This window comes from Ruditapes philippinarum, unplaced genomic scaffold, assembly GCF_026571515.1.
Source record: "Ruditapes philippinarum isolate M1 unplaced genomic scaffold, ASM2657151v2 ctg5321_1_1_1_1, whole genome shotgun sequence".
In the NCBI taxonomy this organism is placed as follows: domain Eukaryota; kingdom Metazoa; phylum Mollusca; class Bivalvia; order Venerida; family Veneridae; genus Ruditapes; species Ruditapes philippinarum.
In genome coordinates, this window is record NW_026858175.1 from 1 (window position 1) to 59227 (window position 59227).

General features: G+C 32.5%; 3 protein-coding genes and 1 long non-coding RNA gene across 4 annotated transcripts; all 4 read right to left on the bottom strand.

Annotated features, from left to right (window-relative positions):
* Nucleotides 1–3236: 3236 nt before the first annotated feature.
* Nucleotides 3237–18907, bottom strand: LOC132752410 (semaphorin-5A-like). The gene is made up of 10 exons (XM_060742731.1): nt 18713–18907; nt 18095–18121; nt 17765–17806; nt 17256–17390; nt 10401–10673; nt 7142–7312; nt 6395–6436; nt 4635–4805; nt 4193–4363; nt 3237–3473 (listed from the first exon to the last, which is right to left on the bottom strand). Coding segments are annotated over exons 4-10 (984 nt in total). The 5' UTR covers nt 17257–17390; nt 17765–17806; nt 18095–18121; nt 18713–18907; the 3' UTR covers nt 3237–3318.
* Nucleotides 18908–22591: 3684 nt separating this feature from the next.
* LOC132752408 (uncharacterized) lies at nt 22592–33716 on the bottom strand. Its single transcript, XM_060742728.1, has 7 exons — nt 33679–33716; nt 32744–32782; nt 30570–30655; nt 30178–30252; nt 29470–29608; nt 28944–29041; nt 22592–22639 (listed from the first exon to the last, which is right to left on the bottom strand). The coding sequence occupies exons 1-7, from the start codon at nt 33698–33700 to the stop codon at nt 22592–22594; spliced, it is 507 nt and encodes a 168-aa protein (XP_060598711.1). The 5' UTR covers nt 33701–33716.
* Nucleotides 33717–41199: 7483 nt separating this feature from the next.
* LOC132752411 (uncharacterized) lies at nt 41200–49797 on the bottom strand. The gene is made up of 3 exons (XR_009628814.1): nt 49361–49797; nt 48266–48394; nt 41200–41282 (listed from the first exon to the last, which is right to left on the bottom strand). It is a non-coding gene; the product is annotated as an uncharacterized LOC132752411 (long non-coding RNA).
* A 663-nt stretch (nt 49798–50460) lies between these two features.
* LOC132752409 (uncharacterized) lies at nt 50461–53400 on the bottom strand. The gene is made up of 3 exons (XM_060742730.1): nt 53272–53400; nt 51974–52913; nt 50461–51248 (listed from the first exon to the last, which is right to left on the bottom strand). The coding sequence occupies exons 1-3, from the start codon at nt 53315–53317 to the stop codon at nt 51146–51148; spliced, it is 1089 nt and encodes a 362-aa protein (XP_060598713.1). The 5' UTR covers nt 53318–53400; the 3' UTR covers nt 50461–51145.
* Nucleotides 53401–59227: the final 5827 nt, after the last annotated feature.

Below are 59227 nucleotides of genomic sequence, written 5' to 3' on the forward strand. Positions count from 1 at the left end.
ATGATACACACTTACACTAACTAAACATACACTATTTATAAAAGTACCTTATCTACATGATTATATACACGTATCTACATTAAGATCAAATCATACACTAATAACTATAATATAAAACATTCATAATTACATAATAATAAAGTATAATTTGAACACCAAACTAAAGTAGATAGTTTATAATGTAGTGGTAGCTTATAGTAAGTGTAGTCAGACCTCCTTATACTTTCGTTCTTTACTGTATTTATTTCGATTAACCTCCTCTCTATCAATAACAAATCAATAACCAATCACTATCGAGTAATCGATATCCGCCATATTTTGAAAACAAATGTAAACAGCCATTTATGCTTTAAAAACTATTATCATCCTTTTTGTAGTTATTTATTGATATATCTGCAGGTAAACGTTTGTATTTAATGCCTTATATGTAATTGTGTATTGTATTTCAATTGATCGGAATTTGTATTGTTAATTGTTTGTATTTTCCGTGTCTTATTATTGTTTATGTATGTCATTACAGGAGCGTATTTACCATGTAAATATAATAGAATCTCTCGAACCAACCCAGTGCGTTCGTTATCATTACCCATTGAGTAGGCCGGCGACATGTTAATAAACGTTTACAAAAGTGAACGACCAGTTGGACCTATTTCCTGTTCGTCAAATTGATTTGAAAAAATAAACAATGCTACAGTATAGAGCGAGGTGAAGTTTGCAGGGTTACAGTGTAAACCGAGCGGTTTTGATCCGATTTTGTTTCAGTATATACCCAGATTTTGGCTACAGCTTAGATATTTGCCAAATTTCAAATAAGGTTTGTGTATGAAATAACCCATTCGTCATTTCTATTAAATATATTCTTGAATGGTTGTATTACATTATTTCTTCAAAAGAAAAGTTATACATGTAGCTTTCTATTTTCCTTATTTTGAGTACTTATATTCAAATTGAGACTTTTTGCAGAATAAGTAATGTCCTATGTAAGAACTGTTTTCACAACAACAACAGTACTTGTTATCAAATTGTATAGAGAGAAGAAAGATTATTGCTTTGTACCATTACACATTATAATGCCTGTTAGTAATAAAATAGAGAAAAACAGATTCCTTAAGGAAAGTCCAACACGGAAACACGGAAATGTAGCAGGCTCGATTTGATTGAGCGTACTGTTCATGGACGGTACTGGTAACTTCAAGCTACTGTCCACGCCTCCTAGCACCGGCTCTAGCAGAATTCATCATTTGACATGAACTGCTAAACTTTAGTAGATTTTATTAACATCTGTAGATGTGTTTCATATGGCGGTACCAAGGAACCTTCAATGTAACACGTTAGAGCCATTCCATGAAAAGCGGCATATTATCCCCTAGGTTAAAAATTGCGCCTGCCCTAACGAGAATACAATGGGTGAAACTAAAAATAAATGAATTTTGAGAGGGGATCGAGATTATGAAGCCTGCATACCACAGATAAGCTGTCAAAAGACACAATTATAAAAGAAGGCAACATACCATAAGGGTGATTAAACATTAAACAGTATTCAAGTGAGAAATACTGCAACCTTAAAACTTATTTTAAGTTGGACTTATCATCTACAATAATGTATTTTGTAAGTATTTAAAAGGTTTGTTATTCTTAGTTTTCTTGGGTTTTAAGTTTCACCGATACATTCCTGTTTTACTGTAAAGATAGACCACATAAACCCCTTTGTGAAACATTTCAGACACTAGCGGGTCTGAACGACTAGAGCCACCGGCCTCCCATAAACTAGCTTGATATATTCATCACATACAAAAAATCCATCGTCATCACTGGATTTCAACCACAGCAGTAAGTGAAAGATAATTTGAAGTCGGCGACCTTATCCCGACTCTGCCACTTTTATGTTCCTCCACCAGACTCTATGGAAAATATATTGTAATTGTCTCCTTAATTAATTTATATTCTATATCTTTCAATATTATTTTCCTTTTCAGAAACATGAAAACTTCTATATAGGATATCTGAAATAAAAGTAAACGACTTTTTATTTAACAATGACAAAATAATCTTCACTTCAACAAAGAAGCATTTGAAATGACGATAGGGTCATAATTTCTATTTATTTGATTAAAATGCTTTTTGGTTCAAGAGAAGAAGGGTTTTAACACATTGCCTTTTTAATTATCTTCATTTTTGGTTTTCGTATCCCAGATTGCAACCGAAACCATTTGAACAACTTGGTAGAAATCATGTAAATTTCAATAAATTTGGTCAAGTTGTTACTAAGCGGATGAGATTGGGCACGCATGTGTACATGCGACAGACGGACGAATAGCCATCGTCCCAATAAGCTCACCAGTCGAGTTACGATTTAAAAGTCTACGTATCATTCATACATTTTACATAGTATATATAAAAATATCGAGGATTAAGCTGTAACCGAAATCTGGGTATATACTGTAACAAAATCGGATAAAAATCGCTCGGTCTATGCTATAACCCTGAACAAGTCATCTTGCTCTATACTGTAGCATTGTTTATTTTTTCAAACGTATCTGGCGAACACGAAAATAGGTTCAACTGGTCGTTTACTTTTATAAACGTTTCTAAACATAAAGGTCTCACGTTTTGTTTTTACTTTTTGTAGGCATGCTTAAATAATGTCGGAATGGGAGAAAAATGCGTTGGTCTCTTGATTCGAATTTTCAATCTGTCAAATCTGCAAATTTATGAGACAATATAGAGATTATACTGCGGTGCAGGGTCTAAAGAAATATATGACTAGATACCCGATCCAGTTCCTGACAAGAAAAGCATAAACCATCTTTTAAAAACTAAACTACTCGTAGTATGGATCGGAATAAAACTCACCTACCAGTTTTCCCCACAAATAATCCTCCATCTTGAAAATTCTATACTGTAACAGAAAAACGCGATACGTAACACGTTCCCTACGGTGCCCATAGCGATTATAATATAATCAATGACTTAATTATTTAGGTTCCCATCAGGAGCCAATTATAACAGATCCCTATCTCTTCCTTTAATTAATCATTAAAGTATCACATCATAATATTTTTGGCAAAATAATATGGCATGTTATGTGTTGTCAATTTATGTTTTCACGCGCCGAATATTCTGTACAAAAACTGACTTGCTGTTTAAATTATTACAGTCATTTTTTTATATGAAAGTGTTTTTTTTATTAATATTGAACAAAAGAAACCCCAAGGTTGGTGTCGACATAATGGGAGTTGATTTTTTCTATTGAATAAGATTTATATAAATTCAATGATTTGTTAAAATATTATCATCATTAGATAATTTAAACAAATATCAGTTGGAGCAATCTTTAAGGTGACAAGGCTTTTCACTATTTTCATTGCCATGACAATCCTTAGTGTTGCCTGTGGAGCAATTTCTCCTTAGCTGAACAAAACCTACTCCGCATGTGACGCTACAAGGTGCGGTTTCGTAGAATGGCATCCAATCTGAAATGGATAATAAAAGCACAGTTATGAACCATTTATTTCACAATGAATCATGCTTTTGTTTGTACTATTACGCTTATCCAATAGATCGTTATCAACTTAACACTTATAGCATACTAGATTTCATATCTTAATTACTTTTTGTCCCCGTTCCACTTTTTCGCCCAATAAAAAGGCATAAATTTTAAAATTCTGCCAGTATTTTCCTCATTAACTATATTCGAAATTGTGTATTTATATTTTTATCTAAACGTCGCGTCTATCTGAATAAACTGACGCGTGTCTTCGAAAAGTAGGCTTAAGTGTAAGTAAGTGAGACGTTAATCAGAAAATAATTATCTTAAACAGCTGCAGTCAGTCCTACGTCGACGCTCCTTTAGAGCTGTAAAAATCGTTTTATCATTTTCTTATGAGCGTCCATTACAAATAAAAATTAGGGCTTGTTTTAAATACAATTTGTTGATAAAAGAATATTAGCTTTACTAGTAAAAAAAACAACTTTAATTTGTCTATGTAGAGGATCAGTGGAGAACTGACGGCTTATTTATAATAATATCAGTTATTGCAAACACAAAACAATCCGAAATATAAATAGAAAAGTAAATAAGTAAGCAAATATTAAAAAAAAATTGAAGTATGAAGTTTATATATGTACTCATATAGAAATTACATATTTGAGGGACAAAGAGAAGGATTGTAATATTTAGTTATTTAGTTACGTGGGCAATCTTTAATGTTGCACGTTGAGGTTTCTGTTCCTAAATCAAAGCAAAAATGTCCGCCATGTTGTGGTGCCGGATTGTTGCAGTCTCTTGTACGACTTTGATTTCCGGTTCCACACGTGACAGAGCACGCGCTCCATGTGTGCCAAGGGCTCCAATTTCCATCTACTGAAAATATAAAAGGGAAAACATATTTTGTCTGTTTGAATGTCAATTTGAAGTATATAGATATTGTATGTTACGCATATTATGGTTTTTATATGACGGCTTGTTGATAGTTATATCAGTAATAGCAAACACAAAACAATCCGAAATATTTATAAAAAAAAAACGTAAATAAGTAAGCAAATATTAAAAAACATTGAAGTATGAAGTTTAAATATGTATTCATGTGTAAAATACATTTTTGAAGGATTGCACTATTTAGTAATTTAGTTACGTGGACATATTTTAATGTTGCACGTTGAGGTTTCAGATCTTAAACCAAAGCAAAAATTTCCGCCATGTTGTGGTGCCGGATTGTTGCAGTCTCTTGTACGACTTTGACTTCCGGTTCCACACGTGACAGAGCACGCGCTCCATTTGTGCCAATGGCTCCAATTTCCATCTACTGAAATTATAAAAGGGAAAACATATTGTGTCTGTTTGAATGTCAATTTGAAGTATACAGATATTGTTTGTTATATACGCACCTTTGATTTTTATCTATTTGATATGTATCTATATAACGAAATAAAAACCTTACATTAAAGTAACCAGTACAATAGAAAATAATTATAATCGCATAATTCAGAGCAATTTTAAAACAATTTCTACTGAAAAAGCATACAGTATTTGTTTAAATATGTACATAGTTAAGCGAAAGTCCATTATTGTAAAACATTTTTGTCATTTTTACTATAAAAACATGTTTTGTAATACCACACCCTGAAGCTCTAAGCAGAGTTGTCGTTCGTCCTGACAAAAATCCAATGACTGGAATCTTTTCCAAAAACAAAATATTTAACCAACACTGAAGGTGATTGTATGAAGTAAACCCATAGACACAACTAGAAATGTGTCCATAGGACACGGATGCCCCCACACGCCACTGTTCTGTCAATCTTATGACTCTAGGTCAAATATTTTTTGGACTACATGTGCCACAAGTTGAAAACTAAAAATCAACAAAGGGCCATAATTCTGTTAAATTTGGTCGCAGCAAAAATTCCTTACTTTAAAACCATCTACACATTAAGGTTGTTCATCCCTGGAAGTTTAAGCAAAATCTGCCATTTGGTTTAAGAGGAGTTGCATTCACAAAATTTCTACATAGTATATAGTGAAAAAATCAACAAAAGGCCATAATTCTGTAAAATTTGGTCGCAGCAAAAATTCCTTCCTTTACTACCATCTACACCTTAAGATTGTTCATCCCTGTAAGTTTAAGCAAAATCTGCCACCCGGTTTAAGAGGAGTTGCGTTCACAAAATTTCTACATAGTATATAGTGAAAAAATCAACAAAGGGCCATAATTCTGTAAAATTTGGTCGCATCAAAAATTCCTTCCTTTACTACCATCTACACCTTAAGGTTGTTCATCCCTGTAAGTTTAAGCAAAATCTGCCATCCGGTTTAAGAGGAGTTGCGGTCACAAAATTTCTACATAGTATATAGTGAAAAAATCAACAAAGGGCCATAATTCTGTAAAATTTGGTCGCAGCAAAAATTCCTTCCTTTACTACCATCTACACATTAAGGTTGTTCATCCCTGTAAGTTTAAGCAAAATCTGTCATCCGGTTTAAGAGGAGTTGCGTTCACAAAATTTCTATATAGTATCTAGTAAAAATATCAACAAAGGGCCATAATTCTCTTAAATTTGGTCACAGCAAAAATTCCTTCCTTTACTACCATCTACATATTAAGGTTGTCCATCCCTGTAAGTTTAAGCAAAATCTGCCATCCGGTTTAAGAGGAGTTGCGTTCACAAGATTTCGGGACGTACGGACGGACGGACGGACGGACGGACGGACGGACAAGTGCAACGCTATATGCACCCACATTGTGGGGGCATAAAAACTCAAAAATGTTTAAGTTGGCAAAACACGTGGAGAAATTAAGACATTTATATATTATTATTTGAACTAGTCATTGTACAAAGAATTGCAAAATACGGTAAGAAATTTGACAAAAAAGTTTATCAAAAATAAATGTCGTACTAGGCTTATTTGGCAACGCACTAATCACTTGAGTCTCAAAATCTGAAAAAGATCAAGACAAATAATCTTAATCACACTATTTTGTTATGAGACAATGTGGGTTATCACAAATTCTAGCACGACCCGCATCTTTAACTATTGAACATAGAAAGACAATATGCAACAAAATTCACCGTTGACGATTCATTTTTACACATGTGATGCAACCATTAAAAATGCGACGTGCTGAAAATAAATACGGAAACACATCAGGCACAATTTAGCTTGATATCAGGTAGGCATTTATTTTCTTATTTCGATTTAGAATCGAACAATGTTTATCGCTTTATAAAATCACTGTTTGACCATAATGTATCATTCCGACTACGCCTTCTTATTTAATACCTCGTATCCGAACTCCAAAAGTGATTTTATTTAGCGACACAATTACTGTTGGCTATATTTCATTTCTAAAACGAGGAAAAAAGATTTTGATATTCCCTACAGGCTCCAAATTAAACTTAAAATGTGGTAACTTCGCATTCACAGAAAAACACTGTTTATTCAATTTTCTTTCAAAATAACAAAATAAATGCAAAACTTGTCTTGAAAAAAAAGAACGTAAAATGAGTAATTGAAAAAGAATATGTGTACTAAAATTTTAAATTTAGATAAAATTTGTTAATTCTCTGTAAGAACAATTTAACGCCAATATGTTTTTTATATGAAGGGCGGTCATATAAAATAACAGCAGAAACTATAACCTACTGTATTGACACATCCAATTATACGAAATGAGTCTTCCATTTACCAGAGCATCGCAATCAACGTCGTCCCATTTTCCATATCTAGCCACGATCATAACAACACAATCTCTCTGGTCATGATAGGGGTCAACATTTCGCCCGGGAGCCCAATTAGTATAATTCACTTTAACACCTACGGACAATGTAAACATGTAAAGGTGGCATTTAAGAAATAAAACAACTCTTTTAATGGTAAAGGCCTTAAATGGTTGATCAAAAAATATAAAAAATCATCAAAATTGTGTCCGTCTCTTATAATAACAACACTACTTCATAATGCAAAATATGATGAAATGTTTGACTTTTCAACAGCAATTAAAGATGCTTCTTTAAATTCTTCTATGCTTACTTTTTTCTTCTGGTCTAACTTATTCTCGAATTGTATTGTTGAGGAACGGACATTTCTATACATCATGTTTTCAATTTTACAAAAGAATTCCACTAAAATTTTCTAAAGTTAATGAACAGAACAGAACAAAACAGATTTTATTACAGTGTAATAAGGTCACGTAAACTGTACACATTCTCGTGTTTAACAATGAATAATACAAATATATAATATAATACTGAACGATACTTTTGGGATGAAAAATGAATGAAACACATAATGGACGAACTTATAATTTCTTAAAAACAACATGTATGCATACGTTATAGAATGAAAAACAAAAATGCAACATGTGATTGCATGAAATGTAATAACTACATTAATATGATTGGACATAGTGTTATTATACCCCCCACAAACAAAGTTAAGGGGGAGGGGGTTAGTGCAGTCAGCTTGTCGGTTGGTCAGTCGGTTCATCTATCGGGTCGGTTTACTTCTTGTTTTCGAACGATTTATTCCAGACAATAACTAAAGTTAGCAATGAGACATTGTTATCAAACTTTGTATAAATAAGCTTTGATATGAAGACATAGGTTTGTATTAACATTTGAACGCTTCGTATCAAGGTCACGGTCACCGTTACTAAAAATAGAAAGAAAAAAAGGTTTCCGTACACGGACTACAGTTACTAATGAGACATTGTAATCAAACTTGGTATAAAGCAAGTTCATATGAAGACCCAGGTTGGAATTGCTTTTCACCCCCCCCCCTCCGCGCCTTGGATCAATGTCAAGGTCACTCAAAATAGAAAAATAGTTTCCAGACAATAACGAGAGATATGAATGTGATATTGTTATCAAGTTCGATATATAGCAACCTTACATGAAGACCTAGGTTGTGATTGCAAATGAACCCCCACGGGTCAAGGTCAACGTCACTTTTTCTAAAAAGAGAAAAATGGTTTCCGGAAAATGTCTAGAGTTAGGAATGATATAATATTTTAATTAAACTTGATATATAGCAAAATTTTATAAAGACCCAGGTTGATTTTGGATTTGAACCCCTTGTGTAAAGGTCAAAGTAAATGTTCCTAAAAAAGAAAATGGTTTTTGGACAAATTTTAGTGTTAAGAATAGAACATGTATATTTTAATGTAAGCTTCAAAGAAAACCTCGGGTGCTTTTGGACGTCCTCGTGTCAAGGTTACTGTTAAAATCGCTTTTGGACAATAACTAGAGATAGAAATGAGATATTGTAATCAAATTTGATATACAACAAGCTTATATGAAGACCCAGATTGGGTCTGCAAATGAACCACCTTGGGTCAAGGTCAAAGTCACTGTTTCTAAAATTAGAAAAATTGTTTTCGGACAATTTCAGTTAATAATGATATATTGTAATCAAACATAATATATAGCAAGCGTATATAAAGTCCCAGGCTGGTATTGAATTTCAACCCCCAGGATCAAGGTCAAGGTCACTGTTACAAAAAAAGAAAAATTGTTTCTGAACAATAACAAGAGATAAGAATAATATACAGTAATCAAATTAGATACATAGAAAACTTATGAGAAGACCGTTGTTGGGATTGTTTATGAACCCCTCCGGTCAAGGTCACTGTTTCTAAAATGGAAAAATGGTTTCCGATAAAATATAGATTTAGGAATGATATATTGTAATCAAATTTAGAAAACTTCGGTGGGATTGCAATTGGACCCCTGGGGGTCAAGGTCAATGTCACTGTAACTAAAAATAAAGAAGAGGTAGGATTGAGGTATTGTCTTCAAATATTGTATAATGCTAGCTTATCTGAAGACCCAGATTGGGATTGCTTCTGGATCCCCCTGGGATCAAGGTCAAGATCACAGTAACAAAAATAGAAAAATTGTTTTCGGACAAAAACTAGAATCGGGAATGACATATTGTTATCAACTTTTGTAGTTAGCAAGTTTACAAGAATACCCAGAGTGGGATTGTTTTGGATGCACTCGGTTCAAGGTCAAGGTCAATGTCACTGTTACTAAAATATATTTTTTTTTGAAAATAACTAGAGTTATGAATGAGTTATTGTCATCAAATTAAGTATATAGCAAGCTTATTAGACCTCAAAACATGGGATTGTTATTTGACCCCTGGTTCAAGGTCAAGGTTATCATTACTAAAAATAGAAAAATGATTTCCAGAAATAACTCAAACTAGAAGGTAGATATGTAACAGAATTGGTATATAGCAAGCTTTTATGAAGACCCAAGTTGGTATTGCATTTAAACCCCTTAAGATCTATGTCACCGTTACTGACAATAGAAAATTGGTTAGCAATGAGATAGTGTTATCATACTTGGAAAATAGCAAGCTTATATGAATACCAAGGTTGGTATTGCGTTTGGACCAAGTGTGATAAATGTCAATGTCACTGTTACTTGAAATAGAAAAATGGTTTCCGGACAATAACTAGAGATAGGAATGACATATTGTAATCAAACTTGGTATACAGCAAACATATATAAAGATCCCTGTTTTGATTGCTATTGAATCCCCTAGGGTCAATGTCAAGGACACTGTTATAACAATAGAATTTTTTTTTCTTGAAGATACGTTTTTAGTTGTAATAATTATTGGTATACAAACGAAGCAACATAAATTATACGTAGAGTTCAAATTTTGCTTCAGACCACTTTTTTCAAGAAGGTAAGGTTGCTGGTGGGGGTATGAACCACCTTAAGTGATATCTTTGGTTGGAATTAGCTTAAATATGAATCTCATACTTAACACACAGTGTCTCACTAACATACCTTATAGTGATAGCATACAAATTAATATATCAGTTAACAAAGAGATTCAGTACTATAAAATAGAAAGAGATATCATGGTTATATGTAAACAAGTTGCAAACCTGTGTCCCAATTGAACTGTCCTTCGTTCACCCGATCATCCAAACCTAGCCATAGTGTTGTTATAACATAACCTTTTGAAATCAGATTCGAAATAAAAGCTTGTTCCCCAGCGTTTGTTATAGACAACATATGTCCTCCTTTCCTATGACAATCTTTTCTGGCGTACATCCAGCCACCGACGTATGGAACGAACTCATAACATTTGTCTCCGTACAAGTGAATATATTCTGCCGGTACTCGCTGTGTCAAGTGAGATGGGCAAATAGAGCGCACTTAAAGAAGAAATATTTCCTTCGTCATTCATTAAACTTAGATTTGAATAAACGTATATCTGATATGTCTGTGTAAAACCATCCTCGGATATCCACAAGTGATTAACATGTTCCATAACATATAATCAACAGTGTGTAAAATGAATCAATTTGCGACAATATATACAGCAAAAGATGCGTACAAATCAACCGATGAAATAACTTTTAAGTTGGTTGAAATTATTTTATTTTTTAAAACATGAAATATTTCTTTACAAAGATTAGAAACCGCAGGCATGCCGCTTTAATTATCTGACTATATTATTAATTTTACTTGAGCATGAAACAATGTTCTGTGTTTTACACCTAATTTCATGCATAATCGAAGGATATTACATATACTGTATTTTGACAGACCTATAGTTTCATGTGTACTGTACACTTTTAGTTTGTATTTTTATTTAGAGTAACTTAAAGATTTATAATGGTATAATGTAAATAAGCGTCTGCTCTTATACTTTAACGTATAATGTTTCAACATCACATGCTACTAGTGCGCCATCGAAATCGAGAATATTTATCAGGTCCGTTTTTACTTATTTAGTCAATTATATGTTTTTGATATCCTACTACAGTTTTACTTTTTTTCTTAAACTCGTGTTACCCGTTGTTTTCCTTATATTTTATCATTAAGTTTGTTTGCTGCTGAATAGATTACATGTTAATTGTCAAATCACTTTAATGCTGGTAGCGTTCTGTCATGTTCTTGCACTGTGAGATGGTGTGATGTACAGCTCTATACCATATCTCTTGACGTTATTACATGAATTACGTGTTAACTGCACGACACCTGGCGACATTTATCATAAATTTTAACGTACACCTAATACACTATAAGCCTCTTCACATGTTCATCACCGTCCACAAATTAATTTTTCCCCTGTTTCCATTATATTATAGTTTATTACTTTTTATTTCTGGCTCAGTTTATCCAAACCCAGGTCCGGAACCAGGCTCGCAAAAATCTAATCTCTCTGAGTCTAATGATGTAGATTCTCCTCCCTATAATATACTGGATAGTGGATTGAGCAGAATGCATATATACATTGATAGTCTTCGTTTAAAAATCTATCTAAATGACATTGAAGCACAGCCATATGACATTGTAGTATCCACCGAAATCTGGCTTTCTCCTGTTATAAGAAATGAAGATATTAATATTCCGAATTTTGATAGTCCATTTCATTACGACCGCTTAAATAGAACAGCAAGAGCTGTGGCAATTTACTTACTGAATGGTATTTTCGACAAAATAAGAATCCTGAAATCGTGGCTCTTTGGCTTGAAATAACACATAATTCAAAATCGTTCTTTTTAGGTGGGTTCTACCGTCCCCCGAGTGCAAATAATTACTAATGGATTCTTCTCGAACATACAACACAAATTACCAAAACATAATTATCACAGGTGAATTCAACTGCAATTTACTTAACCCTGAATAACACAAACTTAATAATCGGTTGTCATCATAAAATATGCACCAAAAATCGCAAAACCAACACACTTTACAGAATCCTCTAGTTCCCTTATTGATTTATTTATAGTTAAAAATCATAACTCGATATTAACAAGTTTTGTTTCTTATCCGTTTATTCCAGACCAAGTTAGATATAACTGTCCTATAGTTACTATACTTAAACTAAAACGAAACAACTGTCATTTTAAAGGCACATATGGAAATATGATGGAGATTATTATACCAAATTTAATAATATATTGTCGAGTACCAATTGAAACAATATCCTTTCAATAGAAAACATTGACATTGCAACGCCATTATTATTAGATACAATTTTAGATGCTGCAAAAGAATCGATTCCCAATAAAAAAAAACGTTACAATCTGCCCAAATGATGTCCCTTGGTCCAATGCTAGTTCGCTCTCGTCAAAGAATACACAGTATAGCTATAAAGAACAATACCAATTATTATTGGGACACATTTCATAGAAAACGTAACGAAGAAACGCTTGAAATAAAGAAAGCCAAAGCTTAGCATCATAATAATTTTATTGAAAAACTAAATAACAATACATTAAATCCTAAACAATGGTTCAAACTAGCAAAATCAAAACTCAAACAAACAGACTGCATGCCTCTTTTAATCACTCAAACCCAACATGCAAATAACGACAACGAAAAGCAAACCTATTCAATGACTATTTCTCTCAACAATCTACTGTTGATGGCAACAACGGGGATCCTCTAACACTTCACGCTCATCCAACAACACCACTTACATATATTATCATTACGCAACAGGACGTAAAGGATTCAATTGCTAATATTAATCCGTCGAAAACGTTTGGGCCTGATTTTATAAGTCCCCGTCTTTTAAAAGTAGCTATGAACACATTTGCTGCACCACTTTCTTCTTTTTTAACAAACTTCTATCTGGCATACATCCAGCTACCGACGTATGGAACGAACTCATAACATTTGCCTCTGTGTAACCCCAGTCTTTAAAAATCTGACCCTTCTTCCCCCGCGAATTATAGACCTATATCACTTTTAAGCTGCCTAGGTAAACTCATAGAACGGTATATTCATAAACATATCTTCAATTTTGTGACATCAAGCAAAATTCTTTCTGAATTTCAATCTGGGTTTACAAAAGGTGACTCCACCATTAAACAACTGATATTCATTTATAATGATATTTGAAAAGCCCTTGATGATTGCAAAGAAATAAGAATGGTCTTTTGTGATATCTCAAAGGCGTTTGACCGTGATTGGCACAGTTGCCTACTTAGTAAATTATCGTCGATAGGAATATCCGGTCAACTTCACCAATGGTTCACTTCATATTTGTCAAATCGTCATAACGTGTTGTTATTAGAATTTCAATGTCAAACTGGAGTAATATATTAGCTGGTGTGCCACAATGCTCAAGCGTAGGACCTCTGTTATTCCTCATTTATAAAAATTATATAGTCAGTAAGGTAAAATCAAACATCAGACTTTTTGCCGACGACACTAGCCTCTATCTACTTGTTCACCTACCTGACTCTACCTCTTCTATTTTAAGAATGACTTGCAAAAAATACATTTTGGGGCAAATTCCTGGTTAATCGATTTCAATCCCAATAAGACAGTCCATGATATTCTCAAGTAAAAAAACAAACCTCTACACCCGGATATAAAAATGAACGACGCCATAATTAAAGATTTTGGTGAACATAATCATTTAGGCATAACTTTTCAAAGCGAAAGAAAATGGCACTCTCATATCTCGCCAGCTGTATCCCGGGCTTAGGAATGTATTGGAATTTTAAGAGCATTCAAAATTATTTTCAATAGAGACTGTCTTACAAAACTTTATTTAACTTTCATATGACCACTTTTAGAATATAGTGATGTTGCCTGGAATAACTGCAAAAACTACGAAAAACAAAAGATCGAATCTGTTCAAATAGAAACAGCGCGTATTATCACGGGAGCGACTAAACTTTGTAGAATTGAAAAACTTTATAACGAAAATAATGAGCAACTCGCAGGAAGAAACACAAACGGATAACACTTTACAAAATAAAAAACCACATTACACCAAATTACTTATCAAACATAATCCCTGAACCAACACAAGATAGGTACCAATTACGTAACTTCAATAACATACCAATTATAAACTCTAGGACTCAACTATATCAAGATTCTTTTTTTCCCCTCTGTTATCCGTTACTGGAACAATCTATGCGATGAAATTAAATCAAGTGCAACGTTAGAAACCTTTAAATCAAAATTGGATAGCCAACTTTAAAAGCCCCGCTTATACTATCTTACTGGTGATAGAAAAGCACAAGTGTTTCACACTCGTTTACGTCTAGGCTGTAAATCTTTAAATCACAATCTTTTTTTCGCAAATCTATTTTCAACGACTCACACTGTTCCTGTGGTAATATTGAAACCATTAAGCATCATCTTCTTTCTTGTCCAAACTTTCAAGTTAAAAGAAATACTTTCTTTGCAAACCTTCAGTGTCCTTTAACTGTTCAAAATTTACTATATGGCTCTGAATATCTCAACTTTGAACATAACACAAATATCTTCAGTTGCATCCAAAAATACATTGTCCCCACCAAACGTTTCACATCATAGTGCTTGCACATGTTACAGAACGACTTCATAAGCATGATTTATATATCATATTTAGTTAACTGTCTTATCGGTAGCAAACAACTCAGTTCCACACTAGGACTTTTTTATCACTTTTATTGTAAATTCATATCTCAAGACATTATATATGTTATTTTGACGCGTCAGTCGTCATCTTTTTCCACTCACTTAGGAAATGAACTTATATAAGTCTTGGACTTCCGAATTTTTTAAAGTTATTAATTCTTTAGCATTGTTTACCACTAGATTTATATCTGCATTTTTTCATGATTCTTGTTATACAATGTCTCTGGTTGTAATGTATATCTATGTTTTGTAACTTCTGGAAATAAACATTGTTTAAACTAACTTTTAAGAAAACTTATATTCTACAACAGCGAGGGTAAACAACTATCAGAAACAACATGGCAGCACCCACGATGACAACGACAAAAACTTTCACCAACTCAATTCTTCCATGTTTATTCGGCAACATGGATGAACTTTTTAATAATCAATTATTCTCGTTTGCTTATATACGCCAACTGATTACATATATTTTTTGAAAATTTGCTTCATTGTTTTTTTTTGTCTAGGGAGAGTAAAAGCCTCAGCGAATCTTTACATCCTAAACGCAGGCTTAAATAAAAATTTTAGAGAATGATAAAAGAATATAGCACATAAATGCTTTATCGAATGATTAGTACATATGTTTGAAATGTACCAGAAAGTATGATTTTGCTGTAGTTCAATAATTCGTAACTACATGGCATGCCATCAGTCCTCAGTTAAAGTTACTTTCAGATAGCGGACTCGGAAGTGATAAGTACAAGTTGCATGAACCTGTTTCAAAATCAAGGTTTGAAGGTAAATTTATTTTTGAGGAATAATCAAACATAAAATATAATTTCCTTCACGTTATCGTTTATATCTTATCCCAGATAACATTTATTATATCAGTTTTATTGATTTTCCTGATGCGTGGGCTTGGACCACAGAGAGTTGTGTCACAATATTTCACATGAATATCATTCTGTGCACCAGTCAAGTTAATATACACTTGACATTGTTGAAAAAATCAACGAGTCCAACAAGAAATGTCGAACGACACATATGCCCCCCTTTCTAGCCATTGACACACACTATTGGTAATTTTGTTATAGAAACTTGCCATAAATGGGTACATGGAAGTTTTCAATTATAGGAAAAAAATTAATGAAGATTTTGTGATAAAAAGCTTTCCAGATAATGAGCGGAAACCATTCTGACATTTAAGGTCCCTGTGACCTTGAACTAGTGACCCAAAATCAATAGGCTTCATCTAATACTTATGACATATCAATATTTAGAAATATGAAGACTTTGTGATGAATAGCTTTTAAAATCATGGGCAGAAACCATACTAACATTCAAGAACCCTATGACCTTGACCTTTGATCAATAGCGGTCACTCACTAGTTAAGACTAGTTAAGACCGGTCAGTATGTGAAATATGAAAACTTTGACCTAGTAACCCCAAAATCAATACGGGTCATTTACTAGCTATGACCAATCAATATGTGAAATATAAAGACTTTGTGACGAATTGTAACCAAGATAATGAGCGGAAACCATTCTGACATTTAAGACCCCTGTAACCTTGACCTTTGACATAGTGACCCCAAAATCAATAGGGTTATCTACTAGTTGTGACCAATCACTATGTGAAATATGAAGACTTTGTGATAAATAGTTTTGAAGATAATCAGCGGAAACCATGTGGTCTACTGACGGACAGACCGATAGACGGACCGACCGACATTAGCAAAACAATATACCCCCTCTTCTTTGAATGGGGTCATAATAAAACCTAAGTGGCCTTTATTCATTCAATACCCTCTGTATATAATAAAGATAAAAAATGGCATGCTAAAATATGTACATTGTTTTTACAGTCAAAACCACCAAAGACATATCCTGGAAATATTGATAACCAATATATGCAATTTAAATTAATGTTAATTTCACAAATTCATGTATATGATTATATTCTCCGATGTCTTGAGAGGTTAAACTCCTCTTTAGCAAGGAACTAGCTGTTAATATTTTACAATAACAAACATTGTACTTTTTATACTTGCCATTGTATCTGTAGAAATTAAAATACAGAAAGACATCAAAACGTCAGATTACTAGTAACAGTTAATCACTATTTGAAATATTCGAGGTTTATTGTTGTTTCTAAAAGGCTCATTGGTATTTTGTCTTTCAAAATATTACATTGCTATAACTTAAATGGCCAAAACTAAAACTTAAAACTAACAATTTAATAAAACAATCCTTTTTGATAGAAAAGAAATAACATTTTAATGCTGAATGAACGTTTTACAGGAGAATTACATTGGTATATACATTGTTATAAAGCTATGAAATATAAAATGTATCACAAACAGAAAATAAAGATTTCTTACTTGTTACTGGAGGAATTGTTTTTGGTGGAACAGAAGTTGTGACTGCGAGTGTGGTTGTTTTGGTTGTCGGAATGGAGTTGGATGTTTTGGTAGTCTGTGGTGTCGTGGTTGTAATTGTTGTTGGAGCAGGAAAAGCTTGAAAACAACAAAAATATACACTGTACATTTAAAAACCACGATTTGTTCAAATGTTAACTAACGCCGATAAGAGTTAAACCATTGCATGATGATGTACACTTTATGAATGAAGAATAAAATAGAAAGTGGAATGTGTCGATAGCATAAAATTGAAAAGGACAAAGAAAGAAATGCAATAGTGTTGCAACTATTAGATATTCAGCTCTAGAAAACTGATGCTATATAGAGTTAAAAATTCATTAAAGGTTAATTGTATCAACAGTATTTAATAATTTCTTTTAAAAATCACGCAAGTAAAAGCTGTTTATATCTAAAAATAGTAATATTGGCTTTTCCATTTAAGCCTAATTGCTGTGTAAAACACTACTTACTTGTAGTACGTGGTGGCAATGGAGGTTTTGTTGTTGGTCGTACTGGGTTGACATAAATGTAGAAAAATCATATTTATATATACACACTTTAATGAAAAGCGTAACCAAGACCGTGCATAAACGTATGGTATTTGTGTTGTTCGAACGACTTAAAAGTTTACCCTATCTTAGGGTACCATCTAATTATATAATTTTATCACTTAATTATTAAATGACTTACATTCATAAGCTAGTCTCAAATCAATTCACGTATCGTTGTTTAATAATATTTATATCATATAAGAAGTCTGTGAAATCATGATGACTGTATATAAAAAGAAAAATATTTACCTATTCCTTCTGGACATTTGAAATGCTCTGTAAATATTATATTACAAGTTGTTCTTTAAAACTGTTTGCCAATATTGGTTTTAGATAAAAGAAATGCATTTGTATATTGCATTATTGACATCATAGATACATCTAATTAAATTAAAGATACTACACTTTTGAAAAATAAATTTTCATTGGACAACATGAGGTATTGTTAAAAGAATTGCGGATTATGATAAATTGGTTAAATACATTTTGTCTGGTTATGATGTATTTAAATTTTATGACTAACAGCTTTTTCGGATTGATAATGAATACCAATTATTAATATTCTGTAACCTGTCAAAAGTCTAAAGGGAGCTGTAGCCTTATGGTTAAGGTCTCAGTCTCTTAACCCACGGGTTGTGCGATCGCTTTTTACCCGTGTATCGACATTGAGTTCTGACATGACATCACTTCTAGTTATTTACAGTAAGCGAACTCGAAAGAAGTGATATATACTTGCACAATTAACATGAACCTGTTTCAAAATCACAGTTTTTAAACTAAACGCCTTTTATGATAATAATTAAGCATAAAATACGTTCGACATTACATAATTTGACGATATAAGTGTTTTGTCTTAGATAACATTACCTATTAAGGTTTTATTGAATTTTCTGTTGTATGGACTGGGGTTACAGAGGGTTGTGTCACAACATTTCACATTTTCATCTTTCTGGTCACCAGCCAAATTTACAAGCAATTGACATTGCTGAGAAAATCAAACCAAAAGCATGATAAGACCATACTGGCACAAAATCACGTCATTTAAACCATAATGTTTGTGGCGCCGTTATATGTCGCAACGCCGCTAAATGTCACACTTGCCACTAAATGTCGCAACCGCCGCTACATTTCGCAAAATCATTTGCCGTTAAATGTCGCAATGTTAACGTGAAATGTCGCACAAATTTCCCCTACCGTTAAATGTCGCAACACTACCGTTAAATGTCGCAAGATGTAATTCTATGCTGAACTCGAGTTTTATTGTATTATATCAATTAAATCTGCCTACTCAAGACGAATTATGTCTGTTTGAAAGCGAGTGATTTTATTATATATGGAAATGCGCTGCAAATTATATAACGATAATACTCATATAAAAATGTATATTGTTTTGCGTTCTATTTTTACCTGATCTTATACAAGTACATATTGATAATTATACAATTGTTTACCATTTGTATGAAACTGCAAAATAAAAATTGTTCTGTAAATAGTTTTGTGCAAACGAGACGAGTTGGCAGTATGATGGCCTAGTAGGCCGAGGAGGCAAATCGTCTCGCAGTCGGAAGAGGAAGTCTAAATTGCTGACGACATGGGCCTTAGGAGTTTGCATAACGCTCTAGAAGCCTAACGTCGGCAGCCTAGCATCCTGAGGAGACAACCTGGTATGTGTTAGATAGAATCTGGTACAGAAGTTAACGTAGATAAACAAAATCAGTTTTGAAAGCATAAAAAATGTTATTTGCACAAACAGTTTAATATGCTTTTATTATATTTGCGTGTTTTTATTTCCATTTTAACGCAAGAAAGGCAGTGTCCATTCAAGTCCAATTTGAAGAAGACAATAGACAAGAACATTCCGTCTCGTGTAAAGAAATCGAACAATTCATCCCCTTGGTTAACCAGAAAACTTAAAAAAATGTTGAAACGAAAAGCCAGACTGTTTTAAAAAGTCAAGTCAACAAGAAATTGGGCCTTATATAAAGAGAATTGAGAAGAGCAGAATGGAACCATGTAAATGATGTAATAAATGAAGGACTTAAAACAAATAACACAAAACCATTTTGGCGTTATGTGAAAGCAAGAAAAGAAGATAAAGTTGGTGTTGCGCCACTCAAAGATAAAGGCCATTTGAATTGTGATAGTAAAACGAAAGCAGAAATACTAGTAAAACATTTTGAATCAGTATTTACCAAAGAAGATGAAAATGTGAACCTACCGGAATTTCCTATTCGTATTGAAGAAATATTACCAAACCTAAATATATCTACCGGCAGAGCTGCATCAGTACTAGGGGTGTAGTACTTAAGTACCAGTACCAGTACTTGGCAAATCATGCAGTACCATTACCAGTACCAGTACTAGATTTTAGCTCGGTACTGCAGTACCAGTACTTTTTTTGGTGAAGTAATTAAGTATCAGTACCATTACTTTTATATATTCATCAAAGTTTGAATCTCCAGTGTCAAACAAATAATTGCAAATATTATTCAGCAAAGAAATAAAATCATAATTTACTTTAAAGTTAACATAACATATTTACAACTTTATAGTTTTAACATACTATTACAAACAATATTTACAACATATATTCATGTCATATCTAATTGTTTAGTGACCAGTCAACTGTATAAATACAATGCAAACATCTTTCATTTAAAGCACCACAGTCTTTTGTTGCCTTTCACACCTTCACACCTCTGTTCAATTTATACCAAAGTAAATAACAACTTTTTATGGTGCTAACAATATCACTTTTTTCACTTGAAATGGGATTATTTAGAATAGAAGAAATTAATTAGTGTTAATTTTGCTCTTTTACTAGTAAATACAAAGTAATAACAGATTTTAGTAAGGATATTTTAGGGTAAAGAGTTATTGAGTCTGTTTATCTTAATTTAATTTTTACTTAAAGTCTTTGGTGCTTAATTTAATTTTTACTTAAAGTCTTTGGTGCTTTTTATGATGAATACTATGTTAACATTTGAAGGAATATTGCAGCAAATTATGCTATTTTTGATGCTATTTTTAATTTTTATCAAATCCAAAAGTACTGGGTAATGCAGTAGCAGTACCACTTTTTAAGACAGTAATGCAGTACCAGTACCAGTAGTAGCAAAATTTTGTAAGAGTAATTCAGTATCAGTACCAGTACTTGCAAAATCGCTGCAGTACGTACTGCAGTACCAGTACCAGTACCAGTAATACAGCTCTGTCTACCGGTGGCGTTTTGAAATTTCATAAGAACCTAGATATATCTAAAGCAGTCGGACCTGATGAATTACCAACAAAAGTTCTTCAAGATTGTGCAGAAGATCTAGCACCAGCAATCTTAACTATATTCCAAATATCTATCAACACGGGAAATTTACCCTCCGATTAGAGAAATGCCTTCGTTTCACCGGTCTTCAAAAAAGGAGACACACACCTCCCAGAAACTATCGACCTGTTTCATTAACTTGCATTCTTTCCAAACAACTGGAACATATTATTTGTCGACACATCTTGGACCATCTGGAAAAATTTAAAGCACTTACGTCATTGAATCATGGCTTTCGAAGCGGCTTCTCAACTAATTGTCACCACTCACGATCTTCTGTCCATGTATGATAATAACGTACAAGTAGACATTATCATTTTGGACTTCAGTAAAGCTTTCGATACTGTTCCCCACAAAAAGCTTCTTCACAAACTTCACTCCTATGGCATCAGAGGTAACTTACATACTTGGATTGCCAACTTCTTGATGCAGGAAAAGATGAGTGTTGTCGTAGAAGGCGAACAATCATCGTCAGTAAATATGGGTTCTGGAGTCCCACAGGGTACAGTGTTGGGACCATTGCTCTTCCTATTACATATTAACGACCTTCCGGACCATGTAAAATCACAAGTGAGGTTATTTGCTGATGATTGTTTACTGTATCGCCAAATCAAGTCTCAAAAAGACCATCTTCAACTTCAAAAAGAGATAGACAATCTCCAAATCTGGGCATCTACATGAGGGATGAAATTTAGCGAAAAAATGTTATCTGCCGAGTTCGAAGTAAAAATCTATGCATTTTTACAACATTGATAATAACATACCTTGGTATTACTTTCTCGGAGGATATGAAGTGGTCGACACATATAAGTACATCTGTAAAAGAGCTAACTCGTCTATTGGATTCTTAAGAAGGAACTACGCCCATTGTCTAAAACCATGCCGCAAAAATGCTTATCTAGCTTTAGTCCGCTCAAAATTAGAATAGAATGCACTATCTGGGACCCTTATACCAAAAACGAAATTGATAAACTTGAACGTATACAAAGGCAAACCGCTCGTTTCATCACTAACAACTATACTTTTAGGAATCCAGGCTGCGTAACATCAATGCTGGAACAATTGGAATTACCGAGCCTCCAAGAACGCAGAAGATTACACCGGCTTATCTTCACCTATAAGGTAGTTGAAGTACCGGCAATTAACATACGGGAATACCTAACTCCTTAGGGCAATAGACGATCTGTAAGAGCTAAATCATATGAGACCATATAAGTGGTAACATTGTGGAAAAATCAGTGTGTAATTATCAAAAGTGCTACAAACCAGTATATGTAAAAACAGAAAACTACAAAAACTCTTTCTTCATCAGAACCGTGTTAGACTGGAATAAATTAAGTGACTCTCAAGTGTGTTCATCAACAGTTCAACAATTCAAAACCTCCATAAAACTTTGTGACTTAGGCGCACTCCCCCCACCGTCGTGTTTAAGCCAGATTTCGGTTGCTACGACGTACCCTCACAGATACAGATACCTTTTGATATAAATGCAAATATTGTGTTAAACAATAGCTTAAAGTAATGGCATATGATATACAATCATATCAAACATTAAACCCGTTGATCATTTCAAAACAAGACAATGTCAAAACCCAAGTTAACCATTTTTATCGTGTTCTTATAACACGTTTATATGTCTACGTCCCCGCGAGGGGTTTGACATTATCGAAAGATAGATAACAACCGCGTGTATATTGATTATAGTAAGAATTTACAGCAACCTGATTAATAAAATAGCTCCTAACTAACAATACGTTACAAGTAAACATTAGATTTGAACTTTTATCATGTTGAAATTAACTGTACATTGTAGTCTATTAAATTTAAATGCATTGCCTGCGGTTGTATAAACAAACATATTAGCGAAACAAAGTAACCACAATTAAATGATATCATATTTGACATTCAAGTATAATCTTTATTTTTATCTTTAATAGGCATCAGCTTAGTTGTTATGTCACTGGTTTACTGTATGAAAATTGTTTGGTCTTTGGGCCCCGGATCAGCGGATTTGGGTGCTATATTTTCTTTGAATACTTAAGTTGTTCAGATGTATGTTGAGGAACATCAGTCATTGATGAAATAAAGAAAAAAAGAACCCCTAAAGAAAGTCCAAAACAGCAAAATTGAAAATGTTGCAGGTTCCGTTTGATAAAGCCCAAATTAACACGGTCCAGGTAATGGCCACGGTATCGCTACTGTGTCTTATACCCGGTGAGCCGGGGTGTTCCGTAGTGTTTTTTCTGAGAAATCAAATTGCGTTTACACACCCCCGACAGAGCCCAGGTGTATTCCCAGTTCAGAACCCGATATAGCACCGGATATATACGATAAGCGCCGATGCTAAATCGATGTATTCCCGATTGATTCCGGTGGAGACCCGACTAGACACGGTTTCATCACGGTCCATCCCGACAATCGCCAATTTTGCCACGGTAACATTACTAGTGATGCCGGTTCTGTGCCGGAGACGTCAGGTAATGCGCCGATGCTTCCGGTTCAAATTTATGAGAATAAAACTGCCTGACCACGTTGACATCAGTCATTTGGTAAAAAGACAGCAGAGATGCCATCCGATGGAAAGGGGATGGAAGTTAGAAAAAAACTGTGCTTACAACACCTTCAGAGGTTGAGATACCTGAGGCTGAAAATGCACCAGCTGAAGATTTTTTCCTACTCTTATTTAACAAATTGTCCATGCTCGTGTTCCTTCTCTAAACAAAATGATCCAAAGTAGCACTTCAAGTTTATATATTCCTGTTCTTTAAATTGCCTGGTATCGGCATGATGTCGTGACACCACCGTCTATCACTGTTTTATAACCGTACTTGTCGGCAATATCCGTGACATTACCGGCTCCAACCGGAGCGTTGTTGCCAGTGACCTCAATGTACCCTGGCTCTACCGTAGCTCTGCCTGTTTATACCGTGGCTTGAACATCGTGTCATCACCGGGGCTTGCTTGACACGCATCCCGGTTTACTACGATTTGTCACGGTATGGATGCAGTGGTTTCCCGGCAATTCCCTGTTCGAAGCCGATGGAACACTGTTTTGGGATTCCTCCCGGTGAGTGCTGGTGAGCCCCGGTTGTATTAAACATTTAAAAACAACCGTGGCGATCTCTCAGTTTGTTCAGGTTCACCATGGTTTTACTTTACGGAATTTCAACGGCCCAACGCCGTTTTACCACGGTTGATCCCGGTTGACTAAACCGTGGCAAACCGGGACACCAAACCGGGACTGTGTAAATGGGGCTTAAACCGCCCAAGAAAAAAAAGGTCTTCAAATCAATGAAATTACTTAAACCGAATTCTGATCGCGACAATATCATAATACCTTTAAGAAGTTGTCAATCAGGTTTATAAATGAAAAAGACAAAAGAAAAATACTTATCTATTGAGACTTGATTTTCAATTGTATCTTTCTAGAATACGCTTTCTAGCGTCAATATTACATTATATAGCAGCTCAAAACCTCGATATTTAGGTTCATAAAAGAAAACAATTAAAACAAAGATACTTTTGTTAAATAGCAATTACAGTAAAAATAACTATGAGAGCGTTAAAAAGTAAAATACTACTACTTTTAATCATGATTTTTACATGAATTTATATCTTGCGACATATAAGGGCAGTGTCATTTAACGGTAGGGAAAATTCGTGCGACATTTAACGTTAACATTGCGACATTTAACGGCAAATGATTTTGCGACATTTAGCGGCGGTTACGACATTTAGCGGCAATGGTGCGACATTTAGCCGTAAGTGAGACATTTAGCGGCGTTGCGACATATAACGGCGCCACAATGTTCTATACATTGCATTCACATACAAAACAAACAACATATTGCTTCATAAAATACGGAGGCATATTTTTGTCGACATTGAAACTCTACAATCACGTTAACTATATTTAATTGCAAATTATCTGATAAATTAGCATATTTTCCTGTTTACTGACGGATACAATGTAGGTTTCTAACTTGCAAAGTGCCCACAAATGCCAACATTTAATAATAATTTTTGTTTATCTATAAAACACATGTGTTAGTTTACCAGTCAATTAAGTTTCTGATCATTATCTGTATAACAAGATATTTTTTTAGTTTCTAGATAATACACTTTAACTGATAGCAATTTAAAAGCCTTTACGATGGCCGTGTTATATGCGATAATAATTGGAAACACATGGGATATGTCTGTAAGTTGATATAGCTTTATACATATCAAATACATGTATTTCGCATTTTCTTGTAACTGAAAATCTACCCAGTGATATAGATAATTACTTGATAGACAGCTGACAAACACAAACCATTTATAGATAAATTATCTAATTGGTAAGTGATGGCAAATGTGATCAAATGTTAGTGTTTTTTTTTTCTTAGATTCTTACATTGAATTCGTAATTTCATTATTTCAAAGAAAATACTTTAAGTTAACTTATTTAAATAAATGTTTGTATATCAAGTTATTAGATAAATATATAAAGTTAATTGTATGAATATATCAGACTGCTGTATGTGGAATATCCATCCATAATAAAATATGAATATTTGTTTAATTACTTGGTCTGGTTCTATCTGGATCTTCAAATGTCAGCTAGTTTAATTACAGACCGTTGCAAATAATAAATGATGAAATGCTAAAAATTACTGATTGTCATATTATGCTTAGATTCTTAATTATGAATGAATGATATAATGATTAAACTTATAATAAACTTAATAATTACCGCTCTTTTAAATTTGCACCCGAGTTCATATGCACCAGGTCTATGTGAATTGGGATGATTTGTGATAGAGCATGTCTATCAATGAAAATAAACATAATTTTTACATGTAACAATATGCATGTCTAAATATTTCAGTTAAAATAATTTTGGTCGTAAATATCTGCAAGATTCCACACATAACCACAGAATATCTTAGAAAAGTACCAAACTAGCTAATCGAAATTAATATTTTTATATATAAAGGAAAACTCTTACTATAATATTACATGAGCAAAATAAGCAGGTGTGACATTGTTATAAAATAAGCACATCTTTGTTATTCACATAAGGCCCTGATTTTTTTACATGACATAATTCTTTTCCTTTGTCCTTTAGCTTTGACCTTGACCTTTGACCTAATGAACTATTTCAAGCGCGGGCGTAACACTAAGATACATAAAAGGTAGCATTTAAATTAAGTACTATTGTACATGCTCCCTTTATGCATGTAGAAGATACTTCGGGCACAAATCTCTCTTGACCTTTACCTTGCATATAGATATAGACAAGGGTTATGCATGTATTGATCAATCTCATACTGGTAAAAGGTTGTGTTAGAGTCCCTCAATTCTGTACAAACATTTATTTTTATTTTTATCTGACATATGACCTATGGCATTTTAATTCGGGAAATATTGTGCGGATGAAATCTAGACATTTTAAAATATCTAGTGACATGACCTTAAACGCTCAATCTTGTGATTGTGAACATTTGTGACATAATTACTAAATTCATGAATTTAAATGGTTTGTACACACAGTATAACACTTTCACCTGTCCTTTAATATCTTAAAATGACACTGACGCTGGTCACAGAGAAATAAATATTTTGCGCGCTCATACGTCGCTCCTATTGTGCTATTCATTTGTTTTATTTTATATTCTTACAAGCATCTGATTATTACGCAGAATATCTGCTTTAGACAAATTATGGACATTTAAGAATATTCAGTAAACAGTTACTGTATTGACGTGTACCACTCGGGATACTGAAAATCTCAATACATACATACATATATTTTCATACATTAACCTGACATTTGACCTGTAAGTGTAAAATTAACCTTGGCTCCATAAACATGAATTTTGCGTGGTTCATTACGCCTTAAAATGGCAAAAATTGTATCAAGAAACACTTAAATGCATGTGAAGGTTTTGCTCTGGACAAGCGTTTTCCGTGTAATCGTGACCTTTGACCTACAGACCCGATTTGCACTCTCTTTTGGTGAAGATTGATATTAGGTACTACTTTGATTTTTCAAACATGAAGAAGATATCTTCTGGACAAATTGAACGCCTCCCTTAAATCATGGGCATTCCCATAAAACGACAGTTTTTTAAACGAGCATTTAAAAATGAAAATTAATAAAAATAGGAAATCATATTTTCAAACTGTATCAGACCAAAAAACAAAAATGATAAGACAAGTCAGTAAAAAATACAAAGTCATCATGCGCAAAAACACAATATCGAATAAAGAGTCAAAATAAGAGAGACAAGATTTTGACAAGCAAGAATAGTCAAAGTAAGACAAGACGTTCCCAAACAAAAATGTAAAATAAGACAAGACGTTGCTAAAAAAAGGGCCACAGTCGACAAAAAGTTGACAAAAAAACAAGGTCAAAATCAATTGGAATTGAAAAGCATAAATTAAAGTTTCGATAACATATAAGGTCAAAGTAAGTGTAGACATTGGCAGACATATAAGATCGGAGTAACACAAGACATTTACGGGATAAAAGTCAAAGTAAATAAAGAAATACACAAAGTCACAAAGTCAAAATATAACAATACATGAAAAACAATCACGATCTAAAAGTAAGACAAAGCGTTGAATACCTCAACTGTAACAGTAAGTCAATACATAGGAAAATATACAAGGTCAAAGTAAGAAAAGAATACCAGACATCGATAGTACGAGGTCAAAAATTTAGACAATAATAATGCAAACGTACAAGGTAAAAGTAGGTCAGACCATTGGCAAACATACAAAGTGAGTGTAAGAACGCACAAGGTTAGAACGAAAGATAAGCAATTGACAAACATACAAACTAAAGTAGTTCAAGACAATGACAAACAAACAAGGTAAAAAAGTAAGACATTGAATAACATTCAAGGTCAAATAAGACAATACAGTGACAATCATACAAAGTCGAAAATTATACAAGACATTGGCAGGCATAGAAAGTCAAAATATAAGATAAAGCATTTTTCAAAGTTAGACAAACATTGACCTAGTTTCAAGGTAAAAATAAGGCAAAACATTGTCAAACATTCAAGGTCTTATTAAATATAAGGCATTGGCAAGCACGCAAAGTCAAAGTACGGTAAGATATTGACAAACATACAAGGTAACTGTAAGATGATACATTTACATACACGCAAAGACAAAGTTAGGCAAAACATTGGCAATAGAAAACAATTTTAAAGATTAAAAGCTAAGGTGTGACATAACATGGACAAACATGGATTTATGTCAATATAAAATTATGTATTTGTAAAAAGAAATATGAAGTCAAAAGTACAGGAACAAAACTTAGCTTAAATACGAAAGACAATTATAACAGTAAAAGTCAAAATAGAACACACAGAAAATCAAACATGCCAGTCCTGTTATGCTTATACAGTCCAACTTTGTCTCAATACACTTCTTACTTTTAAAGTTAAAGCACGTCTATGTTTGTATAAACTTTATACACTATATATTTATAAACTTAACTCACGAACTAAGATTTGTACACTACGTAGTTATAAACTGATCGCACTTACAAACTTTATCTACTAAATTATTTTATATATTACACGCATAAACTATTAAAAACGAAATGCATTTACTACCTACTTAAATACTTAACGCAATAGTTATCAATAAACTTTATACATTAGCTATTTATAAACTTAACGCACTATGTTACTAATGATATATGTAATGTTTGTTTTAATTATTAAATATTCAATTGACGGTTTAGCTATTAACTTACGCGCTTTCTATTAATAAACTTACGTATTGTTGCAGATCACAATCTTCGGTTTCTGTACACTGTGGTCCTCCCATATAAACCTCGTCACATTTAAAACATTGCGTGATGTTGTTCGATGGTTCTGAAAAATTTATGCCATTACTAACACAATGTTTTTGAATACTTGATACTTGTTTGTGTTTGTTTCTTTAATTTTATTGTTTATTACCATCACCCCCAACCCCACCAACTGCCTCCTGTCACACCTTTTAACGAAATTCGCAGAGTTGGTGTCCTTTTCCTGTGTGTTCTGGTTTGAATGATTTGATACCATTTAAGCACCGAACACATAATGAACTTGTACCTACTTTGTAGAGTATTCCTCGTTTTTTCCCCAAAACTTGCCTGATTCTCTTCTAAACCTCAAAGTAGCCTGCTCTTAAGCCACTTTAACAATTCTATCAAAATTTCCCCTGTAAATTTTTACCTAAATAAAAGAGAATAATCAAATTCATTGAAAGGATATAAAGAAAGTGAAGTGTTAAACATTACTCCTGTTTTATCACTTACGTTTATAACCGCATCCTTCTGCATTGCAGCTATCCTGGAAGCAGCACTCGGAACATAGCACTAAATCGTTGTCTACCCGTTTCTTCCTCGAATTCCCGTCACCGTATGCGTTCTTATTACATAATTGTAATTTGCAATACTGAAATAAATTACATCTTAAGTATATATTTTGTTAGAGAAGTTGGGTTTTTTCCGATTTTGTTAAGTCATATACAAAGATTTACATGTGTCAGTAGTAAAACAAGGTATCTCTGCCTCTGTTTTTGCATGAATGAACATTGCCTTTTTATGAGTTAATTATGTTTGAAATATGGTTATTAAGTACATGTTTAGATAAAGTAAGAAGATTGTTTTCTGTCATTACATGTGCTGGTAGAGGATCCCAGATTTCCCATCGTCTGTTCTTTCATAAACGAGTTGAAACATAGTCTTTCAATAGTTAATTATGTTTAAATTATGGTCATTAAACACATGTTCAGTTAAAATAAGATCTGCTTAAAAATAATTATTCAATTTTATTCCTCCACGTTTTCAAATTATATATTCTTCTTTAACGTAATATCATGACGTCAGCAACGTCATTCCGAATCACAAGACGTATTATGTGCAATAGATAGAGACAATTTTATTAGGATATATAATAAAACAATATGTCCTACTATTTTTTTAAAGCCACATACATAAAACTTAATGAACAATATGACTTACATCCAATTCCTTACATCCAGTATTGTAAACCGGTTTGAAGTCAACTGGAGACAGTATTTTTTCTATGTAGCATGTCTGTAAATGTAAGCAAAATCAAAGCACTGAAGGCACTGAATTTGTCTGAATCACAAAACTTACTTCGTAAGTATCAATCGCAACTTTTCCTATCAATATGATGACTAAATTATTGTAACAAAATTAAATGTTCATATAAATTTTAATAAGAATGATCTCTAAAATCTTAAAGGTTTTAGTCAATTTTACGTTAACCCTTTGATGTTTTATCATAGAAATAAGAAACACTGACAAGGACATAAGGATTAAAACGATGATGTTTGCTTACATCAGATAACTATACTATTTGATATGACATAGTTTGATTCAATATTTACCTGGTTAGCAGTGCACACTATGGCTTCTTTGCAGTTACTTAAGTCTGCGATATTGTGACAGCTTAAGCATGTGATACAATCAGCAACTTGAAAATAAAAAAGAACCATATGTACATGTATAAGGAATTTTTTTTATAGATTACTTGTTCCGTCTTTATTTCTAAATGTATATTACAATCGTTACAGTTGTTAATGTTTTACTTGAGACAATATAACCATATACACGTGTATATATTAAATGGAATAATATCTTTCGAAACATGTCCGAAATATAAAAACAAACCATCTTATACAACTTAATTATCTGATGAAATGAATATCAATGCCTTTTTGTGTTGAAAAAAGCTAGTGAGTTCAAAATACAACTCAAAGCTCAAAAAGCCTCACTTAAAAAGTGTTTGCAAAGAACGTTCGTAGTGCAATAACAAATTGTGTCTTTATTTGTTTTCCAGAACTGACAAATTGGATGAAAAAAAAGACGAGGACGAGATCGGTTTTTGTTCTTAAATAGTACGTAAAGTATATATCTACGTCGTGGTTCTTAGTGGTTCTTAGTGGGATAGCGTTTAAGCTTCAGTGAAGTGCTTGGCTATAAGTGGAGAAAAAGGAATAAAGAATGTGTGAGAAATGTTGATTGGTTTTCGAGTTTTAAGTCCGGATGTTTTCTGACAGCCCCTTTGAAATTATCGGGTGCTTGTATACAAATATTTTAAACTTTATTTATTATGATAGTTGAAGCATTAACTATAACTATTTATTACTTGTTTGTCAAGTATTCAAACATAAAGTGATTGATATATCAAGAAAAGAAGCAACAGTTTTGTTTAAAATTGATGAGACCTTATGTCATGGTGAGCCATAATTCAAACAATATAATTTGACACCTCAAGTCCAATTACAATCTAAATAAAATCAGCTCCTGATAAACGCTTTGCATAAGGATCTGACGGGCATAAATAAAAGGTTGACTACTCGTGACCATTCAAACAGCCAATCACCGGCGAGCTTTCCCAATACTGCGTAGGTGATTTTCACGATTTTGAAAACATGGCGTTTACTGCCTACGGAGCCCCCTAAGGTGACATTTTTTTCCCGGCCATTAATTCGTTTTTAAGAAATATTAATTCGTAATAAGGACACCTTTATTCGTAATAACGAGATATTAATTTGTTTTTACGAAATATTTATTCGTAATTACGAATTGATAATTCGTTTTTACGAATTATAAATTCGTAATAACGAAATGTAATTTTTTTTTACGAAATCTTATTAAAGGTCATTGTGAGCTTGACAAATAACCCACTAATCTCACAAATGCAAAAAGGGATCATTTACAAGTCTGGATCAACCTTGCGATTATATGCCGAATGGTTCCAAAGTTGTTATATTTAAGTGAACAGTGTTTTTGAGTGAGAAGTCATTCTCTATCCAAAATGGCCTCTTTTTCCCCACTGTCAAATATATGTTCATATCAGCATTGTTTTACTTTTTGTGCGATCATAAAAACATAACATTTTATTTCAAAACTCAATATTTTTGACTAAACGAAACAGAAAAAATGTCCGTGTTTGGATTTGAAGCACAGGACACCCATTTTAAGAAAAGTTTGCTAGTGCGTGTACTATCACGGCTGTGGCCGCAACACTATTGCAGGACGATTATTTTAATTAATATACAAAAGTGTTTAGTTATAAAACTTGGGGAGGAAAAAATATCACTATTTATATTACATTTACATGCCTTATATTCAGTCAGGAACTTAGTTTCGAGGCCTTATTAATAACTATTACCAAAATTCTTTGAAACCCTAAAAAATGTTATTCGTAATAATTTCGTAATATCTTTTCGTTTTTACGAATTAATATTTCGTAATTACGAATTAATATTTCATAATTACGAATTAATATTTCGTAATTACAAATTAATATTTCGTAAAAACGAATTAATATTTCGTAAAAATGAATTATTATTTCGTAATGACGAAATATTTTATCGTAAAAACGAATTAAGTTCCGGGGGGGGGGGTCACGTAAATATAAAAACTAGAGAATTAACATTTCGTAAAAATCGAATTATTATTTCGTAATTACAAATTATTATTTCGTAAAAACGAATTAAGTTTCGGGGAAAAAAGTGTTAAAATGTCACCTTAGGGGGCTCCGTAAGAATGTTACCTTTTGTGTTAAGTAAAATAAATCCAAGCAGGATATAGCCTGAAAAAAAAATCAAAATGCAAATATTCATATTCATTACACATTAACAATATTTTCTGATAAGATATCGATCAGTAATTAGCGGATGTTTTCGTCCATGACCCCCCCCCCCACCGCCCATTTCCACTGAAACAAAATTTCAAATCTAATTATGAAAATGGTGTGTAATTTAAGATTATCAGCAGATATAATGTTATGCAGGCTGATTGACAAGATTTTATCTCACGATTTTCAGCGAGTATCTTGGATCTTAGAGTTTTACATGATTTTTTTATTTTTCACATCGACACTGTAATGGTCACATTGTGACTTTCAAGCTTTAGTGGTTGAGTAAGACCTCAAGGGCCACTTCCTTAAGGCACGAGCAACACCTGAGTAGAACAAACTAGCTTCCTTATATGACAGAACTCAAGGTCCCTGGCGGGATTCGATTCCATAACGGCGAGGGGTCACGTGGTTGAATGTGCTGTAGACAATTCGAGAATCAATTAATAAACCTAAAGTTCAGCAGTCAATATATCTAAATAATAGTAAATAGAAAAGAATAAATAAGCTAAAATTTACTTTACGGTTAGCCAATTGTGATTAAACAGTAATTTAATTATAAGACAGATGTGTTTTATATCGAATAATAACAACTTTTCCATTAATAACAACTTATCATTAGCATATAGGACGTTTCCATAAGAACTCGTGTATTGACCTATTATATTATTAACCAAATTAATCCCAGACACTTTTTATAGTTATGAGTGAACTATAAGTCATTGTTCAGTGCTTTATGTTGAAAAGCGCTGTACCTTTCTTTTACCAAAGTAGGAAAATAATTACCATTGAATCGAGGCAATGAACGTTTATGAATACATTGAGATTTTAATAGAACAATATTTTTTTACCTATATGTACTATCCGTTTCATCTTCGTCGTGGTAAATCTATGTGTGTGATAAGGTGACAAGTGATCTAATTTTCAACAGATAACAAAAAAGTTTACAGTCTTAACAACACACATTTTAAAAGTATCAAATTTTTCTATGTCTATAATCGGAGTTTATATGTGATACCATAAAGTGAAAATAAAATGTTTATATTATTTTTAAAAAAAATGTAGTTTTTGTAGTTTCAGTAAATGAATAACCTCGTACTCGTTTAATTTAACCTTTGCTGTAGGTATATGATTATGCGAAAACACATCTATTTTATGTGTCCTACTATTTTGCCTTATTTTATCGACCTTTCGCTTTTTTGTCTCAATAACGTAAAAAAAATGCGAAAACATGAATATACGATAAAGTCAACGAAAGCAATCGGTTCGTGGCTTGGATAATACACATGTACATGACCACTCCCATGTTTATACATTAAATGTTTATTTTTTAAAAATGTTATAAAAACATCAACTTTTCGTAAAACAACAAAAAAAGTTGTTCTTTTATTTCATTCATATATTACTACAAATAAAGTATTTTTGTATAGTATTATTATGATTTTACTAAAACGTTGATGTTTTAAAAGCATTCTGAATAAAAAAATATTTAATTCATCCAAAAAATTGGGAGTGGTCGTGAACATGTATAGTACGACTGCCTTTGGCATTTATAAGCCAACATTGCTTTATTTATAGCAATGTTGTTTGAACTGCTATTTAGATACAAACCGTCGTATGTGACCTATTTAACGATAGGATTGTAATTGTGTTTATAAGACACATTTCGCATGTAAACCATATCAGATAAATCTAAAGGGCCTGTCAAATTCATTATACAAACGCTGTAAACGTGTAATCGTTTAGATGAAAATTGTTTACAATAAATTTAAGTCTTCAACATTGTTTTAGTTTGATTTTGGTCAAAGTGTCGTCGGGTAAATATTAAAATACATAAACTGGTGCTATGGAATGTAAGAGATGTTCATTTTATCATTGTATCTCACGAAGAAAAATAGTCAAACAGTCTGCAATGTTTCTTTAATTTTACTATCATTGCTTATCCTTTTAGGTATTTGTAAAGAAATCGTTGATAATCTCTCGTCTCTCGTCTCAAAAACTCAAAAAATCTTATTTAACCAGATATTATCAATAATCACCATTGCTTTTTTTTATCAAGAAAAACTTTCATTTCTTCAAACACTTTTCAAGGTTCATAGTGTGCTTCTTTTGCATGGGGAGTGATGGTTTTAGACATGTATTTATTCTTTTCATGACGATGTAATGATAATTCTATAAAAAATATCGATTTGTTTTTGGGTTTTATCCTTTTTAAATATTTTTCTTTACATTGAAAAATGTTAGAATCAATGCCTGCTCTATATATAATGACAATTTATTTAGTCTATTGCATAAATTTCATATGTTTTTTTAAAAGATTTTATATAAAGACTATCATCGTTGAATAATATACATGTAATTCAAAAATATCAGTTGGAGCAATCTTGAAGGTGACAAGATTTTTCACTATATTCATTGCCATGACAATCCTGTGTGTTGCCTGTGGAGCAATTTCTCTTTAGCTGAACAAAACCTACTCCGCACGTGACGCTACAAGGCGCGGCTTCGTAAAATGGCAACCAATCTGAAATGGATGATAATTGCATGTACGCTTTATTTCACAACGAATCATGCCTTTGTCTATCTTACTGCACATAATTAATCGATCGTTATATAATTAACTCTTATAGCACAGTAGATTTTATATCTTTATCACTTCTAGTATTTCCCCTACTTTTTCGTTCAATGAGAAGGCAGAAGTCTGAAACATTCTGCCAGTCTAGTTATCATAAACTATTTTCTACTTCATTCATTTGGCTTTTCTATCAAAATGTCGAGCCTATCTAGATAAACGGGCGCATGCCTTCGAAAAGTATGCTTAAGACTAAGCTAGTAAACGCTTATAAGGAAAAGACTATAGCTGTTTAGGATTTTTTTTTAAATACGAAGTTTATATTTGTATAAACACAAATTTGATTGGCATAATTATTTAAGAAATTATTTAAGTACGTGGACAATCTTTAGCGTTGCACGTGGAAGTTTCATTTCTTAAACCAAAGCAAACGTTTCCGCCATGTTTTGGTGCTGGATTGTTGCAGTCTCTTGTACGACTTCGAATTCCGGTTCCACACGTGGCAAAACATGCGCTCCATTGTTGCCAAGAGCTCCAATTTCCATCTACTATAAATATTTAAGAGAAGACATAATCTGTTTAAATTTCAACTTGAAACATACAAATAATACGACAGAAGGCAACTTATTTTACACTATTTTTAATTTTATAGGTGTCATGCGGTACGTCATGCACAGAAGCAGCGGGTCCGGTCCTTGACTTCCAGTAAACATACGTGTCTTATGACGCATTTTTGTTACGATATCTATAAATATGATAAAAAATATTTTGGTAATTCATTAATTTATTTATTGTCTTATAGAATATTCAACAAACCTAATTTTACCAGATATTATTGTCTGTTTGTTTCAAACTTTCATTTCTTTCAACACTTTAACATTGTTCCAAGTGTCTCGGAGTGATGTTTTTAGACTTGTTTTTATTTCTTGCATGACGAACAGTACCTTACCATCCTAATTTGGTATTTCTGTTGTGTGTACATGTCAGTGTCTGATTTTTACCTTTTGTTCTTAACTGTTCCAAAAGGTACCTCGTGATGTTTAATGATCAAATCTGTTTAAAATCAGCCCGTTTTAAAATTTTACTGTTTAATCATAAAATGTCGCGGGCAACTTACAAACTTGAGAATATCTGCCAAAGTCGTACATAATGTCGTGAGGAAAGTATAAACCTCCATATTTTATAACAGTTGTTGGAAACAGCAAGGAACATTTTGACTCCAGTGGCAGGAAGTGGCTGTGGTTTGACTTTACATTTGATCCCTCGTTTGTGTATAAAAAGTCGAGGAACAGAAAGAAATCCAATTTTTGCAAGTGTTATAGAAATTCTAGAAAGTCGATGGGAGAAATTATAGACCCCAACAACGGTCTCTAAAATATCGCGGTGAGTTAAAGCAATATTCAGTTTCGACCTTTTGCGCGTATTTCTTTCTAATTCATCCAAATCCCATTTGATTTCCGGGTAAACCACGCTGGACAGTCGGAATTTCATAAAAAGTCGCGGGTAACAAATCCACGATTGTTTTAAAAAGTTGCCGCCACTTTTTAAAAGAGACACTTCATAAAAGTCGAGGCTCAATGCTCAAACTCGACATTTTACAAGGTATGCATCAAAACAAAAAATCGCAGATTATAATGGCCGCAATCGGCTACCTAACATGCCAAAAGTCGGCATATGTTTGCGTGGCCAAATCTGCTGTGTAGATAGAAAAGGTCCGCGGTTTCTTTCGACAAACGCCCGACGTGTTTTTGGAAAAACCTTACACCGTTGAGTTTCTATTCTTGTGGCGCTCGCGACATTTAGTACCATTCCATTTCTTTATACTAAAATATCTCTCGGATATATAAATATAGTATCTCGGGTACTAAAGGGGCGACATTTTATAATCTGGCGGTTAAATGAGGGTTTTAAAATGGACGCTACCGACCACCATAAGAACGTATTTAAATATAAACATAGTTTAAACTTTTAAAGCAAAATTTGCATTTTTATTAAACTGCATTTGCCATCACCCATAACTATATTAATTGTTTTATCGTATACACACACATCAAAATACTTCGTTAGATTAAAAAAAGAATATGCAAATGGAATATTATACCTGGCTTATCGGACGTCGTGTTTGTTACTTGAGTCTCCAAATCTGAAAAAAAAAATCTAAATCTTGATAATCTGTTTTGAGACGATGTGGGTTATCACAAAACAGTGGTGAGAAAATGAGATTTTTGTATTTATACCCTACCTTAAACAAAAAGGCATTTTCCCACTATTTTCATAAGATATTCTTCCAATTTAAACGCAAAACTTGAGTACTTGAAAAATAATTTACTCTCTTTAATTTTTACCATTAAAACTGGTAATGAATATCTGTGGATACAGCTTATATTCATTGCCAATGACAATGCCTGTGTGTTGCTTGTTGAGCAACGTCATTATGTTGTTTTCCATGGAAGCTGGTCATATAAAAATTATAAAAACATTAAAAAAGGTAAACCAAGAAAACTTACTGTATTGACATATCCAGTATACGATATAAGTGTCCCAAAAACGCCAGAGCATTGCAATCAATGTCGTTCCATTTTCCATATCTAGAACGACCATAACAACACAATCTTCCTGGTCGTGATACTGGGTCAAACATATCGCCCGGGAGCCCAATTAGTATAATTCACTGTGACACCTATGGGCATACAACATGTTTGGTGATAATGATGGCATTAAACTAAAAAGAAAAATAAAACAACAAGTTCAGTCTGAAATTTACTTCCCTGGCCCCGTCGGCAATTATGGGAAAAATCAAAATATCCTGTTATTTTGTTTAATTCAAAATAAAAAAAAAACAAAAAAACAAAACGAACAATTTTTTAAAAGGGTTTTTATCCTATTTCCCTTAAAGGGGGTATCGAAAAAATTTGAAAAAATCAAAATTTTTTTTTTGCAAAATTTTTAAACATTTTGAATTTTGGGAAAAAAAAAACCCAACCTTTTTTATTAAAAGGGGAAAATTTGAAAATTTTGAAAAAAATTTTATTTCAAATTTTTCTCCGTGTTCTTTATTTAAAAAACAACACTTTCTTTTAAAATTTTCAAATTAAAAAAATATTTTAAAATGTTTTTACTTATCAGCCAAACCAAACAAACAAAAAATGGAAAAAGGCCCTTAAAATTTAAAAAATTTTTTTTTTCCCCTTTAAAAAACCCAAATTTAAAAAAGGTTTTCCCCCCCTTTGGGCCAACTTATTTTGAATTTTTTTTTGCTTTTGTTACGGGTTTTTTTCTACAGTTATTTTATAAAGGGAAATTTCCAAAATCTTTTCTAAAGTTACATGTACTAAACCCTTTAATTTTAAAATTTAAAAATTTTGTGTTTAAAATGGATGTTTTTCTTATATATTTAATCAATACTTAAAACAAATAGTTTCCAAATACCAATAACTTATTAATGATAGTTACAAATTTAAAATCAATTTTAAAAAAGAGTTTAGTTAACAAAAATAATTATGGATATTTTTTGATAAAAAAGCAAATTGCATGGGTTTAACATACCGGTTTTCACATGTATTTTTATAAAAAAAAAATTTTCCCCCTGTCCCAATTTTATTGCCCTTCGTTAACCCCATCAAACTAGTCCTAAAACCATAGTTTCGGATAAAATATCTTTTGAAATAAAAATTAAAATTTTAAAACTTGTTCTTTCCCCCAGCGTTTTTTATGGACAAAATATGCCCCCCTTTTCTTTTTGACAGTCTGTTTTTGGGCCCCTGCATCCAGCTACCGGGCCCTTTGGGAAAAAGTACTCGTAAATTTGCTCCTTTTTAAAGCGTGAATTTTCTGTGTCGGTACTCGCTTCGTCAGTGAGATTTGGGGCAAATTTTAGCGCATAAAAAAAAATAAAAAATTCCTTCGACATTGGTTTTAAATTAAATTTTTGAAATTTCCATAAATTAAAAGTCCCTTTTTGCAATTTAAATTTTTTTTTTTGGTTTTAAAATAACTTTTTTTTTTCAGAAATGATAATTTTTTCCCCTTGGGAGCCTTTGCCAAAAGAAGTCTATTTTATAAAAATAATTTTTTCTTCGGAATTTTCAAAAAAAAAAAATTTTCTAATGCATGTCTATTAAGCAATATAGATTATTTTTTTATTAACTAACATGCTCGTTTCTCTTGTTGATTTATGAATACTGTTTGCACAAAAAATATTTTCCCAGGAGATTGACCTCGCTACGGAAGCATGGAGAGGACATAGTCGATTTATTTTAATAATCTGTGGGAACAACTTATTTGTCAAAGTATTTTTTATTAATCTGTGGGAACAACATGTTTTGTGAGAAAAATCTTTTTTTATTCTGTGGGAACAACATATTTTGTGAGAAAAATCTTTTTTTTATTCTGTGGGAACAACATATTTTGTGAGAAAAATCTTTTTTATTCTGTGGGAACAACATATTTTGTGAGAAAAATCTTTTTTTAATCTGTGGGAACAACTTATTTTGTGAGAATTTTTTTTTTTATTCTGTGGGAACAAACTATTTTTCTGCTATATTTTTTTTCAATATCTTGTTCCCTCAAGATAATAAGTTGTGCGAACAAATTAATTATGTTGTTCCCACAACATAATTCAACCAATCAAATTCTTGCATCTTGTTGTCAGAAAAACGTAGGAATTCTAATAATTTTCTAAACATTTCTTCTGCCATTATTGCAATTGTGTGCAAATGGCGACTTTTTAAAAAGGGACTTAACTTTGCAGTCACTCTTTGTGGCAATCGCTATTTTGATTGGTTGAATTATGTTGTGGGAACAACATAATTAATTTGTTCGCACAACTTTTTATCTTGAGGGAACAAGATATTGAAAAAATATAGCAGAAAATAGTTTGTTCCCACAGAATGAAAAAAAAATTCTCACAAAATAAGTTGTTCCCACAGATTAAAAAAGATTTTCTCACAAAATATGTTGTTCCCACAGATTAAAAAAAGATTTTTCTCACAAAATATGTTGTTCCCACAGAATAAAAAAAGATTTTTTCTCACAAAATATGTTGTTTCCCACAGATTAAAAAAAAGATTTTTCTCACAAAATATGTTGTTCCCACAGAATAATTTTTTTTTTACTCAAATTAAGTTGTTCCCACAGAATAAAAAAAGATTTTTCTCACAAAATATGTTGTTCCCACAGAATAAAAAAAAGATTTTTCTCACAAAATATGTTGTTCCCACAGAATAAAAAAAGATTTTTCTCACAAAACATGTTGTTCCCACAGATTAATAAAAAATATTTCGACAAATAAGTTGTTCCCACAGATTATTAAAATAAATCGACTATGTCCTCTCCATGCTTCCGTACCTCGCTGATTCTGTCAATATCCAGTATGCAGACGTACGCTAAATACAAATGCAGAGAAGAAAAATTTACAAGTATGATTCATAAATTCAATGTTTTATCGATGCATTGTACATATGAGCTGCATCATGACAAAATCAACATAGTGCGTTTGCGACCAGCATGGATCCAGACCAGCCTGTGCATCCGCGCAGTCTGATCAGGATCCATGCTGTTCGTTATCAGTTTTTCTACTTGTAACAGATTTGGTAAGCGAACAGCATTGATCCTGATCAGACTGCGCGGATGCACAGGCTGGTCTGGATCCATGCTGGTCGGCAAAATGCACTATGTTGGTTTTGTCGTGACGCGGCTTATATTATGTTTTTTTGAAATTCACCAGAAAAAGTCGATGGTCTGATTTTGCTGTAGTTCCAGGGACTGTAATTCGTTACTAACATTTTCTGTCGACACAGTGGGCGGCTGTGTGTATACGTTGTTAGAATGTGTCGTCGTTTGCCGTTCCGTCCGTTGTAGATGACAACGCAGTAGATGGCAAATCTTTAATATTAAATTTAATATTAAAATAATATGAAGAGAATTATTTGAACGTTTTTTTCCTCATAACTAGAATATCAAATAAACTGTCCACCATTCATCCGCTCAAACTATTTCCATTTTATTCCGCCATGAAGTTAGAATTAAAGTATAGCTCTTTCAAAACAAGTCGGCGTAACCGTAGCTTGCAATTACCTTCAAACCTAGCCGGTGTAACATTAAATTTTGACCCTGTTGAGAAATGACCCTGAGGGTCATTTTTCAACGTTGAGAATTGACCCTGGGTCATTTCTCAACGGTCACGGGTCAATTCTCAACGTTGAATTTTGACCCACCCGTTAAATTTTGATCAGTAATGTGAAGGTGTTGAAAAATGACCCGGGTCGTAATTCAACGTTGAAAAGTGACCCCAATTTTTTGATATTTGGAATGTAAGTTTTAAGGTTAAAGTGCATGGAGGTATGAAACGTCAAAACGCATTAATGGGTAAACTTAAAGCCTGTTGGTGCGTCCGTCCGTTGTTTCCACAGATTGCATTACCTTTAAATCTTTTTGTAGGTAAAACAAATGAAAAATACAGTTCAGCAACATTTGGGGAATATATATTAAAATCGTGCAATAAAATCGAAGTATTTAAGTTATGAGACGTCGCATGAAACAGGTCATTAATGAACGAGCGTAAATGAGTCATTTTTATTTCGCTGACATTAAATGATATCTCTATACAGACGGCAAATGTCATAATTATGTGTCTGCCCCTTACTCTTATCCCATTTACGCAGCATCCTAAGTTTGGGGCTTGATTTTTGTGTGTTTTGTTTTGTAGTTTTAAAATTAATCTTATTTTTAATATATCGGTGAAAATTTAAGTGAAATATGTTATTTAAGGTTTGGAAAATTGAAGAAAGTATTTGGCACCCACCTTGTTTTAAGATTACCTTTACATAATGGTGTACCCCGTCTGTCAAATGGTGCCCAGCTTATCAACTGCAGCTATTCAATGATATTTAAGCTACTTTACTCCGAGGACATCAATTCCAACCCCTATTCCTTGATATATGAATCGAGAGTCTTACTCCCCTATAAACAAACATGAATTGTCCTTCGTACGGTGTACTGTTAGGGCCATCGCGTTTTCTCTGAGGACGGAAAATGCGAAGCATGACAGTACGATGGTGACAGTACGACAATACGATGGTGACAGTACGACAGTACGATGGCGATGCACGACAGTACGATGGTGATAGTCCATCGTACTGTCGTAGTGTCACCATCGTACTGTCGTACTGTCACCATCGTACTGTCGTAGTGTCACCATCGTACTGTCGCCTTCCGTTAGCGCACGAACGGCAGCCAAGATTCCCACCACTGCCTGCAAGCTCAGTCTGTCGAAGAAAACATTCAATGTGTAGTTTTTTCGTGGAAAATGCATAGGCTTGGAACCATAAAAGAATGTTTACTTGTAAGTAACTGTATCAGTGTGAACAGGCTGAGCAAGCATTTTTAGTATTTACAGTAATTAGCATTTTTTCTGCATTGGCGGAAGCAGTGGGTTCGAATCCCGAGCTAGGAGGTGTTATTTTGAAGCCTCTTCAAAATATTTTTGACATGATAACCATAATTACATAGTAAATACTTCAATCTGTCATTGTCGTAGTAACGTGTTGAGTAACTCACTTTTTGTTGCCATTAAAATCTATAATCTCTAATCTTTTAGCCCGAATAAGCTAAAATTCCAACTTGTGCCCAGTCAGGTTAATTTGATGTGTATGAAATTAATACATAGTACTAACCACGCAAGGACGCCACTGTTAGCTAATGTTAAACATTTGGCTTATTCAAACTCGAATTGAATTTGCCTAAATATGAAATTGTCTCACTCGTGAATTAATGTATATTGAGTAATGTAGCCGTCTTACATTTCAGGAAACAATGTCTTAAAGAATAAACGTTTCAGGAAGGCTTCAACAATAACATTATATATACAGGCAATTCGAATCGCCTTCAAAATTAATAGAAACATTTATTTAAAATGTACCTAAATAGCCACTTCCACCTGTCTTTGATTCCAGTATTGGCATCTTTTCAACTTTAACTGATTCAGTTTCCTTTTCAATTGACGGACACTAATATTACAAAGAAAAACGCTTACAAGAGCTGTCAGTAGGACAGTGCGCTCGACTTTTCGTGTTTGCCAATAAACAAGCAATCAAAGTTAAAACATGTATCTTTAAAGGATGAGGGCAATATTCAATGTATTTTTGAATTAAAAAGGGGCACAATTCTGTCAAAATCTTGACAGAGTTGTGTACTCCTGTCTGTTGATGGATGTCATGATGGCGAGTAAGTATGATTTAGTTTCAAAGCAATATCTCAAACTGTTTTGAAATCAAATGAGGTGGAACGAAATACTTAAGCAATATTATATGTCGATCAAGGTCCTTAAATTTTTTAAAGTAATGCGTGACAGAGTTATCATCTCTTGTCTATAGATAGGGGTAATGATTAAAGCAGCATTCAAAGTTTCAAGCACCATCTCAAAGGGTTGGGCATAATTCTATAAAACACTCGAGACACTTATATATACTCTTGTCTTTTGATTAGGTCTTCATGGTAAGTACATATCTTTAGTTTAAAAGCTGTATTTGTAACGGTTTTGAAATAAAGTGAGGTGTTAACCAAGCTCAATACACTTTGTAAGTCCAAAAAGGCTCATAATTCTGTCAAAACTCTTGACAGTGTTATGTACACTTGTCTGTAGATGGAGGTTATGATGGTAAACAGGTATCGAAAGTTTCAAAGCCATGTCTAGTAATTTTAAAATAAAGTGAGTTGGTACGAAAAACTTTACGATGTCGGGTTGAGTAGGAAAAGTCGAGCTCAAAATGTTGCAAATTCCTGAGAAAAAAAAGTAATAAAGGGCAAGTACTTGATATATAAACCTTAGAAACCGAAAGTAGAATAGAAAATTTAATACACTGAAACACGTAAACCTTTATTGAATAACTAAAATAAATTGTAGAAAAGGTAAAACATGTCCATTCACAAATTTCTTTCCTAACACAAAATAGAATAGCCCTTGTAATAAAATCGAGGCATTGTTACTGTCATTGAATTGTAGAAGTCATGTAGAAGACACTACGACAGTACGATGGCGATAGTACGACAGTACGATGGTGACAGCGCGACAGTACGATGGTGACAGTACGACAGTACGATGGTGACAGTACGATGGACTGTCACCATCGTACTGTCGTGCTTCGCCATCGTACTGTCGTACTGTCACAATCGTACTGTCGCGCTGTCACCATCGTACTGTCGTACTGTCGTACTATCGCCATCGTACTGTCGTAGTGTCACCATCGTATTGTCGTACTGTCACCATCGTACTGTCATGCTTCGCGTTTTCCGTCCTCAGAGAAAACACGATGACCCTAACAGTACACCGTACCTTCGTGAATGCAATACGTATGTTCCATTTCTGACAATCTGGTATTTACAATTTCGAGTTTTGAATTTTTCACATGGACATTTATAAAGTTTGTATTTGACAGAATGATATATATGCATGTTGGACTGCTACAGACAGGCATTCAGTGTATTGTTTGTCTGTTTGCATTTCATATTCACGAAAAATACGAATGAAAGTTCAAAATGTTCAAAAATAATTTTGACGGCGATATCGTTCCTAAGGTGAGCGGCTATAGACTCGTGATACTCTTGTTTACGTTTGGCGCCATTTGATCAAAATAGTGGTAAAAGCGGTACACAATGATATCAAAAAGACCGCGTTAGAAGATCAAAGAGGCCGACGCATTCTTTGAAGTACCAAAAAGCGTGCTGTAATGACGTATTAACTTGGCGCCAAAAATGATCAGACTTGAGAAAAAAGTTACGCTGGAAACCTGTATTTTTTTTTAATCTGGCATTGAAGAGTTTACCACTAATTGCGGTTTCACACGTGCAATTAGGTAATATGGAGACGGAAAACAGTATGCACGAGGAAATAGTTGCATATTTGCAACAAAAAGTGTACCCTACCCGCATGAAAAGTGACTTTGACAAAAGAAATTTCAGACGGTTATGTGCAAGATATGTAATTAATGACAACGACATGCTGTTCAAAGATGGGAAAAGGGTCCTGAATCTGCCTGGGCAAAACAATGGTTAATACAATTTAATGCTGCCAAAACGGAAGTTATGTATTTTTCACTGTCAAAAAATAATCGCGATGCCCCCGACATCTACTTTCAAAATACACATCTTAATTTCGTTCATTCACACAAGCATTTAGGAGTAACATTAAGTGATGGAACATGGCATCAACATATTTCGAATATAACAACATCATCTTCTAGAATTCTAGGTACAATGCGAATGCTTAAGTTTAAACTAAAAAGGAAAACGCTTAATCAAATTTACATATCGTATTTAAGACCGATAATTGAATATGCCTCATTGGTATGGGATAGCTGTACTTTGTATGAACAGAATGTCCTTGAAAGCATTCAGTACGATGCTGCGCGAATTGTGACTGGTCTAACAAGATCAGTATCAATCGTAAAATCTCATACGCGAAATTGGCTGGGTCTCACTTGCAGATAGAAGGAAAAAGCAAGAATTGATTCTTGTTTTTAAACATACTGTTATTTGAGCGACATCTTCCCAGAAATAGTTGGTAATAATAGTACATATAGTTTAAGAAACAACGAGAATTATGCAACGGTTGTCCGACGATTAGAAATTTATTCGAAATCAGTTATACCCTCTTCTATTAAAGTATGGAATAGTTTAGACCTAGATACTCGTAATAGTCACTTTCAGCATTCAAAGCCAGACTTAAAATTATTTTTTCTCGGCCTCAAGCTCCGTCATACTTTCTTACAGGTGACAGGTTTCTTCAAATTACCACACAAGAATTAGAAATAAGTGTAGCAATCTTAATGCCGATTTACACTATAACCATTTACGCGACAATCCAATTTGTGAATGCGGTTTTCGTTCTAAAGACGCTGACCATTACTTTTTCAAATGCCCACTGTATACTGATCAGAGGTGTACCTTATTAATACACGTACTTACCATCCTTTAAGTGCCTATACATTATTATTCGGTATCAATAACCTTAGTGATGAAGAAAATAACATGTTATTCCATCATGTTCAAATTTTTATCAAACGATCAAGAAGGTTTCAAAATGTTTAAATCCTAGTTCCTAAAGAGTGCTCTTAATTGTTGTCCTTATTTATTATATTCATACCAAGGATAAAACGGACGGGCGGGAACTTCGACACACGGCTTCTTCTACTCTTTTTTTCATTTTTTTCTCTATTGTCTTTTTTTTTTCTTTCAAAATCATGTTTAGTCACTGTTTTTTTTAGCATCATATTAATTATTTCCAGACATTTTTCTTTGATTGCTTATATATACTATTATCAATATCAATACTATAACGAGACTCACGCACATCTTTTTACCTTTATTGAGACTAATTGGGAAGGGCCAACCCTCTAATGTTTTTTTAAAACTTGTGGCCCGACCCTTTTGCTTTATAATTAAAAACTGCATCATACATGTAAACTCTTGAAAATAACTTTGTATTGCATGTGAAATTGTATCTATATTGTACATAAAGAAAAGCAATAAAATATGATTAAACTAAATTTAAATGTTGCAAAGAATGCCAAAAACCAAAAGCTTCTGATGCAGAAGAGCAAAAATAATCAATTTTCCTCACAATTCTTATGCAATTCAAATGTTATCTTTTCACAATTGACCATGACAGCTCAAAGTCTGTTTTTGTAGCTCAGTTAGGCGCCTTTAAAAAGATAGGATTGAAAACGTATTTATAGATGCTGTGCCTTCTAATATAATAAACATTCAGGGTCATTTTTCAATGTTAAATTATGAACCGGGGTCATTTTTAAACGTTAAATTATGAACCGGGGTCATTTCTCAACACCTTCAACAGGTGGTTCAAAATTCAACAGGTGGTTCAAAATTCAACGTTGAGAATTGACCCTGTGACCGTTGAAAATTGACCCCAGGGTCATTTCTCAACAGGGTCAAAATTTAATGTTACACCGGCAACAATTCATTTTTTGTCGTGTTTGGCATTCTTAAGGGATTCTGTTTTTCTCTATTTTATGAAGTTTAATATTTTGTTGGTAAAAAAAATATATAGAACAATTAAAGATTATGCAAGAGTTATGATTCATTTGAGTCTTATTGTAAATCTACAAAACTTCTGATATTTAAAGTATAATATAAAATACTGCATACAATTTGCAAATTGTCCACTCTTTACCAGCAATAATTTCACATATACTCAATCCAGAAAAAACAATATAATTAAACAATCGTATTATTAACATTTAAAAGTCAAAGTGTCGTTACAATTTGTTTGGTCCTTCAGAATAATTGTTTCAATTAAGTTTACTTTTGTGGATTGAAAACTGCTTAAACCGGTGCTAGAAAGCCTGAAAGACGCTGCATTATCATAATTTTACCAGAACAGACTCAATATATCGAGTCATCCTGTCAATTTAATGCTTTTGTTTTTCTTCGTTTGTGAGGAATGTCCCCTTCTAAGAATTTTCATGTTATTTTCTAAAAGATTGCAATCATTTGCCTTATATTCTTTCTAACCGATTCTTATTATTGAATTTTTATTTCTAAGGTGTTAACTGAGTTTTAAAGGGAATCTGTAACATTTGGGTTAACTAGTAATTGAAAGGCATATTATCCCTCAGAAACAAATGAATTTTTACTTCCTTAGAAAAGGCAAACATTATTTTTTTAAATAGCAATATTAGATCATGTTAAATGGATGTTTTCCTAAAAAAGTAATGTTAAATGTGAAATAATTTGTCTCAAAATGTAAACAACGTGGTATTTAGGCTTCCATACAAAATCATCTTTTTATTTATTTTAGTTATTAGTCAATTGCATCAAAATATCTACAACATTTATGATAAAAATATTACCCGTAGCACAAAAATGACACGTCTGTTTACAATAAACGCTTGACCATGGCACAAAGCTTCCATGGCAAATTTTATCCCCGCCATAGAGCGAACAGTCTGGACTTAAATCCACACACGTTGAAATCGCCGCTGTAACAAAGGTAACTGTTCGTATTTTAAGAAAAGCATATATAGATTATGAGTTAAATATAACCCAGACAACATTTTTAAAAATGAAAACGAAACAAAGATCATAAGAAATGAGCAAAGCTCGTAAGGGCCCAATATATCATATCACCCAGGTCTGCCTTTAAATTATCTTTATTTCCAAAACATTTTTTTTAAATATCTAAAATGACATGGAATTCAAAACTAATTTTGAATACTAAGCATCTGTTCAAAGTTTAGAATCATAGTTGTTTTCAACATATATCCCAGTTTGTATATTTCCAATTCAAATAAAAATGTGATTATGATGTGATTGACTTTGCTACTATGTTTAGCCACTCATTTTCAGAGTCCAAACAATCTACATCATTTGCAAATCATACTCCATCTAGCCTTGTTTTCATTTTTGAGTCAAACTCTTGTTGTTCTTCAAAGAACAAAGGTACAAACATGTCAAAAAATGGTAGTGTGAAAAAAGAGGTCAATAGATACTTTTGAGAACAATACTGACTTTAATGGACGTGTACACAGCTGCATAACATATATCATCTTGTATAGTTTTGGCAGGTGTGTACTCGTCCGCGTCCAATAGAATTGAATATTGTACTCAACAATGCATATTGACCTCATGAAAATCACTTTAAAATTCTGAGAAACACTGTGATATTTTCAAAAGAATTGTGACATTTACATAAGCTATCTTAAACTGGGGTAGAGTAATAAAGAATAGTATCTTATCTTTATAATGTTTTATTTAGTTTATCATTATATTTATACCAAAGTACCTTAATTAAGTAAAAAACTAAACGACACAAAAAGCTTATAGTTAAAGCACTGAATTGGTATGATAATATCAGTATTGGTCATATTATAACAAGTTAACAATTAGAATGTCTCGACTTTTTTTAAGCTTTAAATTTTCAGTTAAAGAATGGAAAAGTATGTTACCTTGTATGGTAGAATAAAACAGAACAAATCCGATAAAACAATAAAAATGAAAGTAGAATACAGCGTTTTTATTGGTAACCATATCTGTATATGTTGTCGTCTGCTCCTACACATTTATCTTTCATTATGTAAAAACCGACAAATTCGTCGTGAGGTCCCAGTGTGTTTGAAGTCTCCTTATCTTAAAATTATGTAGTTCATTCCAAAAGTAAATAAATGGATGTCATTGGTTTATACAGAATTTATTTTAGTTCGATTGTGTTATATTAGCTTATAAACACACTTTCGAAACCTTTCCTTGAACCAACCAGTACTGAGCAATGAGTGTAAAGTTTCTTGCTCAACAAAACAACGACTTGCACCTGTCAGGGTTTGAACCCATGCAGCTAGCGATCACAAGATTACTAGTCCTAAGCGTTATCCACTCCGCCATGCCGCCACTCCTGAAAATGGATGCCCGTGTTGTTGCCTTTCAAGAAATAAAGCTATAGTGTAGAATATTTTATGAATTGAATACACAATAAAAAAAAAAAGAAATTTGCTGAATTTGATAATTTTATTTCACACTCCAACCACTACCAATAATTTACTCATAAAACATTAGATATTTAGACTAAATAATTTTAAATTTTAGCACAAAGTACATGTACAGAACTGATAATCATACAATTCCAGAATAGAACAAAAAAATATGAATAAGATCGTATTTTTTTAATAGTAAATAATCGATACTTCAAATATGTTTCCTATGATAAACTCCAATGATTTTTCAAAAAGAAGAAACCACATTACACTTTTTTTTTTTTGAAAATCGTATAACTGTCACATTTAAAACATTCAAATTTTGTGTATTTCTAGGTGTGCTGTTTGTTGGTAAAATACTAAAAATGAAATTTAAGTTCTGCTTTAAATAAAATGTAATTATCTTTCAGTTATATTTTGGTCTCTTCAAGCTTACTTTTAAAAACCAAAAGTATATTTTCAAAATATTAAAAAATACTTTTCGGAACATTATACTGGCAACAAAAATAATTGCTTTGGTTTAAGGGGATGGGGAGCAAAAAGAAATCATTAAGATGCCTACAAGTTCAAAAATAGTATATCAATAATAGAATTTATTAGGATAAGGACAGGGCTTTCGATTTTACAAATATGAGATTTTCACTTGAATTACATATATGGAGAAGAACCACGGCGAACTATATTCAGCAAATCAATGTTCCAAGACAATAAATAGATCGTCATTGTGCAGTACAAATTTGTTTAAGTCCTTTATCACACATTGTCTTGTCGTCATTTTCACATACCGGAAGATTTGACAATCTAGAAAGCTATTAACATACATTTACAGTATCATAGTCCAGTATTTATATCGTACTAATGATAAAATCCAGTTTAAAGACACGTTTTATTCATTGAAAAGGTACTGTATTTTTTTCGATTGTTCATTAGTCGCAAAATCCAGCCACGTATGCACAGCAGCATATGATTGTCATCGCGTTGGTTTCATAGCCATCATAAGTAAAAAATGTATGTGCTGTACAAATCAAATTACAGTTATCACAAACGAACATAATATGTGGAACATGAATGCGGTAATGTTAATCAATATATAGTTAACACAAACAAACACGTTGAACATAGATGTATGTATAAATCAATAAACGGTTATCTGGAACGATCATATATAAAACATAAAATGCATAAATCAATACACTGTTATCACGAACGAACGTATATGGAACACGGTGTTTAAGTCGATACAAAGTTATCACGAACGACTGACTATACATCTGAAGCTTCATCTGGTACAACGTCTTGTTCAACAATGCTTTTTGCAAAATTGGGATCAATATCTCCACTTCCCATATTAGCTAACTGCATTGCACTGCAATATTAATAACAATTACACAAATGTTGTTAACTGTTATATAAAAGGGTAACTCGTATGGCTGTGTCTTTTAAACTACAATATATACATGTTAATCTGCAATTATTGTATACTTTAGCAAATTAAAAGGAGGGGTATTGTAAATTAGATCAATAAAAAGATATAATTAAAAATCTTAGACACTCTACAGACTTTTCAAAAGTTTACAATGATGCCACGCCAAAGAACATCCCTGTAAATCAAAAACGTAATCATGTCTACATTAAAACGTCAGATTCCTGAATATTTTATGTGAGAATTCTAAAATAGAAGTTTTAAAGAAGGTAAAACAAGATTCGTGTTTGGAGTATGTTGTTGAATTCGAACAAGTCAAGTTTTCATATGTATATCAATTTAAACAAAATATTCTAACAGTCTTCTGTATCTAGGGTTAACATAACATTTGAGAAAATCAGAAAAAAAATAATTTATGAAGAAAATAAATAAAAAAACAACATAAAACAAATTGCTAAATAAGTTGGAAACATACCACCAGACAAATTACTGTTTATGCTGCAGTAAATAAACATAAATTAAACGTCACTTGTGAACCTAAATATTTTACCTTGAACACCTTCTTAAACCACTGAAACTATCAGTAATTATGGGGCCTAGCATTTGTCTTAAGTTTTTAACTTTAGAATAAATTGTTCCAAATTACATATAAAGAAATCAGCGTATACCTATAATCATACAAATCTCCGGAACTACCCGACGATGTGGAAACAGGTATGTCACTGATACCGGATAATACAGGTGTGTGTTCCAATTTCATTCCGGTATCTGTTTGAAGATGGTCTCCAAAGTTTATCCATTCATAAACCTGTTTAATCTGCTCAGGTGTTAGCCGGCTTATGTCTATGAATGTATTACGTGTTGGTACTATTCTATTTACCTGCCCGATGCCGTTTTCTCCAGTTAAACTTAATTTTCCATCCGTATTTTTAACAGTTAAAACAATTGGAGAGGTTGTGTTTTCCGTCGCATGGGGTTTAATTTGCTTGTTTTGGCTGTCAATATCTTGGGAGCAAATAATATCTTCGCCACCGTAATCTTCTATAAATATCATATTCTCTGCCGCCCCAGCTGATATTATATTTCTTTCTGTAGTTGCTGTTGTAATCTCACTTCCTACATTGGGAGATACCAAATCTAAACCGACTGGATAAACGTCTAAGTTATTATCAACAGTTATTTCCATGGCGTCAAACTGTTGAAATTGTTCTACACATATTCTTTCCGATGTAGCACAATGATTATCATTATCATTCAAGGAAGAGGACGAAATATGACATTCTTCTTTTAGGAAGGTTGGGAGTCGAGATTTGTCGTCTGTACATGACCCGCTGATTTCACTTTCTTGAAAAAATTGCCTCTGCATTGAAAAAGCCGGACTTGGAACCGACTGCGCTGGACTTGAGACTGGATACGGTGATTGGGCCGGGTACACTGGGCTCATGTGAGAAGACATTGGGCTATGGGACTGACTATGTGGACTCTGTTCATGGAATGGGCTAACATGTGGTGAAGAAATATTTGACTGACAACTGCTGTTTTGTCTGGATGACCGTTTCCTTTTAGATTCAGAATCTCTACGTCTGGGCTTTTTCGGATTCGCTGCATCTGTTAAACAGGAGGAAAAATGATTAATTGTTTTGATATCAAATTGCTTACATTTTTAATAAAAGTATGATCAAGGTATTCCAGACAGATAGACTACGTAATTACCTTGTCTTTCTTACTGTTTATTTTCATAATTACCAAAGATCTTTATCCTTACATGACTTTTATTGATTACTCTATAAAGTCAAGGGGCATACACAAAATAGAATATTTCATGCTTAAATATATTAAATATATTTTGTAAAGTTGAATTATCTGACAAGATTTCTTCGCAAGTTTATTCATCGTTCTACAAAAGCAGTGAATATCTAATAAAATAGTTTACATCCATTACTCTTGCAATAATTATTATATATACCAAATTTCATGTTCCTGTCCGCAAGAAGGCTGAGTGGACGGGTCATCTAGTCTGGTTTGGCTGATCTTCCTGAAAATACCAAAACCAATCACATATGTACAACACAAAAATATATCATTTTCAATAGCTACGAAATTCAGAGAAATGTTAATTGCAAAAATCCTGGTAAATTTCGGGGGTCTATACAATAAGAGCTAGGGAATGAATTCCCTTGTATCTCATAGCTATCTCTCAATTCAATGTATGCAATGTATACCTGCTAAGTGTAATCGTAAACGATTTTGAAGCAGTATAATGTAGATGTGATGTAGATTAAAGTTTATGATATCTATTTCTAACCCTTAACCTGTTACAATTTCTTAAATTTGACGTGACCATATTCCATCTTCGAAACAGATTTTTTTTGCAAACGGGGCCCCTTTTCTATTGGTTTCAGCAGTAAAAAAGGTTCAAATTTTTTCATCTTTAAAACCCGTTTTTTTTTTAAAATAAAAAATGTTTTTAAACCCTTTTAAATTTTATAAAGAAAGGGAAAGGAAAATTTTTTAAATTTTTAAAATTTGTTTTTCCCTTTGGGCCCGGAGTTTACGGGTTTTAAAAAATTGTTTAAAAAAAATTTTTCCAAGAAAAAAAGAAAAAAGGAATAAAACATTTTTTTTTTTCTGGGGGGAGCTCCCGGGTTTTTAAAAACCCGGTCGGCAAAAAGGGAAATTAAACCAGATTTTTAAAAATTTAAAAATCCAGTCGAAAGATTGGGGAATTTAAATTTTTTTAAAACATGAAAATTAAAAATTTGTAGTAAATTTGTGTTAGCCCCCCGGTCAGGTTAATATTGTGCAAATCTTGTAAATCATTTAAAACAATTCAAATATTAAATAAATCTAGTGTTAAAATAAACAAGAAACGAACTAAAACAATTATTTTTTAAAAGATAACAATGTATTAAAAACAGTAAATTAATAACTAGTAAAAGCAAATGGAGTTTTTGGGTTCAATTCAACACCATACTAACTGGTAATCACGTACGTGAATGGTAAATCACAAGAATTTACATAATCAAATATAAAAAAACATTCAGCGAGGAAAAAGAAATAGTTTTCGGGGACTGTCTGAGTATCAATATTATTAAGACATTTAAAGCGAGGAAATACCAATGGTTTTTAGAGGAGTTCCCCTAAAAAAACCTAACCGGTCCATAGCTTGTTCAATTTGAATATAGCAAATATAAGCCTTCTCTAGTGTGTTTGCTATTCCGAAACAGTTTGTACCTGTTAAACACCAGTAACATCATTATTACCAGAACTGTAATAACAAAATACAAAGTGAATCCAACGAATAACAAAATTTAGAAACAATCTGAGGTTTAATTACATAAATAATTATTTTCATTAATAAATACGAATTAATGTTGAATGAAACATACAAAAAATATTCATAAATCACTATAAAATCAAACCCAAAAAATTAAACAACAAAAAGAATAAATTCGGGTTTAAAATGTGTTACAAACAGCTGGTAGTAGTACACGCACATTCCTAGCAATTTCTATCTAAAAGTAAAAAAGAAAACACCCAATATTTATCGAAAAAGTAAAAGAAAACAAATAACAATGAATGTGGGTTTCAAATGTAGTTAGATCAGTTGATAGTATTAAACGCACCTTCTTCGCAGTATTTATCGAAAAGTTCTTCCCTTGATTTCCTGCTCGGGTACAAAAAAGGGTATTTTTGGGGTTTTTGGGGTTTTGGTTTTTAACCATTTGATCCACTTTTCCCTTTTTCAGAATATTAGCAAGATTTGTTTTTCGCCCCCATCCTCTGAATTTTTGTTTTTTTCATTTAAACCCCTTAAAGTTTCTTAAATCAGCACATCAAATGTTAAAAAACGGGCTTTTTTTTATCGGGGTTTGGACTCAAACCTTTTCTTTTTAAAACCCTGAAAATAAACTAATGTTAACCCCCTTTTCAAAAGTTAAAATTCTTATATTTGAAATTTTAGGGAAATTAATTTTTAAAATTTATCCCCCACATATTTTTAATTATAATTTTACTTTTTTTCTTTAAAAAACAGAAAAGATTTAAAAACCCCGAGAATAAAAAATTTTTTTTCCCTTAAAAAAATTTCCCCTAAAAAAATTTTTTCCTTAATATATATATATATATATTTATATTAAGGAAAAATAAAATATCAATATATTAAATACAAATTTTTTCATTCAGGATATTTTTGATTTATAAATTTGGGTGTCCTAACTTACGTTATCAATGACTTGATTTTATTTGGGGACTGTGCCTTTCCAGCACAACTTTTTGAAATTATAGAAAAAAAATATTTAAAATTATCAAGACTGAACGTTTGAAAATTGTCTGTTTGTTTTTGGCCTGTTGATAAAAGGGTTGTTTGTCTAATTTCGGCGGTCCTGTTTTTTTGGTTAACCAAAAACCCAGTAATTTTTATCAACCAGAATGAATTTCTGGAATGTGCTGTTGAAAAACCAAAAATGGACTGATTAAGACTTATTGTCAAAAAATCAGTTGTAGCGGAGAAATTTCAGTTCACACAATGGCTAAAATCGGAAACCGCTGCAATTGCATATCCGATCTCTTTTCTATTTAGAAAGGGCGGGCGGACGAATATTGAAGAGAAAATTTAGAAAAAACATGGTTTTTGCATTACCTTTGCTTTCTTTCAACCGGAACACTGATGTATAAGGGACCATAAAACTTTTTCTTCCATCACTGTTTGTGAAATGTTTTTGTCGGAAAACGGAAAAGTATAAAATGTTCCTGACCCCAAAATTTCCTTCTTCTAACAATTGTTCAGTCTTTGTCCTTGTTCACCAAACCCTGATCAAGGCGATGTAATATCGAAACGCACTTTTTTTTTTTTTTCTTTAACCGCTAAATTCATGACAATACCACGTTAAATTTATTTAGATTTATAAAACCCCATTCAATGACCATAATTGTTTCAGTATATTATGTCAATTATTGAGGGTTTTTGTAAAGTAGATTCCTGGAAATATTACTGAATTCAAAAATTATTTTTTCAAATATGGAGCGAGTTACTATATTTTCGTTTTGTGATTTATACACGTAAGATTTAAAATAAACATCGTTTTTTTTGCAACATTAAAGTGAAAAGTGCAAAAAAGATGTTGAAAAGATGGGATATTTTTGGACAGTATTTCCCTCAAGTATTAATTGAGATAGTTAATCAAAATGGCAATAAACCCGTTTCGTGCCAAAACTGTGGAAGATACTGCTCTATGAAGAATTATAAAAACGCCAAGGGGAACCATTTCCAAAATGAAAATCTTGTAATCTCCATGGATAACTGAAATGCAAATGTAGGGAAAAACGTTGACAATAGTGTAAGTTACGTTGATGACTATATTTTCTGTCAAACTTGAGGGGCCAAGGTTATGCTTTCAGCAAAATAATAATCAACAGGGTTGGGCCCTTTGGGGGTACGTAAAAACCCGTTCATCTAAATACCTTTCAAATTTGTAATTCTTTCTTCAAAATTAATGTATTGAATAAATTTAAAAATTAAAATACCTGTAAATTTTTTTGAGCAAAACAAAGAAATGGGGGGCACTATTTACCTTTTTTGGGGAATTTTATAATAAATACAAAATTTTTCAAAAATTCTATGCTACATTATAAGTAAACACATTATTTAAAAATTTTAAAATATGAAAAAAAAAAAAAAAGTGTTTAAATTTTTTTTTTATTTTTGGTTGGGTTTAAAAAAGTCGCATTTATGGCAAATTTTTTCCCGCTCTGAGGGATAAGACTTTGGTTTTCATTTCATTTTTAGACACGAAGGTACCCGAGTTTTGAAAAAACCAAATTCCCCGTTCCCTTAAATTGGGGTTTTCAAGGGACACAAAAGGGAAGAAAATCCCTGACGATAATAAAAACCCCTTTTGGCGGTGACCCAAAAAGGGTTTTTTAAATAACGAAAAATAAAAACTCCCGGGCCCCAGAAAGCCCCAAAATATAAAAAACATTTTTAAAAATTCTTGAAATTTAAACTATTAAAAAAGTAATGACATAAATGGAAGTTTAAAAAACACCTACACCAAACGCAGAAAAAAAAGTATGACCTAATATTAACAAAATTTTTATGAAAAATAGTAAAAAATAATAAAATGAAAAAAAAAGATCTAGTAAATAATATTTTTTGAAAAAAATAAAAGAACCAAAAAGTATGAAATAGATAGTAAACAATTATAAAAATGAAAAAAAATAGTAACAAAAATGATGAAAAAAAATAAATTTAAAAAAATGCATAAAAAAATAGTAAAAAAAAATGCCCTGAAAAAGATACTGAACAACAAAGTATGAAATAAAAAGTAAAACAATATGTATGAAATAAATTTAAAAAATATGTATGAAAAATAAAGAAACTAAAATGAAATAAATAAATAAACAATATGTATGGGAAAAAAATGTTAAAAGATATGTAAAGGAAAAAAAATAAATAAAAAATAGTTGATAAAATGCCCTGAAATTTGGTAGTAAAAAAACATGCATGGAAAAAAATATTTAAAAAACATGTTAAATTTATAAAAAAAAATAAAATTTAAAAAATATATGAAAAAAAAATAGTTAACGTCATGTTTTTAAAAAGCATAATTTATTTAGAAAAAGGGGTTTCCCCAAAAAAATTTTGTGAGATCTACAGGGGTTTTATCTGGTATGGTCTCAATGTTTTTTGCCTTATGAATTTTAAATTAAAAATTAATTTTTAGTTATATCGGTAAAATATATCTAAAAAATTTAAAAAAAAATAAATCGATTTTTAAAATGGGGAAAACAATTACTTTTTTTAAAATTTTAAAATACCCAACAAATCGTAATTAAAAACTAATTAATAATTAAATTAAAAGGGTTTTAAAACCAAAAAAAAAATGTGGTCAAAACCATGGGATCTCTGAATTTAGATTTTTCAAAAAAATACCATCTCGCAAAGTGCAAGGTTTTAAAACAATTTCGGAAAACATTAAACACAAAAAATACCAAAAGTAAAAAAAAAAAATACCAAAAAAACTTTTTTTTTCAGGTGAGTAATAATTTTTTTTTGACTACCCGTGTTTTGGACCGTTTTGCCATTTCTTTTTGGAGCATCTCCGCACGTAGACCCAAAGGGAGCTCCTCTGGCATAAAACATTTTCCGGAAAAGAACGCATTAACATGAAATTGTAATTTAATATTTTTAAACGCGCCTGACAAAACCCAAAATGAAATTTGGGGTTTTTCCCACCAAAAGGATCTTTGACCAGCTTGGGGCATCCCGTTCCCCCTCTGATCAGGATCCATGGGTGGTTTGCTTACAAACCAATAAAAAGTGAGAAACTGATAGCCAAAGCTTGGACTGGGTTTTGGATTTTTGCTGATTTGAAAACGCATTATGCTGGGTTTTTCCATGGGCGGTTAAATTAAATTTTTTTAAGGGAAAAAAATTATGTCTCTTTTAAAGGTTAGGTTTGGGTTTTCCCAAATTAACATTTTGGGAAGAATAAAAAATCCCCGGGGTTTTTTTAACTGTGTTTTACATTTATAAAGTTGTTATTGTAAAATTTTTTTTAACTTAAAAGCAAATAGAGATATAATGTTAAAAAGAAAACCCCCAGATAAACATATAATGTTTTTATACAAATCAATTTTTGTTTTTTTTAAAAAACCAGGATTTTTTTTAAAAAACCCGGAAAAAACGTTTTAAAGTGTAAAAAATCGTTTACCAATTTAAAATAAAAATTGTTTTTAGTTTTTAAATCCCCAAAAGTCTGTTGAAGAATAACACTGCCCAATAAATTTAAGCCAGGGTGTGTGCTTCTGGGTTTGTGCAGCGTTTTCAACCAAAGGAAGCGTAACTTGAAAACAATAAGTCATTGTATTTATTTACAGGGAAAGAGAAAAAGATTGACGTTTATCACTAGTATTCCAAG

What these genes read in the sequence shown, in the direction of transcription:
- LOC132752410 (XM_060742731.1), bottom strand. An exon ending in TAATTGGATGTGTCAATACA is followed by an intron (nt 6,437 to 7,141) that starts GTAGGTTATAGT and finishes GATCTTTTTCAG; the next exon opens with ATTTTGAGACTCAAGTGATT. An exon ending in CAACATTAAAGATTGCCCAC is followed by an intron (nt 3,474 to 4,192) that starts GTAACTAAATAA and finishes TATCCATTTCAG; the next exon opens with ATTGGATGCCATTCTACGAA.
- LOC132752408 (XM_060742728.1), bottom strand. Translation starts at nt 33,700, where the DNA reads ATGAAACGGATAGTACATATAG. An exon ending in GAAACGGATAGTACATATAG is followed by an intron (nt 32,783 to 33,678) that starts GTAAAAAAATAT and finishes TTTTTTTTTCAG; the next exon opens with GCTATATCCTGCTTGGATTT. An exon ending in AGAAGGATGCGGTTATAAAC is followed by an intron (nt 29,042 to 29,469) that starts GTAAGTGATAAA and finishes TAAATTTTTCAG; the next exon opens with AACCATCGAACAACATCACG.
- LOC132752409 (XM_060742730.1), bottom strand. Translation starts at nt 53,317, where the DNA reads ATGACCCGTCCACTCAGCCTTCTTGCGGACAGGAACATGAAATTTG. An exon ending in GGACAGGAACATGAAATTTG is followed by an intron (nt 52,914 to 53,271) that starts GTATATATAATA and finishes CCTGTTTAACAG; the next exon opens with ATGCAGCGAATCCGAAAAAG. An exon ending in GGAGATTTGTATGATTATAG is followed by an intron (nt 51,249 to 51,973) that starts GTATACGCTGAT and finishes TTAATATTGCAG; the next exon opens with TGCAATGCAGTTAGCTAATA.